Source organism: Bubalus kerabau, chromosome 4, assembly GCF_029407905.1.
Source record: "Bubalus kerabau isolate K-KA32 ecotype Philippines breed swamp buffalo chromosome 4, PCC_UOA_SB_1v2, whole genome shotgun sequence".
In the NCBI taxonomy this organism is placed as follows: domain Eukaryota; kingdom Metazoa; phylum Chordata; class Mammalia; order Artiodactyla; family Bovidae; genus Bubalus; species Bubalus kerabau.
This window is the reverse complement of record NC_073627.1, coordinates 163476857-163548669: the sequence shown is the minus strand read 5'-3', so window position 1 is coordinate 163548669 and position 71813 is coordinate 163476857. Positions and strand designations below refer to the sequence as shown.

Below are 71813 nucleotides of genomic sequence, written 5' to 3'. Positions count from 1 at the left end.
CCTCTGCTCTTCAGATTGAATGCTCTTTAGATCTATCAAATCTCTCTTCAAGTTCACTCATTATGTCTTCTGCAGTGTTCAAACTCTGTTAATAACATTCAAGTGAATTTTTAATTTCAGATAATGGGATTTTCAGTTCTAAAATTTCCTTTTGGTTCTTGTTTTATAGTTATCACTTCTGTGCTGAGATATCCTAACTTTGTTCATTTTAATACTTTTCTACAGGCCAAACATATATTTTAAAGCTCCCCAAAAGAGATTCTATTATGAATTAGAGGTGAGAACCAGTAAAAAGATATAAACTTTACCCGGAAGGAAGAGATATGTAATGGGAAGTATCGGTAGCAGAAAATGTTAAAATCCCTCTGTCCATGGGATTCTCCGAACAAACATACTGGAGTGGGTTGCCATTTCCTTCTGTAGGGGATCTTCCCAACCCAGGGACTGAACCTGGGTCTCCTGCATTGCAGGCAGATTCTTTACTGTCTGAACCACCAGGAAAGTCGACAGAGAAGGTATTATACTTGATTGACAAAGAAGTCTAAAGGGAAACCCAAAGACAACAGAGAATAGATAAACAAGCACAACAAGGGAATTTTAGTCTCTGACAGCAACCGCTATCACAAAAATAAATAAAACCTCACCCTAAACACCTACTTAGCTCAGTTCCCTTACCAGTTACATTATGTCTAACTTTAAGCAGAAAATTATATGGCATCCTAAAAGACCAAAGCCAAAAACACTCATTGAGGTTTAAGAGATAGAGCCAGCACCAGAATGAGACACAGATATGGTGGAGATGTTGGAATTATCACATCGGGAATTTAAAACAACTAGGCATAATATGCTAATGATTCTAATAGAAAAGTGGGCAGCATGCAAGAACAGATAGGAAATGTAAGCAGGGAGATGGACACTTCAGGAAAAAAATTCAAAAGAAATTCTAGTAACAAAAACCCCCACAATGTAACAGAAAAAAAGGATGCTTTTCATGCGCTCATGAATAGAATCAGCGGAAGGGGAAGCATCAGTGAGCTTGAATCAATGTCAACAGAAACTTAGAAACCTAAGTACAAAGGGGAAAACAAAAGAATTAAAAGGGCAGAACAGAATATTCAAGAACTGTGGGACAATTTAAAAAGGAAGTAACATAAACCTAAGGGGAATACCAGAAAGAAAAGGAAAAGAGAAGAAAAAGAAGTATTCGAGGAAATAATGACTTCACATTTTCAAAAATAAATGATAGACATCAAACCACATATGTAGGAAACAAGCAGAACACCAAGCAGGAAAAATGTTAAAAAAAAATTTATGCATAGGCATCTCATACCCAAGCTACAAAATACCGAAGAAAAAAAAGAGAATCTTAAAAGAGGCCTGAGGCTGAAGAGGGAGGGGATATATGCATATATATAGATAGCTGATTCAAGATGTTGTACAGCAGAAACTAACAACATCGTAAAGCAATTATACTCCAATTAAAATATTTTTTTAATTATATGGTTTCATGATTGATTGTGAATAAACTGAATTTCAATTCTAAAAAAGAAAAATCCTGAAGGAAAAAGCATTTTTCCTGCAGAGGATGAAGAATAAGAATTGTAAAAAAAAAAAGAAAAACCAAGAAGAAAGTGAGGTAAAATACTTAAAGTGTGAAAGGAAAGAAAATCCCACCAACCCAGGGTTCTTTGTGGAAGAAAATTGTTCTTCAGAAGTAAAAGAGAAGTAACAACTTTCTCAGACAAACAAAAATTGAGGAAACTTGGGCCTTGCAAGATATGCTTTTAGGAAGGTGTTTTGTTTTTTTTTTTTCCAGAAAGAAAGGAAATGATAGAGGTCAAACACTAAGATTTGCATAAAGAAAATAGCTTTAGAGAAGGAATAAAATAAGACAAATTTTTTAAAAAGGCAAATTAAAATCTTGTACTTAGTTTTTTGAAAGAAGGTCTATATATTCAACAGTTCTTTATTGAACACCGACTATGAACCAGTAACTCTTTAGACTCTGGACAGCCAGAATGTCATCCTGGAGCTTATCCACTAGTAAATATATCCACAAACCACTTTCTGATTCTTCAGTGAAAACTATATTAATTATATTGCTATGAAGTTTGACTATTTAATCCAGATTAGAGACAAATGACATTCTAAGATTACTTATTCTCGTTTGGTCCAACAAAAACTCTGGAGTGAAGTCACTCAGTTGTGTATGACTCTCTGTGACCCCATGGACTGTAGCCCACCAGGCTCCTCTGTCCATGGAATTCTCCAGGCAAGAATACTGGAGTGGGTAGCCGTTCCCGTATCCAGGGAATCTTCCCAACCCAGGAATCAAACCCAGGTCTCCTACATTGCAGGTGTCTTTACCGTCTGAGCCACAGAGAAGCCCATTTGATGCCACAGATAATAATTTGCTCCAAATGATACTAGCCAAAAGGTATGTAGTGATGATAACTTCTTGATAAGTGAAATGAATGAAAGCAGTATTATGAAGGATGGGAGGGAGGGATTGGGATGGCATTGCTGTTGAGTACCTGTACTGCCTGTGAAGTGATAGTGTTATTAGAAAAAGGACTTGGATTCGTTTTATTTTTAAGTTCTTGTCATTTGTGTATGTGGCTGCACTGTCTTAGTTGCAGCAGGTGGGCTCAGTAGTTTTGGTGCACAGGCTTGGTTGCCCTTTGTAAACCAAAGGACAGCTACTTAGAAAGTACAAAAAGAAAAAGAAGAAGTAAAACTTATATGCCAACAGAGGTTAAAAATGAAATCACATAAAGTGTTCAATTAAACCCACAGAAGCCAGAAAAAGTGGAAGTCAATACAAGAAACAAACAACAAGGCAATGAATACAGAACAGTAACAAATATTTTAGATTTATAACTCAACTATATACATAATAATTAAAACATCAGTGGTCGAAATACCCCAACTGAAAGGCAGGGACTGTCAAAGTGGATAAAAACAAACAACACTCAACTGCATGATGTTTGGGGGAAAAAAAGGCAATGGAGATACAGACAAGCAGTAAAAGTGTAGAGAAAAATATGCTAACACTAAAACTAGAAAGGTGGGATGCTTATATTAATTTCAGACAAAGCAGACTTCAGAGTAAGGAAAATTATCAGGATTACAGAGGGGCAACATGCAATGAAAAAAAAAAAAGTCAATTCTGCATAATTTTTCCAAAGACATAACAATCTTTAATGTGAATGCACCTAACAACAGAGTGTCAAAATATACATGAAGCAAAAATTGATAGAAAGGCAAGGAGAAATAAAAGAATCCTCTATTATAGCTAAAGACTTCGATAGCCTCCATCAGTAACAGATAGATCCATCAAGCAGAAAATCAGTAAGATCCTAGTTGAGCTCAACAACACCATCAGTCAACTGCATCTGTGACATCTATAGTCTACTTCATCCAAAACCAACAGAATACATGTTCTTTTCAAGCTGACATGGAATATTCACCAAGATAGATCACATCTGGGCCATAAAACACTCCTTACCAAGTTTTAAAGAATAAAAATCTTACAATGTCTGCTCTCAAACCACAATGGAATAAAACTATAGAAATCGATAACAGAAACAACTGGAAAATCCTAAAATATTGGAAATTAAATAATAATTTCTCAATCACACATGGTCACATGAAAAAGGATTTAGAGAAATGGAATATTTTGAACTAAATGGAAGTAAAAATAAAATGTATTAAACTTTGTGGGCTGCAGCACAAGCAGTGCATGGAGGCAACTTTGTAGCAATGAATGCACATGTGAGAAAGGAAGGAAGATCTAAAATCAATAGTCTAAGATTTCATCTTAGAAAACTAGCAAAAAGAAGAGCAAGTTAAATTCAAAGGAAGAGAAAGAAAAGAACAAATAAAAACCAGAGCAAAAATCAACACAACTGAAAACAGGAAATCAATAAAGAATATCAACCAGACCAAAGCTGGATGTTTGAAAAGATCAGTAAAAGTGAGAAATCTCCCATGAGGTTCATGGGATAGAGAGAAGTGGGGGGAGGTGGTGGAGAGAGAGAGAGAAATGACAAATTTCAAGGAAGAAGCAGAGACCATAACAACTAATCCCCAGGATGTTGACAGAATACTCAAGTAATATTATGAACTACTACTATGTCTATGAATTTGATAACCCTGATAAAATGGACCATTTCCATTTGGTAGATTGGAAATCTACCAAAACTTAAACAAGAAGAAATAGAAAATCTGAATAGGCCTATATCTGTTAAAGAAATCAAATCAGTAATGAATAAAATACCCAAACAGAAAGTACCAGGCCCAGATGGGTTCACTGGTGAGTTCTACCAAACATTTAAAGAAGAAATTCTACCAATTTTCCAGTCTCTTCCAGAAAATAGAAGCAGAGGGAATATTTCCTAACTCATTCTATGAGGCCTGCATTACCCTAATATCAAAACGAAAGACATGACAAGAAAAGACAACTACAGACTAATATCTTTCAAATGTCCATGCAAAAATCCTCAACAAAACATTAGCACATCTAATCAAGCATAAGAAGAATTCTACACCATGACCAAGTGGGATGTACCCCAGGTATGCAAGACTGGTTTAATATCGGAAAATCATTCAGCATAATCCACCACATCAACAAGCTAAAGAAGAAAATGGTTTGCTCATATCAAAAGATGCAGAAAAGCATTTTTGAGGAGCGTATGTAGGGACTTCCTTCATACTGTTAAGATGCTGAAACTTTGAAATCCTGATTTTGCCCACATCTTCCTGGATGCTACTTCCCTGGTGGCTTTGACGGTAAAATATCTGCCAGCAATGCGGGAAACCCAGTTTCGATCCCCAGGTCAGGAAGAATCCCTGGAGGAGGGCATGGCAAACTAATCCATTATTCTTGCTGGGAAATCCCATGGACAGAGGAGCCTGGTGGGCTACAGACCATGGGGGTCACAAAGTGTCGGATACAATTGAGACTAACACTCCCAGATCCTATTGTACTTGAATGGTTAATAAAACCACAGTTCAGTTCAGTTCAGTCACTCAGCCATGTCCGACTCTGCCAACCCATGAATCGCAGCACGCCAGGCCTCCCTGTCCATCACCAACTCGCGGAGTTCACCTAAACTCATGTCCATCGAGTTGGTGATGCCATCCAGCCATCTCATCCTCTGTCATCCCCTGCTCCTCCTGCCCCCAATCCCTCCCAGCATCAGAGTCTTTTCCAATGAGTCGACTCTTTGCATGAAGTGGCCAAAGTACTGGAGTTTCAGCTTTAGCATCATTCCTTCCAAAGAACACCAAAAATAAGTTTCTCCTAAACCCTGTTTCAAATTGCTAGAGTCCCCCTCCTCCCTTCGGGAAGCAACAGGATTTTTTTTTAATCTTCACTGGGAGAACCTGGCAGAGCTCCTGGAAGTAAAACTCCTCACTTCGAGGGATTCCTTCTAAGACTGGCGTTTTTGGTGTTTTTAATTTTCAGACTTATCCACATATAGTTTTTTGATACTTTGATACTGGTTTCAAAGGAGGATTTCTCTTGCAGGTGTCTGCTCTGGTAAGTGTGATTCTCTGTAGCTTATCTGTTTCCCCAGTTTTGGTGATAGAAGTTTGCCCTTTGACCTCAGTTCTCTGATGGGTCTAAGAGTTGTTCATTTATTGGTTTTTCAGATCTTTGTTAGGACAAAGTGATGGCTTCCAAGTTACTTTCATGCTGGACTGGAAATATAGAACAATTTAGAAGGAAAGAGTGGAAGAGAAGACAGTGAGATGAAAAAGTGATACATTTGGATTGCCTGGTGATCCAGTGGTTAAGAATCTGCCTTCCAATGCAGGGGATATGGGTTTCATCCTTGATCAAAGAACTAAGATCCCACATGTGACTAAGCTCAACTACTGAGCCCAGGTGCCACAACAAAAGATCCTGCATGCCACAGCTCAGACCCAACACTGCCAAATAAATAAATATTAAAAAAATAAACAGGGATCAATTCTTTGGAGTAAAATTGAACAGAATCACAAATGGTCACTGAGTCATTCTAAAGAGTCGTGGCTGTTAATAGGTAGAGAGCAACAGCCTCTGTGGTCTGGGTGCTTTGAAGAAAGAAAAGGGATTTCCCACACCTGTTCTTTGCTCAAACTCCTCCGTCTGAACATGGAGGCAATTAAATTTAGAGGTATTTCGGCCCCAAACAGCTAAGAAACAAACAGTCATTCGAACAGATCAAAGATTCAACTATTGTATTAATACATTGTATTCAGGTAAATATTGTTATGCAATAAAGGATAACAATTTGATTAAATTGTTTCTTTATTCAGAGTTTGGTCAATTAAATTCATTCATTTATTCATTCAACAAAGTCCTCCGGATATGCCAGGCACTGTGCTAGAAACAAACATAATTAACAACACAGTCCGTAACAGGAGGGCACTTCAGCTAGTCAGAGATACAGGCACAAAAACAGAAACTTAGAAAACAACATGGGGGACTTCGCTGGTGGTACAGTGGATAAGAATCCGCCTGCCAATGCAGGGGACATGAGTTTGATCCCTGGTCTGGGAAGATCCTAAGTGCCTCTAAGCAACTAAACCCGTGTGCCACAACTACTTAGCCTACACTCTAGAGCCCAGGAGCTGCAACTACTGAAGCCCATGCCCCTAGAGCCTGTGCCCTGCAACAGAGATGCCACCTAACCGCAGTGAGACGCTCATGCATTGCAACGCAGAGTAGCCCCCACTTGCTATAATGACAGAAAACCTCCCACCCGCCCAACAACAGAGATCTAGTGCAGCCAATAATAATAAAGTAAATGAAAGCAAACAATCTGGCACAATAAATGATAGGAACACAAGATTACAGAAGGATAAGGAGCGACACCTAATCCAGCCTAGAGCAGGAAGGAAGGAAGAGGAAAGAAAGAGATTGGGAAAGTCTACCGTAATACAGCAGTGCCTGAACAGAATATTAACAAGCCTGCCTTCTCCCTCTGTAAACCTCACAGTTCAGTTCAGTTCGGTTCAGTTGCTCAGTTGTGTCTGACTCTTTGTGACCCCATGAACTTCAGCACACCAGGCCTCCCTGTCCATCACCAACTGCTGGAGTCCACCCAAACCCATGTCCATTGAGTCGGTGAGGCTATCCAACCATCTCATCCTCTGTTGTCCCCTTCTCCTCCTTCCCTCAATCTTTCCAAGCATCAGGGTCTTTTCAGATGAGTCAGTTCTTCACATCAGGTGGCCAAAGTATTGGAGTTTCAGCTTCAATATCAGTCCTTCCAATGAACACCCAGGATTGATCTCCTTTAGGATAGATTGGTTGGATCCCCTTGCAGTTCATGGGACTCTCAAGAGTCTTCTCCAACACCACAGTTCAAAGCATCAATTCTTCGGCGCTCAGCTTTCTTTATAGTCCAACTCACACATCCATACATGACCACTGGAATAACCATAGCCTTGACTAGACGGACCTTTGTTGGCAAAGTAATGTCTCTGCTTTTTAATACACTGTCTAGGTTGGTCATAACTTTCCTTCCAAGGAGTAAGCATCTTTTAGTAAATCTCACAAGCTAAGAATAATGTATTTTCCTTCTCATTACTCTTTTTGCCAAGTCCTAATGGCTGTAAATCATAGGAATGAGAACTAGAAATAAATGGGGAATGCAACAGGGTATGCATATTTATACAACAATGATGAGGCATTGTCAATAAGCAGGAGAAATGACATGGGGCATTGTGCATCATAGAGGCATTGCAGTGTTTGAAATATCTGCAATGTTTGTACTTTATGGCTGAAGTTAGGCTGCTTCAGTATCTGGCCAAAAACATATTGGGGCATCAGTATAGAAATATCACAGCCATGACACACTGATGTTTAGGTGATACTCTGTTCTTCAGACTCCCCAGAACCAGAGGATTTCTGCAATCACACATTTACAGGAGATACTACATTTAAAATCAGAAAGCAGGAGCTAGGGAAAAAACTCAAGATCATAATGTAGAAACCTTTACTTCACAGAGGAGGAATCTGAGAGGAAACCTGCCTCTCTGAGTGCCTGCAGCTCTTTACCAATAGACATGAAACCAGAATGCAGGTCTAGGTGATTTCTTTCTTTCTTTTTTAATGGAATAATATCTAAGTGTCGAGCTATGTGCTGGGTACAAAATATGAAATTTATACTCACTGATACTTCTCTACTGTCCTCCACCCAACCTCCTGCCACAATATCATACAATCTCATTCATAAATATTTTTTCCACAAAAGAAACACTATGTGTTTTAGGGATACAGAATTTTTCTAAGTTATAAAATACATCACCATATACTGTGGGGAAGGGGTGTAGACATGAGCTGGAATGGGACCTGAAGAAGAAATAAAATTAAGACAAAGCTGGAGAAGGAGAGCAGATGATAAATGAGCTGCCTAGGCAGACACCTCTCTTCCCTGGAGAGTGGGGACCAGCCCCCGAGCAGACTCCGCCTTGGGATCTCTCTCTGGCATTCCCCAACCAGAAGCCCTGCTGCTGGAGGATGGAGACACCAGGAGGAAGACCAGAGATTCACCCAGTGGAGCTGTGCCTCTCAGCCTGAAGGGACTCCGGTTTCCTCGGGCCCATGTGGAGCCTGTGCCCGGAAAGCTACCCACTCATTTGTCCTCCTCTCTGCTCAAATGCTCAGAGAGGGGGCAGCCCCGGCAGAGAAGAGCTGCTGGCCCTGGCCCTCAGGGGCTGGTGTGCGAAGTTGTCTTGACTGCTTCTCTTCTCTCCCTCAGGTCCCAATTAATGGATTCTGACATGCATTATGAAAGGCCAAACGTAGAGACCATCAAGTGTGTGGTGGTGGGGGACAATGCTGTGGGCAAGACCAGGCTTATCTGTGCCTGGGCCTGCAATGCCACCCTCACCCAGTACCAGTTGCTTGCTACCCACGTGCCCACGGTTTGGGCCATTGACCAGTATTGGGTATGGCAAGAGGTAAGTTTGCAAGTCTATGGCCTCATTCATCTGGGCTTCTTCCCCAGGGATCTCTCCAGAAGGGCCCTGTGCTGAGCTCACGGAAGCCCTTTAAAGGTTGAGTAGAGGCAGCTGAAGAGCACAGATCCTTGGGAGAGGCCTGAAGGGAGCCCACTCCAGGGGAGGAGTCCCCAGCCTTTTGTGTTTGTCTGAGCAGAAGCCTGGGGCATCTTGTGTAACATAGACCCCAGTAATGGGAAGCCCTGGAGCTGGGAAAGGGGTGGTGCTTTGGAGAGATGAGAGCTGCCAGGAGAAAAGAAACTGCTGGCTAATGATACCCAAAGACCCAAGGCTGGGAAACATCTGATGGCAGGTACAGCTGGGAACAAGGATGGGCTCCTTGGGAGATCGCATCACTCTCGTGACTGTCTGCCCTCTGGAGTCTCTTCTGTCCTGGCCAGCTCTTGTTAGGGGACTCAGGTGTTCTAGGACACACAGAGGGAGACACTAGTTGTCCCTTCAGCCCCCATGCTGTGGGACCCAGGAGTGAGCTAACCCCACCCCAAGTTGGCATGCAGGGTCCCCAGGAACCATTGCCTTCGCTTCCCCCCCTCCTCCCTGTCCCACCCCCCCTCCCACCCCCACCAGATGCTAGAATGTTCCCGAGACGTGGTGGACAATGTGAGCGTGTCTCTCCACCTCTGGGATACCTTCGGAGACCACCACAAAGACCAGCACTTTGCTTATGGGAGGTAGGGAAGGCCCCCGCTGCCTGCAGGGAGCCAAGTGGGTGGGGTTTTTCCCCGAGGTATGAGGACACTCTGTGAAACTGAGTTAAAGGAATTTCACTCTGTGAAACTGGGAGGAAGGAGTGGAGAAAACAGCCTTGGGAGACCCTTGACGGGAAGGCAGCCCGGGCTGGGCAGGGAGCCGGCTTTGCAATCAGGAGGCCAGGTTTCAGTTCTCCCCTGTTAACCAGTAACGCTGGGACTTTGAGCAATTAGGAAGGCTGTTCTGAGATGAGTTTTCTCAGATGAGATGGTAAAAGTGGTCATGTCTAAATCTCAAGAGAGCTGTGAGGTCAACCCAAGAGTCTTTGAAAGCTCTCAAGTGCTAACTTGGGGGTATAGAAATAGGAGGTGCTATGATTAAATGTTTTGGGGAAGATCATGTGAGCCGATCCATATGACATTTGTGGGATTGCAGTGTAGGGGTGCCGTTGGGTATGTGTTCTCCCTTGTTCCAGCAGCAGGGAACCTATCACTAGCTTTTTTTGCCTATAACCTCACTCTCTCCCACCCCCAGATCTGATGTGGTGGTTCTGTGCTTCTCCGTTGCCAACCCCAACTCCCTCCACCATGTCAAGACCACGTGGTACCCAGAAATCAAGAACTTCTGCCCCCGAGCACCTGTCATCTTGGTGGGCTGCCAGCTGGACCTGCGTTACGCTGACCTGGATGCTGTCAATAGGGCCAGGAGACCCTGGCTAGGTAGGGAGTCCTGGTGCCTAGGGAGGGAAAGGTGGCAGATGGGGAAGGGGAAGAGGGGGTGGAGGGAGGTTGTGTGTCTCTCAACTCCCTGCTCAGCCCTGAGAGAATGCACAGAGCCTCACTTCTCTCCCTCCATTTGAAGGAGATTCACATAGGGGGCCAGTTAGAATGATCTTTCTTTCATCCATCCATCCATCCATCCATCCATCTATTACACACTGAGTGGGCAATACTGGGCTAAGCATCATGAGGAGAGAAGGAGAAGGACAGGTAATCTTTGTATGAAAGGAGCTTATAATTTTGCTGGGAGACGAACTGGATAGGTGAATATGTTAAAAACCAGCATGCTAATTGCCAGAGAGGCAGTCAGCCCTCCCACTACTCTGAGCCGGGGAGATCACCCAGGCCTGCCATAGAGGCCTACCTACCATGGAGGGCTTCCTGGAAGAAGAAGGGCTTAGAAGTCAGCCTTGAAAGAATGGTAGGATCTGGCCAAACAGAGGAGAAAGGGAGTGGAAATGAGCAGGGCAGGAACGGGGCTTAGACCCAGATCCTCAGCAGGGACGCCCCCAGTCAGGAGAAAAACACACAGGATCGGGGGAATGCATCTCCCTGCCCCCCAGCCCTCCACCACCGACATGAATTTGGCTTCCCTTCTTGAACGTGCCAGGCCCATGAAGCCCAATGAGATCCTTCCCCCAGAGAAGGGCTGAGAGATGGCCAAGGAGCTCGGTATCCCCTACTACGAGACGAGTGTGGGCGCAGTTCGGTATCAAGAATGTCTTCGACAACGCCATCCGGGCAGCGCTTATTTCCCGCCGGCACCTGCAGTTCTGGAAGTCCCACCTCCGCAATGTGCAGCAGCCCCTGCTACAGGCACCTTTCCTGCCCCCCAGGCCGCCGCCCCTGCTCATTGTGGTGCCCGACCCCCCCTCCAGCAGCGAGGAGTGCCCCGCCCACCTCCTGGAGGACCCGCTGTGTGCAGATGTCATCCTTGTGCTTCAGGAGCGGGTGCGCATCTTCGCCCACAAGATCTACCTCTCCACATCCTCCTCCAAGTTCTACGACCTGTTCCTCATGGACCTGAGTGAGGGGGAGCTGGGGGACCCTCAGAGTCAGGGGGTCCCCGCTCAGAGGACCACCGGGGTCACCCTGATCAACACCACCACCACCACCATGGCCGGGACTTCCTGCTCCGGGCAGCGAGCTTTGACGTGTGTGAGAGCGTGGAGGAGGGCGGGGGCTCTGGGCCTGTTGGGCTCCTGGCATCCACTAGCGACGGGATCTTACGGGGCAATGGGACAGGGTACCTGCCTGGGCGGGGTCGAGTGCTGTCTTCCTGGAGCCGAGCCTTTGTGAGCATCCAGGAAGAGATGACAGAAGACCCACTGACTTATAAATCCCGGCTGATGGTGGTGGTGAAAATGGACAACTCCATCCAGCCAGGGCCGTTCCAGACTGTTCTCAAGTACCTGTACACAGGGGAGCTGGACGAGAATGAGCGAGACCTCATGCACATCGCCCACATCGCTGAGCTGCTTGAGGTCTTTGATCTGCACTTGATGGTGGCCAACATCCTCAACAACGAGGCCTTCATGAACCAGGAGATCACCAAGGCCTTCCATGTCCGCCGGACCAACCGGGTTAAGGAGTGCTTGGCCAAAGGCACCTTCTCAGGTATGAAACAGGCTTAGGAGCTGGTGTCCCAAAGGCAGGGGACTTCCCTCCAGGCTCTTTCTGCAGAATCTGGGTTGGTCCGAATAGCATTCTGAGTCATCTCAGCCACTGATGTCCTGGAGATACTGCGGCTCTGCTCCTGAAACCTAGAGCCCCCAGCTTGAGATTGTGGTCATGTGGTGCTCACAGAGTGTGGCTTCAGGAGGAAGCAGTCATCTTGGAGCAGTGTCGACCCGTGGGGCTGGTTGTCCCATATTCTTTCACCCCATCCTCACGTGATGCATCTTCTCTCACCCAACAGATGTGACCTTCATCCTGGACGATGGCACCATCAGCACCCACAAGCCCCTGTTGATTTCTAGCTGTGACTGGATGGCTGCCATGTTTGGGGGGCCACTTGTGGAGAGTTCCACCAGGGAGGTAAGGCTAGGATGGAAACGGCTGGGAGGGAGAGAGGTTTACTCCCTTTCCATCTGAGGCATCTGTTACTTCACAGTACTTCCTTCAGCCTTAACTCTATACAAACCACCAAGTGATGGGCCCAAGAGAAGTTTATGAGATGGCTCCTATAGTCATGGACTTTGCAGTATACCAAGATGGACAATTATGGTCACATCCTAGCTCTATAGTTGAGAAAAAACTTTTTTCTTCAAGCAGTAAGAACAGATTTTTATTCAGAAACTATTGCAATAGGGGAAGAGAGACCTCAGTATAGAAGTGGTTTTAATTCTTAATTGAGCATGATCAAGTGGGGTTTATAGTCAAGGTGTAGGGTGGGAGTCAGAGGGTAGAAAATTACTAAGAGGAAACATCAGGAGTCAGTGGGAGTTCTAGCCAAATCAAGACTGGAGTTCAAGTCTGATCTCCTTTCTGCCCTTCTCTGAACTCTGACACTGACTGTCCATCCCTCAGCCTTGTAATTAACAGTGTCCTCCTTTGTGAATCTACTTAAAGTTCCAAGGGTCCACACCAAGTTTCTCCAGCTGATCTGAGGTTTCCCTTGAGTATGGGGATGAGGTCTTTTATTTCTGCTGAGTACCCTTCTCAGCTCTGGTCCCTTAGCCAGTGCTCAGCAAGCACTTGAATGAAAAGCTGAACAAAGAATGTTAGAGCATAGCATCCTATAACCCTGAGAAGGGATTTCCTAAGATTTCTGGGTCTGGAAGATCCTTTGGAGGAGGGAAGGGCACCCTTTTCCAGTATTCTTACCTGGAGATTCCCGTGGACAGAGGAGCCTGGCGGGCTACAGTCCATAGGGTCACACAGAGTCGGACATGACTTAAGCGACTTAGCACACACTGGAAAGGGAGTCCTTCTGGGAGGTGAAGAGGAGAGTTCGAGGTTTGAGTTGCCTCTGCTCCCTGAAGCATGAGTGGGTTGAGATGTGCAAAGTGTGAGATGGGAACTCTTCAGAGCCACAGAAGCATCTGTAAAGTTCCAGCCAATTCCCAGTGCAGCCTGGAGAGGCTGGCGGCTGATGAGAAAGCAGTTTTTGTGTTGGTCCTGCTCTGGAGAGATCCCAGAGGCCCAGAGCTGTAGCTTTGAGCAGCCCAGAGAGACCAGCTGGTGTTCGCTCCATTCATCCACATCCCATTTGCACTGCTCCCCGAAGGATAGAGTGGGGCTGGGTGCAGGTGACCAGAAGGACTCCTTCATGGTTCCTCCAAACCAGAAAGATGCTAACGCGAGTCCAGGTCCTTTTAAAAGCTGTTGGAGCCCTGCTCACAGGTGCTCAGCAGATGGGTTCATTGCAGGCTGTTGGTGTGGGAGATTAGCCTTTAGGGAAGGAGGGGTTCTGAGCAGGTCCAGGGACCGCAGAGGGGTGGCAGCCTGTCTATGGGAGACCAACTGTCCAGGCCAGAGCCTTCTGAGTTCTTCGGAACTGCTGCTCTTTCCCTAAAGCTGGACCTTGCTGCAGCCTGCTCCATTCCTTCCCATCCACAGGTGGTATTTCCTTAGACAAGCAAAAGCTGCATGCGGGCTGTGCTGGAGTACCTGTACACTGGCATGTTCACCTCCAGCCCTGACCTGGACGACATGAAACTCATCATCCTGGCCAACCGCCTCTGCCTGCCGCACTTGGTCACTCTCACAGGTAGCTAAGCCCAGGGGAAGAGCCTCCAGGGAGGAGGAGGAGGAGTCAGGGGATCCCCTGGGAGTCATGATTTCTTCTCTCACCTGTCTCCTCCTAGGGGACAGGCCACCAGCACCAAGGGTATATGTTAACATAGCGTGAGATACATCGGTGCATATTGGGGTTGCGGTGAGGACGTGGATGTAAAGAGATGTGTGAGAGGGATGCTTGGTGGGGTCACCTTATAGGTCTCTCTAGAGGTTATTGCGGTGCAGCAAGTGGGCACCAGTAGATGCCAGGGCTCGAGGTTCTCAGCTTGGCCACACTCAGGCAAGCTTAAGAAGCCAAAAAGAACAGAACACCATTCCTCATTCCTACCCTTGCATCTCCTCCTTCTGCCTTTCCTTTTTCTTCCCCTTTCTCATTTCCTTCTTCTCTTCCACCTTCCCTTTCTCTTTCTTCTTCTAGAAACACAGTAAACATTGACCTTATTGTTGGTCACTCCTAATTCTTTGATTCCTGGAAGATCCTGTGAGCTAGAGCTCAGGTTTCAGGATGGACCAACCCCAGAGGCTTAGGTGGAGCAGGGACTGCGGCAGGAGGGAGACCAAGGAGCAGCGCTTGGGGTGCCAGGGCAGGAGGAGAGATGGTGCAGTGCAGATGAGAAGCCGTCTGGAGCCCTTGGTGCCCGCCGACAGGTGGAGCTCCTGAGCTGGAGTCAGCATGTGCGTTCCTTTGATGTTGGTGTTGGTACCTGTACTGGCATTGATGTCCAGGTTAATGTCCTTGGGTGGGTCGGCGGCAGAGAGCAAAGCCTCAGATACTGAGCTGAGGTTCAGGGAAGGACCTGGTGTTAGACCTGCTGTGTCCCTTGGCAGATGATCAAGATTGGGACTTGGCTATGAGGGAAGCAGCGATCCTATGATGATAAATGAGTTGAAAAGTGGCGCCTGGTCCCTGGAAGAGGTGGAAATGATAGACCAGAATCAAATATTAAGAGCTGAGACTGCAGAGGCAGGCCAGGGGACACTGAGGGCTTTAGGGCAGGGAGTAAGAGGCTTCTAGAGATTTCAACTGCAGAATTCCCTGGTGGTCTGGTGGTTAAGGCTGCACTTCCACTGAAGGGGGCAGGGGTTCGATCCCTGGTAAGAGAACTAAGATCCCGCATGCTGAGTGATGCCACCAATAAGTAAATAAAAAATAAATAAGATCACAGCTGCAACAATTTGAAAAAGTGGTACAGCATTCCCAGAACACAGAAAACAGTCTAAACTCTTAGACTAAATAACTTTTGAAAGACTTGCTGCAAAGAAATGGCCCAAATGAAAAAAAAATGTATTCAGGTGTTTCTTTAAGTTTGTTTCATCATAGCAAGCAATCAGAAACAAGTCAAACAGGCACACTGGTTAAGCACACGTGGATGGATTTTGCAAGGTAGCCATTAAAAATGTTACCTCTCACTGCTGCATGGAAAGGCTTATAGAAAATAACATTGAATGGCCTTTCCTTTGAAATGCTTCATAATCGCTAAAAATCATCTTTAACAAATATGTTTCTATGTACCTTGTCAAGGAACAGTGGAAAATGCCAAATGTTGTATAATAAGTGACATGTTTTGTGATATAAGCTTACTATGAAGTTATTAGTTTAAGCTTAATTTTTAAAATGTTAAATATTGCACAAAACATGTAATATGTGTTCATCTTAATAAATTATTACAAACCAAAGTGGCCCTTGCTCGCCACACCGGAGCCCCCAGTCTGTCCCTCTCAACCATAGGCCCTCCCCACCCCAGAGTAACCGTTCTGCCTAATGCGCTAAGATTTGATGAGTGCTTTTCCTTACTCTTCTTCATAGTTATGTCATCCAAGTGTGCATCCTGAAACACTATAGCATGGTTTTATTTTTTGTATATCTTTTAAGGTTTTTTTTAATCTGTAAGTACCTTGTCTGTTAAAAACAAAAACAGAAATTTCCCTTGTGATATGTTGGAAAAACCCTCTGATCCAGGGAACCTAGATTTATTTACTGATCGCCTTTCTGTATCCACCATGTTTCCTTCCTATCAACTGGCCTTCAGGTCTAGAGGCTAGATTAGATCCAGTCTTCTTTTGGTGAGACTACATTTTGTAGGCTGTTTCTGCTTTTCATCAAGAAACATAGATCATATGCTTTTCTCTCTTTTTGTGGTGTTAGCAGCCTTTGAGTTTTATTGCCTGGATCCATTTATTTATTAAGTGTTGTGAAATGGTAATATTCCAGGTCTTTTTTTTTCTTTTTTAATCTGTTAGAATACTTTCAAAAGGAGGGAAACTTTCCCTCACCTATAGTTTGATTTCCCAGTAGAATAGTTCATGTAGGAAAGGCAGGTGAATATGTGGCATTTTAATTTACCAGTTGTTTTTCTTTTCTCTCATATTCATGTACTTATTTGGCTGCAGTGGAGTCTTAGTGGTGGCATGAAGGATCTTTAGTTGTGGCATGTGGGATCTAGCTCCTTTACCAGGGGTTGAACCTGGGTCCCCTGCATTGGAAGTGTAGAGTTTTAGCCACTGGACCATCAGGGAAGTCCCTGTTTACCAGTTTTCAAGACACACATTTGTTTCCTATCATCCTTTGAGAGTGACCAGTTGATTTTTTATTAATATTACATGTGATTATGAATTTTTGGACTTGAACATACTCTATTGGTTTTTAGTTCAGGTCACTTGCTCAGTCGTGTTCGACTCTTTGTGACCCCATGGACTGCAGCATGCCAGGCATCCCTGTCCATCACCAACTCCTGAAGCCTACTCAAACTCATGTCCATCACGTCAGTGATACCATCCACCCATCTCGTCCTCTGTCGTCCCCTTCTCCTGTCTTCAATCTTTCCCAGCATCAGGATCTTTTCAAATGAGTGGGTTCTTCACATCAAGTGGCCAAAGTATTGGAGTCTCAGGTTCAGCATCCGTCCTTCCAGTGAATATTCAGGACTGATTTCCTTTAAGATTGACTGGTTGGATCTCCTTGCAGTCCAGGGGACTCTCAAGAGTCTTCTCTAACACCACAATTCAAAAGCATCAATTCTTTAGCACTCAGCCTTCTTTATAGTCCAACTCTCACATCCATACATGACTACTGGAAAAACCATAGCTTTGACTAGATGGACTTTTGTTGGTAGAGTAATGTCTCTGCTTTTTAATATGCTGTCTAGGTTGGTCATAGCTTTTCTTTCAAGGAGCAAGCATCTTTTAATTTCACGGCATCAGTCACCATCTGCAGTGATTTTGGAGCCCCCCAAAATAAAGTCTCTCAGTATTTCCATTGTTTCCCCATCTATCTGCCATGAAGTCATGGGACCGGATGCCATGATCTTAGTTTTCTGAATGTTGAGTTTTAAGCCAACTTTTTCACTCTCCTCTTTCGCTTTCATCAAGAGGTTCTTTAGTTCTTTGCTTTCTGCCATAAAGATGGTGTCCTCTGCATATCTGAGGTTACTGATGTTTCTCCCGGCAATCTTGATTCCAGCTATCGGTTTTAAATCATTGCAATTAGCTTTATGGAAACTCAGATACTCTGCTGTTCCTTTAACCTGTAGAAGTCTTCTCAAGTTGGCTGCAAAGTCTCTAGAGGAGCTTTCGATGCTCAGGAATGACAAGATGTGCCAGGTTCATTGTGTACATTTCCTGCCCCATACCCGGTATCAGCCATTTCTCTAAGAAGTCTTGGCTTCCTGTAGTTGGAAATGGGATTTCAAGGCTACAGTATTTGCATTAGCAATGCTTTTGCTATTGGGATGGCTGTTGTTTCTAGGTTTTTTCCCATGGACTCAGCTGAGACATATTACTTTTAAAGATAAAATACTTTATCAGTTTATACTGCTACAGTTAAAATTCAGAACTCAGTGTTTACTTCTTCCCTAGAAAGGTCTTAACATGAAATGCAAGGTTAGTACACAATTTGTTACAAAATTTAAATTAAAATGAACAACTTGATTTAATCCTTAGTTCTAATCTATAGTTCTCAGCAAATTTGAGATTTAATACCCCCTCCCATCAGTATCAATGGCTGATTCTCAGGGTTGGGGGCTTTCACCCCACCTGTATAACTCCTTGCTGCAACATATGTAGCTTAAAAAACTTCATAGGTTATTCTAGTCTCCGCCTTCACTTCCCACCTCCTCTCCAGTGGGAAAGTCTTGCTCCAATCCTGGTTTTCTCACTGGTAGGAGCCGACTTAAATCTCCTGTAGCCTTTCCTGGCCTGTTGAGACTTGCTCTGGACCTCTCTTTGCCCTGCTGTGGGCCCCTGCTGGGGTCGGGGCGGGGATAAACAAGTGCCTGTCCACTCCTGTGGTTCTTCAGCCCATTCCTGGCTGTGTGTGTGTCACAGAGCAGTACACAGTGACTGGGCTGATGGAAGCAACTCAGATGATGGTGGACATCGACGGGGACGTCCTTGTGTTCCTGGAACTGGCTCAGGTAGGATGACAGGGAAGGAATCTCTCCAACATTCTCAGCTCTGGGCTCTGCCTGTTGGCAGCAAATGGGGAGGGTTCGGGAGGTGGTGGGTAGGAAGGAAACCCATTGACAGACTTGGTTCCCCCAGTGGGCAGACCCATCTTATCCTGCAGGCCAGAGGATTCACCCCAACATGCCAAGAGAAGAGGCTGGCTGTGGCAGGAAGGGACGGAGACTTCAGGCAACCGTTGGGCCGGAGAGGGAAACCAGAGCCCTGTATAGACGTGGTTGCTGCCTGCTGGGGTCATTTAAGGCACACTGGGGACTCTCCATCTAAGATGGACTTCCTTCCTCCATTTTCCCAAGTGATAGTGTCAGTTGCTCAGTCATGTCTGGCTCTCTGCGACCCCGTGCACTTTAGCCTGCCAGGCTCCTCTGTCTATGGGATTCTCCAGGCAAGAATACTGGAGTGGGTTGCCATTTCCTCCTCAAGGGGATCCTGCTGACCCAGGGATTGAACCCAGGTGTCCTGCATTGCGGGCAGATTCTTTACTGTCTGAGCCACCCAAAACAGTCAAGCAAAATCTCCCCTACCAGCCCTCAGGGTGCCAAACATTCTAAAGATTAGTTTATGAAGTTAAAATATGGCAGATATGCCTGGGAGGCCAGCTCTCTAAGCCCGGTTGTCAGCACCTTAATGCAGGCTGCTCTGGTCCAGCATGGAGGATGAGGGGTCAGATCTGAGGAGGGCAGACCCAGTAAGAGGCTACCTCATAGGACTGTGGGTTTCTGGGGCTGCTGGGGGCAGGTCACAGGTGAGGTGGTGGTGGTGGTGGGGCCAAGGAGCAAATCCATGTCATTCCGTCATGGTTTTGTGTGGCCTTGCCTCTCGAGGTGGGTTCTTTGTGACTCAGGGCCTTTGCCCACCTGCGCCAAAGCTCTGGCTCTGAAGGCCAAAGTAGACATCTGTGTGCAGACCTTGGCCCAGAGGTCCCAGCACAGACATGCTCCTGTCTGTTCCCAGTTCCACTGTGCGTACCAGTCGGCTGACTGGTGTCTTCACCACATCTGCACCAACTACAACAATGTGTGTCGCAAGTTCCCCCGAGACATGAAGGCCATGTCCCCAGGTGAGCATCCCCAGCGGCATTTGTCATCTCCCTCTCCTTGGGTCCAAGCCTCTGACCCAGGGCGCCCAGAGGCTGCCAAAGACCCCTGTGGGTGGGGAGTAGCCTGCAAACATGCACCCAGCCCAGCGGAGGGGGTCCTGGAAAAAGCACTGGTGGGGAGGGCGGCCCCCCCACCCCAGCCCACCAGAGACCTTGGGCAATTCACTCTGCCCCTCTGAGCTCCTGCTTTTCACAGGTACAGTCAGACTAGAGGTGGTATTTTTTAGATGTTTGTGGACCAAACTCCACATTAAGAAAAACATTTTTGTTTGTTTGTTAATTTTTACAATGTTGGTTGGTTTCTGCCAAACAACAATGCAAATCAGCCATAATTATACATATATCCCCTGCCTCTTGAGCCTCCCTCCCATCCCCACATCCCACCCCTCTAGGTTATCAAGAATTACATTGTATCTTGTGACCTAGTACACATATTGAAAAATTCATCAGTTGTTTTTAATACTGTTCACGACTCATGACATTAATTTCATAACCTAGGAATGGGCACAAGTCACAGCTTGGACAACACAGATCTGGGCATCCTCTGGGGTCCCTGCAGCTTGGTCTCTGCTTAATTGATGTCTCAGGTCCTGGGGCCTGACAGGAAGCCAGGGGTCCAGGATTCATGGGATCCAGGGAGAGGTGTGGCTGGCCTCCCCCAGTTTCTTCACTGGGCACCGTCTGCTCTGCTGTGACCCTCCTCCCCACTAGTGCTCTGCCAGGTCTCCCACTCCTGCTCTCTCCTCATCACCCTTCTAGCATTTTCTTTCTAAAGCACAGCTCCAACTGCCTCACTTCCCTGGCCCCAAACTTTCGTGGAGCCCCCACACCTTCTAGAAGAAGACCAAACCCCTCAGCCTAGCCTTCCCTCCCATCTGACCTCCTGCATACCCCCACCCCCCACACCTCCCCTCTCAGAACCTCATCTCTGCCAGCTGCACCTGCTGTCGGCCCAGCCAGGCTGAGCATCTTCTTGCCCACAGCTCTTCTCACCGTTTCTCCCTCATCCGTTGTTGCAGCCTGCTTTATTCTCCAAGCCTTGATAGGATCTTCCCTCTGCCTTTGAAGAAAAACGCAAGTGGAAATGCCTTTCCCCAGTGTGGACTGTCGGCTCCACTCCTTGGGCAACTGACTCTCTTTGGGGGCTCAGTGAAGGCAGGGCTTCCGCTTCTGGTCCCCAGGGGTTGGCATGTGGGCCTAGGAGGACCAGAGGCATGTTCCATGGCAGCGGGGCAGGGGTGGGAGTCCCTCTGCCCCTCCTCCTGCGTCTTCCTCACCCAGCTCTACTGCCGTTCTGCCCCAGAAAACCAGCAGTATTTCGAGAAACACCGGTGGCCACCCGTCTGGTACCTGAAGGAGGAAGACCACTACCAGCGGGCCTGGAAGGAGCGTGAGAAGGAGGACTATCTGCACCTGAAGCGGCAGCCCAAGCGGCGCTGGCTGTTCTGGAATAGTCCGTCCTTTGCGTCCTCTTCGGCCGCCTCCTCGGCGTCCCCATCCTCCTCCTCGGCTGTGGTCTGAGATGCTGCCACCCTCTTCTGACCCTGCTGCTGTTGTCCCCACTTGTCTTTGCCCCTCTGCTCCTCCGCATTGCCCCTTCCACCTCCCAGGGACAGAGGACTCGCATAACCAGGACCCTTTGCGTGGAGCTGCCCTCACCAGCCAACATAACTCAGCACAGAGAGGAGGGAGCCTGGCCTCGTGGACCAGAGCAGTGGCCCTGTGCAGAGGTCCTGATTCCATGGCTGGCCGGGAGACAACTCTTGGAGGCGGGGATTGGGGAGAGAGCTGAGGACTGTGGCATCTTGTCTGTGGGTCGCAGAACCCTAGCATCAAAGGGGAAACTCTCCTGCTGGGAAGCTGTGTGTCCTGGTCTGCGCAGGCGGCCCCCTCCCAGGGAGCAGCAGTGGGCAGGCAGGGTCCTACCTCTGTTGGCCCCACGTCTCCATTTATGGACTTGAAGGGTTATAGAGGCTTTGTGGGCCTTTCCACGTGGAGCCTACTCAAACCCTCACTGGAAAAGTCAGGGTAGAAATTAAGCCTTCAGAGCCCAACTCCAGGCTTCCACCTCTGTGGTGCAGCTGCCAGAAGCCGCAAGCAGAAGGCTTGCCCTCTGCCAGCATTGCTTCCGGGGCTGTGGGCAACCAGGCCTGAGAAGGTGGCAGAGGTTTTTCAGAGCTTCAGCCCTGGAAGCAGTGCTTCTTGGTGCAATGAGAAACTTCTCTTTCCCCCATCCTTTACCGCTCAGGTTTGGAGATGGAAACAAAAGGAAACACTGGAACAGGGGGAGAGAAAGTAGAGGGTGATGGGACCTGAGTACAGCAATCCCATGCTCCTTTGGGCTCCTCCCCCCCGCTGCTGGCCAGCACAGCTTCTAATGGGGAGAGGGTAAATTTTGCAAAAATACGCAGACAATGAACAAAATCACTACCGACAAAAACATTGTGGCCTCTGTCCCCTCAAAAGAAGAAAAGCAGAAAAAGACCCTGGATGGCTCTCATTCTTATAAAGCCAAGCAGGGGACCCCATGTGGATGAGGCAATGGTCGAGGTGGGAGAATTGACTCCGATGCTTTTCAGGAAAGCAGTGTCACCGGCTGTGACCGAGGACGTCCTGGCCCCACTGACTGACTCTGGAGGGCACGGTGCAGGCCTTCAGCATGCTGGGGATGAGGTTGCAGGGGCGGGGAGGGTGGGCTCGGGAATCACCATGGTGTTGGACCCATCGTGAGAATCAGTCTGTTGTCAACTTCAGCAGGTAACTCCATAGGATATGACCGTGTTGAAGGGGTGGGATGCGGTAGGGGTCAAAGGTCAGGGCAAAGGGCACTGACATGGAGGATAGGAGTCTTTGTAAAGAAGGATCATAATGAAGTACGTGACCTTACCCAGTGCTGGTTGGTGATAACAGGGAAGAATGGGGGAATTGAACAGGAGCAAAACCAAGGTCAGTCCAGAGAAGAGGAGGGAGGAGACTGGAGGATGGTGGAGGATTAAGACAGTATCTTGCAGCCCCATGGGGGAAAGCTGGGCCACAACTGACCCTGTCCCCCTTTTCTGATTCTGATTTGTATCTCACTCCACACACCCTTGTTAGAGTCAGAACACAGGGTCCCTCTGATGAAGGTGGAGCCAGAGAGACTGAGCTCCTGTCCTCAGCACTCAGGAGTCATCTCATCTAAGAAAGATGCTTTAGGGAGAGGAACTGGGTTTTGGTCCCAGGGCCCGGTGTGGGGGGCTCCACCTCCAATAATCTGGCATAGAGCAAACCCCCCCAAAATGGAACCTCTGCATCAATTTTGTGGTGCCAAGACCTAGAGATTTGAGGTCAAGGCCTTGTCAAGAGAAGGAGCAGGAGGTGGCCGGTCAAGTGGGTCTTGAATGACTGTGACCCTTGGTGTCTGAGCCCTAGACCTCAAGGCCATGGCTGCCTCCCCTCCAAGTTCTCCAGGTGGCAGGCTTGGAAACCAGACATGTGCTGCCCTCTACTGGCTGGTCAGCTCACTTCTGCTGAGCTCAGGCTGAAGCTGAGGCGAAAGGGACAGAAGGGGAGCCTCCGAGGTGGGGTGTGCTGCTCTGCACCAGCCCCTTCACTCTGGAAAGGGTGTAGGAGGGGCCTTGGGGGCCTCTCAAGAACTCTAGGGGGATGGGAGAGCCAGGACCTGAAATCCAACGGCAGGGGAATTAGGTCTCCATGAGCTTGCAAGCCTGAGTCGTCTGGCCCAAAGATGAGGATGCAGAAAGGCCAGCAGGGACAGAAAGGAAACGTGGCTCAGGAGTGGCAGGAGGCTCACAAGTGAGAGGCCACAGCAGGATCCCGGCAGGCAGGGTCTCGGCACCCCTTCCCAATAGCTCCGTCAGAGCCAGTCCATACCTCCAGGAGCCCAGCAAGCCCAGGTGGGACTCAAGAGATACCACCTGGGGAGGCTGTGAGGGACCTCGGCCAGCCCAGTCAGGGGAAGGGCAGGGAGGAGAGGGATGGAGGAGGGGCTGAATTCCAGTCCCCCAGGAACCTGGTGCCCAGAAATCTTGAGTCAGAGCGGGAGACACATTCATACAGGGCAAGCTTGAGCCTGAGGCATAAAAGCAAGAAGGAAGGAGGAAGAACACACACACCTGCACCCGTATCACTCAGAACTCTAGAGGAGAATGGGAGGATGGGGGAGAAAAACACACACATGCCTCTTTTTATATAAAATTGCATATTTAATTTGGTCATGAATTCATAAACACATGAGTATTTTGTACCTAATGGCCTTTCTTGTACTGTTTGATATTTCCAACAAACTCTTCTAAAATAAGAACTTCCAACGGGGAGAAGAGTAAAAAGATAAACCACCACTAGTGAAAAAATTAAGTGCCTATCTTGGGTCAGGTGCTCTTTGGATTGGATATAAAACAAGGCACCTTCATGCTCTCATCAAGCTTACCTTAAATAAACATGATGAACACTGACAAGGCTAATACTTTAGGTGGGCACTAAGGAAGTCCTCTGAGAAAGGGATAAGTGATCTGACACTTGATTGAGAAGAATTCATTTCTATCTCCCTCTGAAGATGAAGGCAGAGTGTCCTCCACAAAAGGAACAACAAAAGCAAGAAACACGTGACTTCTGGGGAACAGAGGGGCAGTAGGGCAGGACCTCTGAAAGGGAAGAGGAAAGGGCTATTGCACCAAGGCCACTGAGGTAGGACCCCTACCAAACTCCACTGGAGCACCATACCCTGAATGTCCCTAAATACTCAGCCAATTCTAGTTTGGGTCCAGCCATGCCAGTCTTGGGCACACAAAGTTTTGAGATGGAAAAGATAAACTGAGGAGTACTACTTTCATAACATCATCCTGCCATGACTGGAATACTATAGAGATAGGTGTGCTGGAAGGAGGGCTGAAGTGCTTACAAAGTATTTTTTACAGTAAGAGGAAGTGATCTGCCCTCCCTGAGCTGAGGGTGCTGCAGTGCATCTTCCACACTAAGAGTACTCAAGCAAGGAGACCTCCCACCAAGAACTGGGAAGGCAAATGGAGGAGGAGCCAGAGAAGGGGAGGAGACAACAGGAGAGGCCCGCTTGCATGTGTTTATTCTGAAAACCAGATCACAATACAGACAGGGCAAGATGGCAGAGCAGAAAGACCCTGAGCTTGGGTCCTCTCACGGGCAGCCCAAATTACAACTATTTGCAGAGCAAGCACTGATAAAAAAGACAGGAACCCACCAGCATAGATCTTCTACAACTAAAGACATAAAGCAGGAACCACACTGAGATGGTTGGAGTGGGCAGACTCACACTATCATCAAGTACCATACTCCTGGGTGGACAACCCACAAAGTAGGGAATTATATTGCAGGGTTTTTCCACCGGAGAGTTCTGAGCCCCAGGTGGGCTCTCCAGCCCAGGGATCCTGCATCAGCAAGATGAACCCCCAGAGCCTTTGGCTTTGAAGGCAAGCAGGGTCCTAATTTTGCGTGTCCCACAGGACTGGAGGAAACAGACACTTCAGTCTTCAAGAGCACACACATGCACTGGGACCTAGGGCAAAAGTGGTCACTTGATGGAAAGCTGGGTTAGAGCTGCCCGTTGGTCTTAAAGAGGGTCCCAGAGGGGCAGTGGGTGGGTGTGGCTCAGGCTGTGGGTATAGACACTGGTAACAGCTGTACTTCTCACACTGTCCATGGGATTCTCATGGCAAGAATACTGGAGTGGGTTGCCATTTCCTTTTCCAGTGAACCATGTTTTATCAGAACTCTTCACCGTGACCCACCCATCTTGGGTGGCACTGCATAGCATAGCTCATAGCTTCATTGAATTATGCAAGCCCCTTTGCCATGACAAGACTGTGATCCATAAAGGGGATTGACAGAGGAGCCTGGCAGGCTAGTCTATGGGGTCACAAAGAGTTGGACACAACTTAGCGACTGAACAGTAACAGCCATACTTGGAAACTTCTTCTGTTGGTGGACACGGGTGCTTATAGGCACTATTGTGGGATCTTCCCCCTAGCTCATTAGCCCCAGTAGCTAATGAGTTGGGTGGGATTGATCAGCCCCACCCAACAGCCTGTAGGCACCACTGCTGGGATGTGGTTATTGTTGTTTAGTTGCTAAGTCATGTTTAACACTTGCTGCTACTGCTAAGTCGCTTCAGTAGTGTCCGACTATGTGCGACCCCATAGACGGCAGCCCACCAGGCTCCCCCGTCCTTGGGATTCTCCAGGCAAGAACACTGGAGTGGGTTGCCATTTCTTTCTCCAATGCATGAAAGTGAAAAGTGAAAGTGAAGTCGCTCAGTCGTGTCTGACTTTTCGCGACCCCATGGACTTCAGCGCACAAGACTCCTCCATCCATGGGATTTTCCAGGCAAGAGTACTGGAGTGGGGTGCCATGTCTAACACTTTGCAGCATGCGAATGGACTGTAGCATGCCAGGCTTCTGTGTCCTTCACTATCTCCCAGAATTTGTTCAAATTCATGTCCACTGAGTCAATGATGCCATCCAACCATTTCACTCTCTGTTGCCCTCTTCTCCTCCTGCACTCAATCTTTCCTAGCATTAGGGTCTTTTCCAATAAGTCAGCTCTTGCATCGGGTGGCCAAAGTATTGGAGCTTCAGCTTCAGCATCAGTCCTTCCAATGAATATTCAGGGTTGATTTACTTTAGGATTGACTGGTTTGATCTCCTTGCTGCCCAAGAGACTCTCAAGAGTCTTCTCCAGCACCACAGTTCAAAAGCCTCAATTCTCAGCCTTCTTTTTGGTTGAACTCACATCTAATCATGACTACTGGAAAAATTATAGCTTTGACGATACAGACCTTTGTCGGAAAGTAATGACTCTGCTTTTTAACACACTGTCTAGGTTTGTCACAGCTTTTCTTCCAAACTGCAAGTGTCTTTTAATTTCATGATTGCAGTCACTGTCCACAGTGCTGGGATGCTTCAGGCCAAACAACTAACAGTCCCACCCATCATCAGACAGCTGAGTAAAGACAGTCCTGAGCCCACCGCCACCTCTAGGCATGCCTCTAGACATGGCACTGCCCACCAGTGGGCCAAGACCCAGCTTCCCCCGCCAGTGGGCAGGTAAGGGCCCTGCCCTCCAGGAAACCTTCACTAGCCTCCGGACAGCCTCACCCACCAAGGGGCAGAATGCAAGAAAACCACAGTCCTGCAGACTGTGGATGCAACCTGTACACAGCAGGTGACACCCTGTCCTAGGACCAACTGGGCCCCAACCCTGCCTGTTAGCAGGCCAATACAAGCTTCAGGACATGCCAGATTCGATCCCCAACTGTGTCAGGAACTACCCCCTACCCCCACCCTGCCCCAGTGATCTGACCCCAACTCGGGATACCTGGGCCCTGTAGCCAGACTCCAGGGCATGGCTCTGCCTGCCAGTCATCTGGCACTAACCCCAGAACCTGGCTTCACCCACCAGTGGGTGGGCAACAGCCCTGGCGTTCTCTGGACCCTGGCCATGCCCACCAGTGAGCCAGCACTAGCTCCAGGTCCCATGGGGCTCTGCAGCCAGCTTCCCTGGGACCAGGCACCACTAATGAACCGCTGGCAGCCTCCACACAGGGTAGGCCCCAGCAACCAGGCCTATGACACCGCCTACAGAGCCCACCCCCAACAACAGAGGGGACACCCCTAGAGCAGGGCTCCCCAACTCTCAGGATCTAATGCCTGATGATCTGAGGTGGAGCTGATGTCATAATAGCCAAAATAAAGTGCATAGAATTGCCAATAAGATATTGAAGAGAAGTAGTAAAACAGCGCATCCTGGTCTTATTCTCGATCTTACAGGAAAAGCTTTTTGTCTCACTACTGGATAAACTCGTTGAAAAAGCCCTTTGATTTTTTTTTTTTTTTTTTTTGATGATTACTTTTTCCTTCTAAAACCCAGGAACAATATTAAGCAAAATGAAGAGGCCAAGCCTCAGAGAAACGTGGCTCGGTATTTTAAGAAGTATGAATATATAGTTGGTCCCTCAGAGGACTTACAGAACAAGGGAGTTTGACCACAGCTTAGTTTGCCACTTCAAGCAGAGCTGTATTGGAGAATCCCAGAAGTTTTAAAAGCAGATAAGTTTTCTGGACTCTTGGAATCTCTTACCAAAACTTCGAGATCAGCTTCGAGAAGTCTTACAATAAGTAGGAATGACTTGTCAATATTACAAAACTTATTTCCTAGCTTCCCTTTTATTCTGGTTTGAAAACCAATAGCCAGGTCAAGATTCTAAAGTAATGGAAAAGTATGTTTAGTCACTGGAAAATTCTTTCAGGGACAATATAAGCATATGTATCGTACAAAGCAACCAATTATCTGTTTCTTTCTTGGGAAAGGTAATAATATGAACAGACTTGTTCACAAAGGAAAAATCGATCAACGTTTTAAAAAGACTGCTGCTGCTAAGTCGCTTCAGTAGTGTCCGACTCTGTGCAACCCCATAGATGGCAGCCCACCAGGCTCCTCCGTCCATGGGATTCTCTAGGCAAGAATACTGGAGTGGGTTGCCATTTCCTTCTCCAATGCATGAAAGTGAAAAGTCAAAGTGAAGTTGCTCAGTCGTGTCTGACTCTTAGTGACCTCATGGACTGCAGCCTACCAGGCTCCTCCGTCCACGGGATTTTCCAGGCAAGAGTACTGGAGTGGGGTGCCATTTAAAAAGACAGCTGATATTAATTCCTTGTGGCAGAGTGGAGATGCACAAAAGGAGGGAAAAGCCCAAGAACTTTTGCTTTGGTTCAAGGGACGAATTGAAAATAATTGTTTGTGCAAGGATATAGATCAGTGGGAAAAAATTACAATACCCATCATACCTGCTTTTTTGGATCAACTTAGAAGTGGTAGAAGCATAGAAAAAATAATCTTTTTATAATACCTGGGGTTTTCCACTGGAGACCCACAGGCTTCTGACAGGTTATGTGAAAGTCTAATCTTCTCCCTCCAGTTATGTGGACACAATAGCACTTAATTTTTTTTAGACCCAAGATCTATCCTTTAATTTGACAGATTTATAGATACAGCCTCTGACTTTTTGCCCCTGTATGTGCAATATTTATATTTCTTCCTAAGCATGCTATGAGTCCCATACGGACTGTGGTGAAAAAGGAAGGAATGAGAGATGTGGAAGCTATCAAATGTCTTCCTTGGTTTGGACAACACCACTGAAGGCAAACTAAGGGGGAGTTATGGATGGAATTGAGCTTCCCTGGTGGCTCAGACAGTAAAGAATCTGCCTGAAGGGCAGGGGACCCGGGTTTGATTCCTGGGTTGGGAAGATCCCCTGGAGGAGGAAATGGCAACCCATTCCAGTATTCATGACTGGGAAATCCCATGGACAGAGGAGCCTGGTGGGCTACAGTCCATGGGGTCACAAAGAGTTGGACATGAATTAGCGACTAAAACAACAAGCTCTTCCCTTTTCCTATCCTGACACCTTGACAAGCCCACATTGTACATGAAAAGGAAAGGCACAAGAACCTTTCCTGTGATGTGAATGGAAATTAAACCACAATACTGTGGTGCCCCATTTTTACTTCTTAGACTAGCAAAGGATTTAAGTTCAATGTGGCGAGGGTGTAGGGAGACAGGGAAACTTGTTTACTCTTCAGTTCAGTTCACTTGCTCACTCGTGTCCAACTCTTTGCGACCCCATGAACCACAGCATGCCAGGCTTCTCTGTCCATCACCAACTCCCAGAGTTTACTCAAACTCATGTCCACTGAGTCAGTGATGCCATCCAACCATCTCATTCTCTGTCATCCCCTTCTCCTCCTGCCCTCAATCTTTCCCAGCATCAGGGTCTTTGCAAATGAGTCAGCTCTTCACATCAGGTGGCCGAAGTAGTGGAGTTTCAGCTTCAGCATCAGTCCTTCCAATGAACACTCAGGACTGATCTCCTTTAGGATGGAGTGGTTGGATCTCCTTGCAGTCCAAGGGACTCTCAAGAGTCTTCTCCAACTCCACAGTTTAAAAGCATCAATTCTTCAGTGCTCAGCTTTCTTTATAGTCCAACTCTCACATCCGTACATGACTACTGGAAATACAATAGCCTTAACTAGATGGACCTTTGTTGACAAAGTAACGTCTCTGCTTTTTAATATGCTGTCTAGTTTGGTCATAACTTTCCTTCCAAGAAGTAAGCGTCTTTTAATTTTCATGGCTGCAGTCACCATCTGCAGTGATTTTGGAGTAAAAAAAAATAAAGTCTTTCACTGTTTCCACTGTTTCCCCATCTATTTGCCATGAAGTGATGGGACCAGATGCCATGATCTTAGTTTTCTGAATGTTTACTCTTAGCGTGAGTTAAAATGGTCCAGCCTTTTTTTCTTTTTTTTGAGGGCTTTATCATTATCTGAGCAAAAGTATAAAATTCTCTAACCCACTGACACAACAATTTCACTTTGAAGCATTTACCCAGTAGACAATACACATACATGTATGACTCATACAAGTATATGCTACCCACTCCAGTACTCTTGCCTAGGAAATCTTATGGACAGAGGAGCCTGGTGGGCTACAGTCCATGGAGTCACAAAGAGTTGGACACGACTGAGCGACTAACACACACACATACACACACACAGACAACAGCTATTATCTCTCCTACTCACTTGACACCAGCAGGTATTGTTGTTGCTGTTGTTCAGTCGCTCAGCCGTGGGCAACTCTTTGTGACCCCGTGTACTGCAGCACACCAGGCTTCTCTGTCCTTCAGTATCTCCTGGAGTTTCCTCAGACTCATGCCCGTTGAGTCGATGATGTCATCCAACTGTGCATTACCTTCTATTTTATTTTCGTTTTGTAGACTGCTTGTATTCTGACCAGACAATTCTGTCAATATAATAGCTTTCTCATTCTCCCTTCCCATTTTTTACTTCCGAAGTCTTTTTCTTTTCCATACTGTGTCTTACATGTGTTGTCTAACACAGAGTTTGTTCAGTGATCATCGATCTTGATTTTATGGAGACATTTTTCATTTCCTGGGTCTATTTAAGCTTCCCATATGGCTATTATTAGGCCTCCCAGGCTGAGTCAGCTGGGGGCTGTGTCTGCCGTGCAGAGAGGACAGTAGACTGGAGCAGGTGTGCTGCGTCTGCAGTGAAGTGGGTGCGAGTTTCCCAGGCTGGGTAACTTGAGATGTCTGCCTTTACTCTGTGCTGAGGTATCAGCTGGGGTCGGGTTCCTCTGTAATTCCACTCCGTCCCCCTTGTGCCCAGATCAGACTCAGCCCAGAATGACAGGGCTTTTCACTCGTAGCCCAGCACCTGCTTGAGAGAGGGGTGCCCCCCACGACCAGAGTGTCATCCCTGCTTCCTGCAGTGCTCTGCCTGGTGCTGACTGTCTAATAAGAAATAGAGTCTCGTCAGTGTAAGACCAAGGCCAATCTGGGGGAGAAAGCTGTTTTGATCAGAAAGTTGGGAGAATCGCTAAGCTTTCACTCTGGCCACATTTTTGGAAGAGTTTGCTCTGACTTCTTAGTGATGAAGAGTCATGCTGGGGGATCCTTTGGGTGCTGCTGCCTCCATGTTCCCTTGTTGATGTTTTCCGGGTGAGACCCCTGAAGCTGCAGATGGGTGGTCTCTGCCACAGGTTTTTGGAGGTCGCGGTGCTCTGGATTGGCTGTTAACTGTGGGCATTGGATCCAGCCTGGGAGGGAGAGAAAGTAACAGCTCCAGACTGGAAAGTAAAACCTGCTTTGCTCCCCGGCTGTGGAAGAACGCGCTCCCTGAGCTGCCTGCAGAGTTGTCAGAAGTGGTGATGACCCTGTGGGGGTTGGACCCTAAGCTGCCGCTGAAGTTCCAGATAAACAAGTGGGAGAGGAGTTGGTAGTGGGCCGGCAGGCCCCTTGCTTTATTGTAGGAGGGAGCCAAGGTGGGGGTGACCCCCTAAGTAGGAACTAGGCTTTGGACGAGCCGCCTCCTCGCCTGGCATTGGGTCATGCGTCAGTCATCTGTCCTGTGTCCTCAGTGTGCACAGAGAGGTCCATGACCACTCTCCATTCTGCCGAGGGAGCCTGGTGCCTTCCTCTAAGGGTCGGGCCTGGGCAACTAGAGCAGCATGGGGCCACTCAGGGTTCGGGGTGTAAATATTTTTAGCTTCCTGGCCACCACAGGGTCTCGGGTGGCTCCTGAACTAGCTGTAGTGTCTTGACACAAAGTTAGGCATCGATTTTCTGTAAATGAACAACTGTTCAGAAACATATGTATGTTCCAGAAAGCTTTATTTACAAAGAATCTCGGTGCTGGAGGTGGGCATGGGCCATGGCTTGCTGACCACACAGCGCAAAGCTCGGGGTGGACTGCTCAGTCAGCATGTGGGCTTGGGAAGTCACCAGACCCACTTCCCTGACTGGGGTCTGATGAGGCGGTGGCAGGCCCCACTGCACACCTGGGCGGGCTGGCTGTGTGGCAGGTGTTGACCCTGAACGTGGGGTGTGCCTGAAGCATGTCATCCATGTTCCAGTTTGTGCCCTGATTCCTGGGTCACGTGCTTTGACAGTGTCCCACCTGAAGAGGGTGATCACTGCCAGCAGTCTTCCTGGAAGTGGGCTTAGGAGTCGTTGGCAGGCTGCTGGCTCTGTGGTTCTGGTTGGGGGCTGGCCTCCTGTTTCTTCATGCTCAGGCACCTCAGAAGGCTCTCTATGGCTGGGGTTCTTGGGAGACTTCTGGGGAGCCTGGTGTGGAGAGGGTTCAGGAACACCTGACTAGGGGGCCCTGGTGTTGCGATGCCTCCTGGAGTTACCTCCCTCTGGGCCGGCTTCCACGTTGAGTGATTTTGTTTGCATCACCCACACTGAGCAGAAGTGCAGGCTGCCTCAGGGTTGGGGGGCGGGTCCAGTGTGGCAATGCTGGTGGCGTCTGATGCTTCACTTTTGCCCCTGTTCCAGTCAGCTGTCGGCCATGAATACCAGTCAAAGCTCTCCAAGCACTGCTTTCAGGTTGACTCCGTCTGGGGATTTGGAGGCAAATTTGGTGTCCAGATGGACAGGTGAGTGAAATAGGTGAGTGAAGCGTTGTGAGCAGACAAGAATCGGGGTGGTGGCTTACCCTTGGGGATCAGGAAGGGGGCTCCTGGGTGCTGGCCGTGTGCAAGGGCTTCATTACCAAAAAGGTATCGTGTGTGCCTGTCTCTGGCACATGTGTGAAGCTCCCACAAGATGGTTTGAAGACATCAGGAGAGGGCAGTGCTGGAACCCACCCCTGCTTCAATCTACCTCCGCATTCTCACCAACCATGTAATCCCACCATGGAATTATCCATGACATGGCTTCTGTCTACACGGGGTATCCTGTGTTGAGCTTGCTGCCAAACCCTACACAAGGGTGAGAGACCAACGGCAGGGCGGTTAGGACAGATGTCAGGCAGCTTCCGGGGTCTTCTCTTGCAGAGGTCGTAAAAGAGCCTTGGTCAGAGACCTGCTTCTCAGGTACAACACCAGTCTCAGACACCAAAACTCACTCTTTATCAAGCAAAGAGTTGGCATATGTTTTAAGTAGGGTATCCAGTAAACTAAGAGGTCTATGCTAGTGGGATCTTAGAGCAGAGAAAACTGTGCCAGAACCTTGAGTCCATGAAAGAGAACAAGTTGACATGGATGAACTGACCACCCAGAGCCACCATAAGAAGTATATTAGTTAGCTTGCACTGTGTAACAAACAACCTCAGATCCTAGTGGCTTAAAATAACGTGTAGTGATTATCTCAGGTTCTTTCGGTGGGGTCAGAAATTCAGAAATGGCTTAGCCGTGCGATTCTGGCTTGGGAGTCCCTCATGAGGTTATCGTCAAGATGTCATGGAGGACTGCAGGTTTCTGAAGGTCGTTCTGGGGCTGGAAGATCAGCCTGCAAGATGGCACACTCACAGGGCTGTTGGCCGAGCCTCAGCTCCTCCCCACACGGACCTCTCCTCAGGCTGCTTGATCGTCCTCACAACATGGCGGCTGGCTTCGCCCAAGGCAGGAAGTCCGAGAGAGAGTGAGGAAGAGTCTGAAATGCCTCTGACGGCCCTCTTTTCAGTAGTTACATGCTGTCATTTCTACCTTATTCTATTCATTAGAAGCGAGTCACTAAGCTCAGTCCATACTTAAGGGGAGGGAGATTGGGTTCCCTTCTGAGCAGAGGAACACCCCAAAACTTGAGGACATAATTTAAAACCACCTCAGCAAAACCCCAGGGACAGCAGTATTCTGGGAACTTCTTTCGGCTTAGACTTTGTGACGGACTACGGGACGGTACCAACTGTCGCTAGCCCCCCTCCCTCCTCCCCAGTCAGAAAGTGGCCTCAGCTGGCTGTGTCTACAGGGCCTAAGACCTCTGGGTGTCGGCCACCGTGTCCTCACTCTGGAGATCACACTCATTCTCCTCTAAGCCTCGCACACCTGGAACCCAGCATCCTGGGCAACCCAGGGAGCATACCACATCCTCTCCCACAAGTTGGCTCCAGCACCAGTTTTTAAATATTTACTAATTTGGCCATGCTGGGTCTTAGCACCAGTTTTTAAATAGTTACTTATTTGGCCACGCTGGGTCTTAGCTGCATCGCGCTGGATCTTTTAGTTGCAGCACGTGGGATCTTTAGTCGTGGCATGTGGGATCTAATTCCCTGAGCAGGGATCAATCCCAGGCCCTTTGCATTGGGAGCATGGGGTCTTAGCCACTGGAGCATCAGGGAAATCCCAGTAGCATCATTTTTTGAAGCAATAAGACAAATGGAGCCTTCGATTTGATAAAGTCTCAGCCAATTCTGATAAAGAGTGCCTGGTCACATTTCTGAGTTTTGGGCAACTCGGCAGGATGTCAAAAAATTGGGCCCAATCACACGTACAGGCTCATTCTATGATTTCCAGGACACAACCGTAAATAACAGTTCATGTTCAACAGGACCAAAGAGAACAGCCATTGTGGGTTATCTACTGTTGCACAGTGAACCACCCAGAACTTAGTGGCTGCAAACAGCCACACATTCTCTCTCATCAGGCTGTGGGTCGGGGGGCTGATGGGGGCCTGATGTGTGGTCGATCTCCAGTGGGGACACTCCTGCGTCCACAGTCGGCTGGTGGGTTAGCTGAGGTTGGCTGCTCAAGGGTAGCCATGGTTCATGATGGACAAGCTGGCTGTTGGCAGGGATAATGATGGGAGTCTTGTCCTCCAGCAGGCTGGCCTGGGCTAGTTCACAGGGAAGTGGCCAGAGAGCAATGCTCTCAAGGCCCTGGAAGCTTGTCACTTTGCCTCTTTCTGTTGGCCAAGCCAAGTCACAAGGCCAGCCCAGAAGCTGTAGAAATATGCCATGCCTCTTTACAGGAAATGTTGCGAAGTAATGTGGCAAAGGGGGCAGTTACAGGCCAGGGCAGGAGAATCATGGCCTCCTACAATCCCCTCCATGTGTGGTCTTCTTGACTTGAAGCTGAAGGAGAGATTGGATAGAACGCAACATCTTCCCGATGTTGTTATTGTTGTTCTGTTGCTAAGTCGTGTCTTACTCTTTGCAACCCCATGAACTGCAGCACCCCAGGCTTCCCTGTCCTTCACTATCTCCTGGAGTTTGCTCAAACTCATGTCCATTGAGTCTGTGATGCAACCTGACCATCTCATCCTCTGTCTCCCACTTCACTGGATAGAACTGAACATCTTCCTGCTAAAAACTCTTTAAAAGCAAAAAAGACAGCTTTGAAACAGAGTTAGAAAGATCTATTTCAAGCCAAGGGCCAAAATCGCACTGAATAGTGATGTGTTACTAGTGGTCTCATTAAAGTCAGGGACAAGTCAAGGATGTTGTGATCACCTCTGCAAATTATCAATGCTCTGAAAGTTCTAGAATGTGCTATCAGACAAGAAAAGTCAATAATAATTGTAGTTGCTGAAAGAGGGAAATAAAATAGCCACTGATTGAAGATGATATGATGGCCTACCTGAAAAACTCAAAAGTATCAGCTGAAACATGGTGATAATAGAACAGCTCTGTCAGGGAGTCAGATGCTAACAACTCTCCAGAGTTATTGTTGGCAAAAGAATCAGTGTACCTGCTGGAAACTGCAGCGGAGAAAGGATGCAATCCAAAAAAGCAAGGTGCTGGGAGAAATAGAAATACTCTATGATTAAACTTAAGAGGAATAAAATACCAATATGCACAAAATCGTAAAGTTCTACTGAGGAACGAAGGATGGAAGGAAAGGATTGGGGGAGGGAGGGAGGAAGTTTGTATAGATGGATGGATGGATAAATGAACAGATGATTGGATGGATTAATGAGTTGATGGGTGGATGGATGGATGGGTGGTTGGATAGATGGATGGATTGATAGACAGATGGAAGATGGATGGATGAGTGGATGAATGGATTAGTGAGTAGATAGATGGCTGGACAGATGACTGGCTGACTGGATGGACAGGTGGATGCATGGATGGGTGGATGGATGGATGGATGAATTACTGAGTGGATGGATGGATGGATTAGTGAGTGGATGGATAGATGAACAGATGGCTGGCTGGCTGGAAGGGTGGATGAACGGAGGATGGAATGAATAAAGCAGATGTTTACACTCCAATTCTAGAAACATACTCTACAAAATTGAGTAGGAGCTGGGCAATAATTGTTTTCCCCAGAACAGTGACAAGTGTTTGGAAACGGCCTAAGTGCTCATCAGTGAGCGGGGAGGTACAATCTGTGGATACCCCACAAGGAACAGCCCTCCCCCTCCTTCCTGCCACCTTCCCCATCCCCAGGAGCTCATCAGGATTCTTCGCATGCCCCACCCCCAACCCCATCCTCACGGGGGTGCTGCTTGAGTTCACCACCTGTTAAACTCAACTCATAAGAAGCTCCCTTTACTGAGATACTTTAATAAAACCTCCGGGGAACCCTCAGCACCTTCATTTCTAAAAAGGTGGCTCTGGTGAAGCCTCGGGCACAGAGAGCAGAGCAGATACTCTAGGAACAAGCGCATCAGCGCGGGGTGATTGACCACCCTCACGCTCACACTTAGAAACAAGGAAGACAAACGGACGAGAAAGCCTTCACGCTTTTTGTGTAAAATAACCATGAGCCTGAGTCAGGCTCCACCTGCTCCTCAGGGCAGGTACCTCTGGGAGGTCACGTCTCCTCACCAGGGTTCCTCTCCAGAGTGGACACACCAAGCGTGGGGACTGAGCTGTGTCCTGAGTCTGCACTCGAGAAATGAGGAGCTGGCCGGCCCTGATCTCCTGGCAACAATACACGTTTCCACCAGATTCGTTTTCATTTTTCCAACTAGGAGGACCCTCTTACAGGACTTTCAAGGTCTTCCCACGTGGAGGAAACTTGGATGAGCACGATACGACTTGGTGTGACCTGGCGGATGTACGGACTCTTAAACCCTGAGAGCCCAGGGTCTACAGCTCCTGAAAAGGAATCTGCTGAAGAGGACAGGCCTGACAAGTCAAATGAGGGAAAAACAATGCAGCCTGGGGGCTAAGCCTTTTCTCTTTCACTTTCTTGACATTTATATTTACATTTCTTTTAATACATTTTCAAAAACTTCCTTTTTTTTTTTTTTTTACAATTTTCACGTTTGCAGAAGTCCCTTTTTCATGTTTTCAAAAGCTCCCGTTTCTCTATTACACTGCCGCTGCAGCCCATCTGTTACAAAGATGATCTGTCTGAAGTATTCAATCATCTATCTTTTAACAACACAACTGCTGCAAATGAAAAGCTGTCATGGTTTTGAATGCTAGAACCTTATTTAAGCTGGAACAGTGGACATCTGTATAGAGAACCCCGGAAGCGACACAAACGGGGCGCGAACTCTCCCTACGGAAGGAGCGAGGTGCACCGTTCTGGACGTGGGAGGGGCGGAGGGGCCGGTCAGGGACATGATCTCCTGGATCGCCAGGCGCAGCTTCAGCAGGTGCAGCGGGTTGCTGATGCCGATCTCACGCTGGATCTCCGTGTCCAAAAGGGGAGGCACGATGACGCCGCTCTTCACGTTGGCTCGCAAGCAGCCACGTACCAGGCTGGCATCCCGACTCAGAACTGGGACGGGAGACAGGAGGCAAGAGGTTATGCATGGCCGTGGAGGGACTGACACACGGGGCCCAGGACGGGGGTGCGGGTGCGGGTGGGGGTGGGGGGGCGCATACACACCTCCAGCCAGACCACAACAGTTGGCCCGTCCCACTGTGCGAAGGCACGCCTTGTCTCCAGGCTTCCTCCAGCAACTCATGCCTACAAGTAACGAAACATTCAAAATTCAAGAATCACTACTACACACGGGTATAAAACAAGTTAACCTAAGTATTTATTCTCTTTATAAATTTGCAAAAGTGAAATAGTATGCATCTCATCATTTTCCTTTAATCTTCTAAGCCATCTACTTAATGAGAGTTCAGACATATTACAAAGAACCCTGAGTCATGAAATGCTGAATGAGTCCCCGCAATTCCTTATAGAATCACATCCTTCCCGATGAAAGAGTTATTGCCAACCTTAAAGGATTCAGAAGTCTGCACATCCAAGGGAGGAGGGTAGTCAAGGAAAAACATCCACTCTTCCCTTTCTAAACAGTGAGGACAGATACATAGAAGAAGAAACCACACCGGGGTCTGAGCAGAGGAACCTGTCCCTGAGAGAGCTTCAGGGATGCACAGCATTTCACACCAGACACACAAAGAGCAGCGCAGACTTTCAACACAGAACACTCTAACACAGCAAGCAAGGAGAGGGGTGGATGGGGGCTGTTTCTATCCTACACTGCTGTTCAGCTAATTAGCTATGTGCTAAATTAAGATACTGGTCATTCTTTTTTGACTAGGCCCCTGTGTGGCTTGTGGGACCCTAGTTCTCCAACCAGGGATCAAACCCCAGGCCCCATGCAGTGGAAGTGCAGAGTCCTAGCTATTGGACTGCTAGGGAATTCCCTAAAGATACACAGTGGCTTTTCAATACACTCAAATGGCATTAGACTTTACTTAAGATTGTGAAGTCTATGTGTGGTTAAAGCTCGAAATGGTTCACATCAAATTTCAAGTAACTGTTCCTTTAAGTCAACCTTAAGTTTCCTAGAATAGTAAATATTCTGTTTTCTAGGAATAATTATACCAGAAAACACAACAGGTATCTTAATAGCTCAAGAAGTGAAAGTGAAAGTGAATTCACTCAGTCCTGCCCAACTTTTTGCAACCCCATGGACTGTAGCCTAGCAGGCTCCTCCACCCATGGAATTTTCCAGGCAAGAGTACTAGAGTGGGTTAGTTACCATTTCCTTCTCCAGGGGATCTTGGATCTCCCAGGGATCAAACCCAGGTTTGCCACATCGGTGAAGGCAGATGCTTTACCGTCTGAGCTACCAGGGAAGCCCCTTAATAGCTCAGGGAGAGTTTTTAAAAAAGGCAAACTTTTTAAATTCCCATATCCCAGGGGAACAAGGCATGTATCACGTGCCTGGAGTTTGCGTCCCAACCACAACCACCATCCAGAAGCAAATGGAAGACTCGCTTGGCTTCTGCTGGTGTTTATTTCCTTCCTCGGCTATAGGATATTGCATCACTCTGCTGTCACCGGCTCACTCTCAGCTGAAACCTAGCTTTACAGAGACAGCTTCAGAGACGAGCGTGGGGGGCTACCTGCTCTGTGGAACGCTGTGATGACCCTGCTCGGGCCACCCTGCGGGGCTACTTAGCTCAGACCTCCTCTGCCCCCTCGAGGGTCAAATTTGAGACCCCGAGTACAATTCGTCAAAACACTTGCTTAGCAGTCAACTGACGTGGCATGCTTCCTTGCCTTAAAGTTAGAGTCACAGGAGAAAGACATTCGGAAATACCGTGAATTCTATGGGGAACAGACACGCCCGAGAGAAAGCCACACCATCTGTGGATGACAACGGGCACTTTAAAGCAGGACATGAGCACCACGGTCAAGCTGTCTTTCCTAACAAGATGGCTGTGTGAGCTTCTTCCCATCAAATGCTACACACGTGGCACCACCCAGACAACAGGTGTGGCCTTGTTTTCAGAGACTGACCGTCCACACAGCCCAGCACCTCCTACGAGGGTTCGCTGGGCTCCCCTTCACCAACACCATGCCCCACTCCTGCAGCGCTGCTCAGCTCAGAGCCTGGAGCTGGGGACGAGCCCCACGGGGAGGCTTCAGGACACACACAGCTCAGCACACCTGCTGACTCGGCTTCCCCTGGAGCTGGCGCGTGACAGTGTCCACCAAGGGGAAGAGGAAAGACAGCATTTGGAGCAGGAGGTACGTGATGCCTGAGGGGAGTCCCCGCACGCCCGGGACACTGCGATGACCAACAGGGATGCGGACGGTCCCTCGGCCTCCCTTCCTCACGGAGCGTGTCCAGCACCTGGTGAGCCCGCAGTGCTCTCCCTGCGAGTTTCCACACAACGTGAAAATCTGAGATTCACCAACCCTCAAAAATGCTCTGAAAGTGGATGCGTTGGCTGTGTACATTTAGCAATTAAAAGAATAACTTTGAGACAAATTGGGCTTAATAGAAAGAAAATAGTTTTGAGAAACAAACTGATTCTCACATCTATAATGCCAAAAATGTTAAACTATATTCAAGTGATTTTTTTTCTGGAATACTAAAACATTTTTTCACGTTTTATAGATAAGGCATTTTCCCTGAGTCAATGTTGTCTCTGGTTGACTGACAGAACTAAGATTATCCTCTGTGGTCAGAAAATCTTCGTACTTTGAATTGTTCCCTATGAAGCCACCAGAACCTCCTAGAGTTTGCCACGTGTAGCAACAGAGCAAAGAACAACCCACTTGTGCATGTGCGCACACACACACAGAGTTAGACATCCACCTTAACACCAGATCCAGAGAAACCTGCCTACCAGAAAACACACACACGCACACACACACCCCTAGACACAGGCACCAAATCCACTGGGATTCCTTTAAAATTATCCTACCATCACTTTCAAGAGGCACAGGGCTCCTGAAACTGACGACGAGGCGCACAGGCTCCTTACTTGCGGGCGTCCCTCAGGTCCCCGTGGCTGGCCGTGCACAGCACCCCGTCTGCAGCCGGTCCAGCCGAAGGGACCGCAGAGAGGTGGGGGTCGAGGTTTCACATTTGATGGTGGTCTTGTCATCTCGTACCTCTTCCCGTAAAGCTGGCAGCTGAGGGAATGAGGTAAGTGTAAAACTGGGTAACAATAGACTGTGTCGAATATGTGAATCTGGAGCTCTGTGAATCTGGAGGTCTCAGGAGAGACTGGCAGCTAGCTGGTCACGTGGAGTAGCTGTCCCCATGATGGCGTTTCTGTCATCGAATGTGCCGGTGCTGCTCTAGTGTGACCACCCCGCCCCCCCAGGTGGCAGGGACCCCCACGTGACAGCCCCCAGGCTCGCTCTCTCCGCCTCATCCACCCTCTAAAAGTTTCCCCAGACCCTCAGTAGGAGTGGGCGCAGCTGCGGGTGTGAGTGTGAGTGTCCTTGTGCCCCATGTGACGTTCCACGACTACCCGCAGTCTGTGTTTGCACGCTTCCTCCCGCACTCTTGGGACCAGGAAGCGTGGCGGGAACGCAGAAGGCTGGATTCTGCTACAGTCAGGACTTACTCCTGCTGAGTTTCGGGGTGAGCACAGGCTGGCCTGGTCCCGCAAGGGCATGGAGGCGACACCCTAGGACTGGAGGGTCAGCGGGTCTCCGGAGGTCAGCCCGGGAGAGCCCTCAGCAGCAGAGAACATGACCTTGGCACCTGGCTGCCGCCGGAGTAGTCAGAGCACGGCCCGAGTCTCCCTCGCGTCCATGCACACGGGTGTCCCTCCCACAGCGGCAGTGCTGCTGGCCACGCCCTGCGTGCACGTTCTCAGAGGGAACAGGGCCCAGAGCATCAGGGTTCACGAGGCTGCCCTGCCCTGGGCCTCTCCGTCCGGAGGCCAGTGTTTAACACTGAAGTGCACCAGCATTTGGGGGTCGGCTGCCGCTGAGGGGCCACCGTCCCTTGCAGGTGCTGCTCTGGGTGGTCCTCTGGTGGGTCCAGCCCGGGAGCCCAGCCCTGCTCCAGCCGCTCTGAGAGCACGAGGCTGTCTGCTCTGTCCTGTTCACGGCTCAGCTGGAAAGCTGGATTGAGTTTTAAGTTTTTTTACCAGCAGCTTTTAGCTATATGTCAGAATAAAGTCAGCCACAGAGTTCTCTCCTTGATCTGCTTGGTCCTTCGTGTTTCTCTGGATTCTCAAAGCAGCTGAAGCCCAGAATGGGGTGGGGGTGGGGTGTCTGAAGGGGCAGGGGCTCCGGCACCAGCCGCCGTCCCTGGACTGACTCGTCTGTTTGTTTCCAGTTTACCTGCACTAATTCTGCAGGCGATTATACAGCGTCCAGAATACGACAAAGACTACATTTTGAACTCAATGCAATCTTTAATCTGTGAATACTTGTTATATGGACCCTAAGATATTTTATTACAGAGTTTTTAATTAGTGAAAAATTCATGAATACCACAGAGAAAATATTTTAAAATTTAATGTTTCTTATATTTATGTAAACTTATGACTTCATTTATATACTTACTTTTTCTTGTATATCCGGGCTATGAATCTCCTTTCAGATCAGTTCATGTTCTGATACCTGATTTTAGTCTTTCAAATGAATGTACTGTAATGCTTGTCTGTATAAATCCTATGAACAAATATAGGGCTTTTGTAAATGATGCATTTATTGTAATTATTCTTGTTTAATTTTTAAATGTTAAACCATGAGAGAAGGTTTTACTGCGATTGTAAAATCATCATGACGCGGTGTGCATTATCCTTCCAGAATGTAACCAAGCTGTCCAACAATCACTCTGAAATGAGCGAACTTAATTTCAACCAATTGTTGTATTTTAACGACTGACTTAAACTGTACTTTTTTTTCTAGGAAGACATGCTTTTTGTCTGCAGTGTGAAGCGATTTCAAAGTACTGGGTGTTAAATGTGAGCTTCTAATGAAATTTGGGCTGAAAGGATGACTAGAAGAAGACTATGAAAATCTCTCCTGTAACCTAGTCTCTGTGGACCTGGATCCCTCGCCTCCAGTGAGACTCTTCGAGGACCAACCGCGGTGCCCTGCACCCGCTGCGGAGCCATCGAGCTGAACACTGAGGGCGCCACATCCCAGACAGACAGACAGCAGAGTGCAGCTCTGACAAAGGCCTTATTTTTCTTACGTAAATCATCTTTTTACATCTGTTTGTAAACATGTTTAAAGAATGGACCTAGGGGTACATTTTTAGATTTTGATGACATAGCCATTTTGGATAGTTTAAGTAGCAAAGGTAACTTTTACTTTTTCGGCAGCACATTAAAGAAGCTAGTAAGAGATGCGTTCAGATGATGCTGCCTTATGCAGCTGATATCTCGGTAGACAGAGACAGCATGTCTCTCTACATGTGGGTTCTGCCTTTAATTTCCTTGTACAATTCATTGTTACCATTCTGTTTTTCTATTAATCTTTTGTGATCTTCCTGAATATGTGACAAAGTATGTCCAGTCTACTTTTGAACTATTTTTATCACAGTATTATTTATTGCTTTCTTTCAATAAAGTCAGAGCTTCCCTGGTGGCTCAGAGGATGAAGCGTCTGCCTGCAATGCCGGAGACCTGTGTTCGATCCCTGGGTTGGGAAGATCCCCTAAAGAAGGAAATGGCAACCCACTCCAGCATTCTTGTCTGGAGAATCCCATGGACAGAGGAGCCTGGCGGGCTACAGTCCACGGGGTGGCAAAGAGTCGGACACGACTGAGCGACTTCACTGCACTCACTGCTTCAATAAAGTACTGGAGCAAAATTTCCCGCTGCCAATAGAGAGTGCCGAGGGTAAGCTGTAACAGTAATCTCTGTAATCTCTGGTCTGAGAACAGACCAGAGCTGGTAATGGGAGCCCGTGTCATCACACGTACATTCTGTTAAGAGAAACGGATGGATACAATGGAAAGGCTAGAAGGCGGAAGTATAGGTGTCCCCAAAGGACGACCGACTAGGTGTTCGTACCCTTGGCTCCGGAGACAAGAGGCTTCATCACTTCAGCATCTGTGGGGACAGGGCCCCTCTGCTGCTGAGGCGTGGGCAGCGGGCCGAGGGTGGGAACAAAGTGCAGGTGTCAAGGCTCACCGTGGATCCCAGGGCGGGGTGGCCGAGGGCAACCCTGACGCGGACCCGAATGATGCACTAGGGAGTGTGCGTGTGCATGCTTGTGTGTGGGAGCTTTTTATGTTATTTTAGTCAACAGTCTTTATTATTCATATATCCATAGAAACAAGAATGTAGCAAAGGGAGGTGGGAGGGAGATTCAAGAGGGAGGGGATATATGTACACCTATGGCTAATTCATGTTGATGTATGGCAGAAATCAAATTGATATTGCACAGCAATTATGCTTCAGAAAAAAAGAACATAGCAAGGCGGTCAGGAAAGTATGAAAAAAAGATTTCTCATATTTATAATCAACTCTGCGTACATCTGGGAGCAGGCTGCACACCATCATCACACCTCCCACCAGCATCAGACGTTTGCCCCCAGCATCAGGCCCTAGTCCAGGATCAGGACCTCCCCCAGCATCAGACCCTAGTCCAGCATCAGATGTTCCTGCCCCAGCATCAGGGCCCTCCTCCAGCATCAGGTCCTCCTCCAGCATCAGGGCCTCCCCCAGCATCAGGGCCTCCCCCAGCATCAGGACCTCCTCCAGCATCAGGCCTTAGTCCAGCTCCAGACCTTCCCCAACCATCAGACCCTAGTCCGCCATCAGGCCCTCCTCCAGCATCAGGCCCTAGTCCAGCATCAGACCTTCCCCCAGCACCAGACCCTAGTCCAGCAACAGGCCCTCCCCCAATATCAGGCCCTAGTCCAGCATCAGGCACTCCCCCAGCATCAGGCCCTTCCCCAGCATCAGGCGTGGCAGCCCCACTTGTCTGACACTCCTGAGCACACTTAGGCAGCCCCAGAGCAGCAGGACGATAGCTCTTGCAGGAGGTGCATCTTTAGGAATCACCTGCGGAACAACAGTAGCAGCTGGGGTCTGTTTCAGGCCAAGGAGAGGCAAAGAAGTGGCACTTGTGCTGGAAGCAGCGGTGGGTGTGGGCACGTTTCAAAGCTCTGCTTCCTCCCCGAGGGGGCTTTGCTCTCCAGCTCTCTCACGTGGTCACTCGAGGGCCCCAGGGCTGTGTCCTTCCAGATTCACGGTCTCCTCGATATCTCAAGCCCAAGTCCTGAGTTGAGTCCCGGTCTGGTGTGGCAGAGGGCTGGGAACACACAAGCTCAAGGGCTGAAAGGATCCCAGGGGAACAGTCGGGCCCCAGCGGGTGGCAGAGCAGGGGATGAGGGTGGCCGCCCACAGAGGGCCCCGCAGCAGCACTGGAAGGAGAGCAGGGATGCCTTAGCTCACTCGGGGACGTTGCCCGGCCTCAGCACCCAGATGTTACCACCAGCAGCTCTGGGGACGCAGAAAGCTCACTCGGGCCGTGTGAGTGGGCTCTGCTGACCATGGCCTCGGTTTTCATTCCGGTTCCATTCCGGTTCCAACTGTCCTCCAAGGGCTCCTCTTCCAAAGGGCGCATTTTCTTGATGTGGGTGAACGCATCCCTGCTTGTTTCTGTCAGCACTGTTGTCGGTCATCGTGTGTTTTCCTCTTTACAATCTGTGCTTGCTGCTCTTCTAACTTAGGAGCAGCCCTTATTTTCTGCATTTCCTAGTTGTCAGCGTTCACTGGGGCTTTCCAGGTGGTTCTAGCGGTAAAGATCCTGCCTGCCACTGCAAGAGATAACAAGAGATGGGGTTTGATTCCCCTGGAGGAGGGCATGGCAACCCACTCGTCTTCTTGCCTGGAGAATCCCATAGACAGAGGAGCTAGTGGGCTACAGTCCCTGGGGTCACAGAGAGTCAGACACGACTGAAGCAGTTCAGCACACACTCAGGTTTTAGTTCAGTCGCTCAGTTGTGTCCGACTCTTTGCCACTCCGCGGACTGCAGCACTCCAGGCTTTCCTGTAATTTACTATCTCCTGGAGTTTGCTCAAACTCATGTCCATCGAATCAGTGATGCCATAGAACCATCTCATTCCTGTTGCATCCACCAGAGAGGTGGCTGGGGCTCGGCAAAGTGCATGGTCACACTGCATGGGTGTGAACCTGCCCTCACCACTCCCTAACCGCATGACCATCACTGTCTCCTCCTCTGTAAATAGGGAGGTGGCAGCACCTGTTTGGTAAGGGGCACACACAGCATCTGGTATATAATCAATGCACCATCCATCTCAGCGTCATATTTATTAATAATAAGGAGAGCATTTAATAATCTGCTTTTTCTCTCTTCTCACTTAACTGTGCTCCAGACCATATCTGTTTTACTTACCCCTATACATCCCACACCCAGCACAAACAAGACACTCAACAAATCTCTGGCTGAAGAGGCAGGAACATACCCTGTCCTTCAGGAGATGAAGCCGAGTGAGATGGGGGCCTGATAACACTGTGTGATGAGGAGATGCCAGGAGGACCTGTGTGGCTGTGGGATGGAGTAGGGGGCATGGGCAGAACCCATGATGAGCTCCTGCGGATGGGGAAAGTGGCAGGAAGAAGAGGGTGCTGTTCCTTGTGGGGTGTCCACAGATTTTACCTCACCCCTCACTGATGAGCCCTTAGACCGTTTCCAAACACTTGTCACTGTTCTGCAGGAAACACTCATTGCCCAGCTCCTACTCAATCCATTTTGTAGAGTATGTTTCTAGCACTGCAGTATAAACATCTGCAATATTCATTCCATGCTCTGTTCATCCACCCATCTGGCTAGCCATCTGTTCATCCATCCATCCACTCACTAATCCACCCATCCTTTAACTCTTAATTCTTCCATCCATCCACACATCCATTCATCAACTGATCCAATCATCTCGGACCCTAAAGAAGACAGACGCCTCCTCTGCTCCTCCCAGGAGGACACCCAGCGTGAGTGACAGGAGCCTCATGGGGACAGTGGGGGAGACACAGAAGAGACATGCATGCAGACCCTCCTCCCTCTGAACGGTGAGGCACCCACCTGGTCCTAGCGCCTCCTTGCCGGGGTGTCCAGGCCGGCCCTTCTCCTTCTTGCCAAACAAACGACCGATGGAGGACTTGATGCCCTTCTTCTTTGGGGCTTTCTGCAGCGAGTCCTGGCTGCTGCTGGGGTTGCCCCCAGGGCTGTCTTGAGAGCCTGTCGAGCTTTGGGGAGAGAAAACAACCTTTAACCGGTGCCCTTGTGCAAACACACACCCCTCCACAAGACCTACTGATAGAACTGGCCACCCAGCAACACCCGTGCCTCAACCTCACAGCAGACAGTGGAGTCTGCTTCCCCAACCACACTCCACACGAGCAATGCAGGCTTCCGGCCACAAACAACGGCCCTGGGAAGCTGAGATTCTCTGCCTGGAGCTCTCCCCTGAGGAGGGCTTCACTCCAGACGAGCTGGTGCAGAGGGCCCTCCAACCCTCCCTCAGGGTCGTTGCTTGGCAGGTGACGACCCTCCCAGAGAAGGCGAGCTCCCCTGCTCTGGGCAGTTCCCCCCGCCTCTCACAGGGTGACCATCCCCGGCCGTGGCAGGAGAGTGACGGTCACCGTGCGCAGGGCTGCAGGTCAGGTGACCACATGTGCCCTCCATCGAGTGCTGCCTGGCTCACGACGGGAGCTCAGCAGGTGGGGGTCTGAATGAGGACAGGGTCAGTCACAGGAGGTGACAGACAGTCTCCTGAGAGGAGACCCCTGAGAAAAAGGGAGGGACCCTCAAGAACAAATCCGAGAGGCACGGAGCCATAACCATCAGGAACGCGTCCCAGACTGGGCAGACCTCTAGCAAGAGCAGGAAGAAATCTCCCACAGGAGTCAACACATAGAGACGGATGTTTTTTAAAATCACTGAGGTCACTGAACTCTTCTACCCCGGCACCTGAAGTTCACCACTAAACACAGGCACCGAATCCAGTGGGATTCCTTTACAATCATCCTTGCAACTCTTTGAAGACAAGAGGCGCAGGGCTCCTGAGACTAACGACGAGGCGCACAGGCCCCTTACTTGCGGGCGTCCCTGATGTCCTCGTAGCTGGCTCTGTGCGGTGACCCCCTGTCCAGCCGGTCTAGCCGAAGGAACCGCAGCAAGGCGGGGGTTGAGGCTTCACATTTGATGGCGGTCTTGTCATCTTGTACCTCTTCTGGTATAGGTGGCAGCTGAGGGAGTGAGGTAAGTGTAAAACTGGCTAACGATAGACTGTGTCAAAAAAGGCAATCACACAGGCTTTACATTATAACCAGAAACTTATTTGAAAACATATTAGCGATGCTATCCGCCAAGTACAAAAAAATGTGTTGTTCTAGCTTAATGCCATCTTAAAGGACTGTCTTGTTCAAGAGAAGCAGGGCCATGGGGCAGCGAGAGCACCCTACTGAGTGCAGAGATCCTGGCCAGGAGCCTCCCTGCAGCCAGGCTCCGCCCTCCTTTGCATCCAGCGACCAGATGGCCCCGACAGGCAGGACAGCGGAGACACGCCAGCACTGTGAACCCTGCATGGCATGAACTGCCCTGATGAAAGGACTGTGTTCATCGCCAGATGCTGCTCAGGAGCACTACTAGCAAGAGTAAGAAACCTCTCAGCAAAGCCGTCCAGACCTTTCTGTTTGAAGGAGAAAAGGAAACAGCTTGTACCACCACCCAAGATCATGTTTAGTGATGATGCAGGTTACTGAACCCATGACAGCAAGTGAAGTACAGAAAAGGTACCTAACCCCTCCATGCGAGCACCATGTGTCTGGCTTGTATTTCTCAGTAACATACAGACTGGGGGCTACACACTGAAGTACTTGCAGTTTGAGTGTAGTTTGCTCACTGCGGTTTACATAAAGTAAACTGCTGCTGCTAAGTCACTTCAGTCGTGTTCGACTCTGTGTGACCCCATAGACGGCAGCCCACCAGGCTCCCCCGTCCCTGGGATTCTCCAGGCAAGAACACTGGAGTGGGTTGCCATTTCCTTCTGCAATGCATGAAAGTGAAAAGTGAAAGTGAAATCGCTCAGTCGTGTCCGGCTCGTAGCGACCCCATGGACTGCAGCCTACCAGGCTCCTCCGTCCTAGGTCTTCACTAAGAACTGATTTGTTTCAACCTAGAGGGGTGGGATGGGGAGGGAGATGGGAGGGAGGTTCAAAAGGGAAGGGATGTATCTGTACCTATGGATGGTTCATGTTGAGGTTTGACAGAAAAGAACAAAGTTCTGTAAAGCAATTACCCTTCAATTAAAAAATAAACTAATTAAAAAAATGATCTCGCCTGGACTCCCAGCTTTTCTGCTGGTCCTGGGTCTGAAGACAGGAAAGACAGTGGTGGCAACAGTGTGGGGAACAGATTAACCCCTTCGGGGTCCAGACAGGTCTCACTTATACAGTTGCTACTGGGTGTGCGAGCCTGGGCACGGTGCCCGGCCTCTCGAAGCCTCAGTGTCCATGTCTGCCGAATGGGGATAACAGCAGCCTGGACCTCACCTGGGTGTCTGCGGGATTACATGACAGACTCGGAAAGCATTTGACACGGTGCCTGGCGCACAGAGTCTCCTGCACACTGCTACCCACCATCATTAAATTGGCTTCCTCCAAATCTAACATCTATGGCTCTGAGTCAGTCATTTGTTTTAAAAAAAACTCTAAGCGGAGATTCCATGGTAGTCCAGACATTAGGACTTGGCATTTTCACTGCCGGGACACCGGTCTGATCCCTGGTTGGGGAACTAAGATCCCATAAGCTGTGCAGCATAGCTAAAAAAATAAGTAAAGAAAATTTTAAAAGTAATAAATAATACTATATCTACTATAAATAAGCATGAGATGATTAGAAGGCAAACAAGTGGGATATAGGCAAACTGTTACAATCGTCCCAACGAATGACCTATTTCCAACAGAACCATCAACATATTTTAAGTGGTGGGTGAGTTTCATTACTTCCATTAAAATGTCAATTTTTCACCAGTACATAACCACACAGTGTTCATTCACGTAAAATGATAAGGACTCTCTAATACTTCACAGAGAAACAAAGGCATGCTAAATTACTAAATAGTTTACCTTTCAACAATGCTTCCTTAAATCACTAGGCTGATAGATGCATGCAAAGAAAGGAAGAGAAACCAGATTTATTGTGACTTTGAAGCTAAAACTTCAAGAATCAGCATAGACAAACACAGTATAGCAAAAATGATGGCAAACATAGAAGTGAGATGACGATTTAGAGAACGTGTAACTGGAAACGGAACATTTTTTTTGACCACAGAAATTAAATAAGCTATTCAAGATTTACTAAACACTATAAATTATTACTCAGGAAGATACAATTCTATTACAACATCATGATTTATTAAAGCACAGCATTCTCTACAATAAAGGGCCTTAACAGTTGTCTCTTCTCAGCCAAACTTCTCTATATGTTAGTTTCTCTTAATAAAAAAGATGTTATACTTTAAAATAGTGATTTAACTGATGAGGAAGTTACCATAATACCTATTTTAACACTGAACAAATCTAACCACCTATTGGATATTAATGTAAAATGCTTACCTAGAATTTGATTTAAAATTTCTCAAAATAAATTGATTAAAGCAGGTGCCCTGTGAAAATATGTAAGAATGGAAGCTAGCATAATAGCAGGTGCAGTCTTTACATTTTATTCACCAGAGAAGATAGTTTTTTAAAGAGTCTAGTAGAGACATTAACTGTGCAAAAGCTGATGAGATTTATAGTCTTAAATACAAGCACCAACATAGAAAGGATATTGTGTCAAAAGTCCATTAATTCTACACTTAAGAAGATCATTTCTATAGGTAAGGATAATCTCATTTATGAATTACACATGATATGTAGTTGAGGATCCATCTACATTATGCTTGTAACTGCATAGTGATAGGCTAATTCAAACTTACTGCTCTGGGGGAAAAACACCATTTAATGAGACATGAAGACAAAGCACAAACCCGACTAAGTGCACCCACAGCACTGCTATGACCTGAACAGGTGGGAGGACGGGGAAGGGGAGATGGATGGGTGAACTACAGCCTCGGGGGCGAGGGGGGGCAGTGGTGGGAAGCTGCGCTCTGAATTGACAACCACTAAGCAGACAACAGGATGAGCCAGGAAATCAAAACCAATGATGAAAGCAGACGCACCGTCAGAGAACTCCAACAACAGGACAAAATATACACAACTGTTCTTTTACAAATACTCGGAAGGAAATCAAGCATGAAACCACAGAGAAATCGTCAAAGAATTTTAAATATCAACTAATTAGCCAATGATGCAAATTAGAAAAACAGTGTCTCCAAAGACCACACAATGGACTAGTTACCACTTCACATACCGCTACAATGATTCACACTTAATTTAATGATATGCTGACTAACAATGCAGCTAACATGAAGTGGGTGGAACACCAAAAAAGGGACAATACAAGTGCAGTGACAAAGCAGAGTGTTGTGAACCTGATTTCATGGGTAAACAGCAATGCACAAAACCTAAGCAAGCAGGGAAGAAAGCTGGGACACGTGCTTCAGAGCTGCACACTCTGTCACCAAAAGCCCTAGGTCGTCATCCCGTTTTCAGACTCGGAAGAGTGAAGAAGCCTGACCTCTTCCCTGGGGCCCTGGGGCACCGGGCTTTTAACCTGGTTTCACACGCAGAGCTGGCCTGAGCGCACGGCCAGGCCCATCAGCAAGCAGACCAGTTTAGATTCCTGGTTTGGTTCCCGCCGCACGCCCTGCACCCTGCAGCCAGGCATCCCCAGTGGGAAATGTGCTGCCCGGTTTCCACACTCCGTGAGAGCTGCCTACGGTTACTCTCACGAAGCGGTCTGCTCCCTGAGAACAGCAACTTCCCTGCAGCTGCTGTTGTCCCAGCACAGGCCAGGCCCAACGTTACAGAGGCAGGCTCTGGCTGAGTTCATGATGACGTGCTAAGCTGGTGGTCCAAATATCAAGACTAATTTGTCGCTGTGCGATTATGGAATGATCTCGCTCAGTTGTGTCCGACTCTTGGCGACCCCATGGACAGTGGCCTACCAGGCTCTGCGGTCCATGGGATTTTCCAGGCAAGGATACTGGAGTGGGCTGCCATTTCCTTCTCCAGGGGATCTTCCCAACCCAGGGATCATACCCGGGTCTCCTGCATTGCAGACAGATGCTTTACTGTCTGAGCCACTAGGGAAGCCCGATGAAAGCCTAGGCAGTTTTAAAAATCTTAGACCTCTGAGTGTAGCAAATGTACCTGATTTTCTTCTGGGTGAAAAGAGAAAAAACAAACAAACAAAAGAAAAACAGTGTGCTCGGAGAGAAGCACAGACACATACCAGAGTCTTGATGTCCAGCTTGTCTACTTTCCGCGCCAGCCTGCGCCGCCTCCTTCGGGGCTTGGAGCGCCCTCTGCTGGGCGGGAAGGAGCTGGCATGCGAGGAGGCGGGATTCAGGTTGAGGGAATTCAAGGTTTTAAAACGACGAAGGTTACTTGGGCTCCTCTTGCCCACCCTGCTCTCAATCCCCTCGGCCTTTTCTTGGATCAACCTAAAATAGAATAAAATCACCACCTGCATTTGTCACCAGAGGCATGTGTCTGGACAACAAATTTGGGCTTGCATTCTGTGTCACGATTAGCAAATTCCACGAACAGTTGCTCAATTAACATCTCAGCAAAAAGGTTCAACTTTCCCTCTTTGGAATCTTCTCAAACTTAAAATAACTTATCATTGAGTCTTACAAAGTGGTCCCTGATCATTCACGTTTGATTTGACTTATTTACTCTACCATTCTGATGGGGTCTGGGTGGCGACTCTCTCCATGTGAGGAGATACCTGAAGTTGACAACCTTTACCTTCCCTGCCCTCAGGGCAGAGATGCACGTCAGTGCCTCAAGTCTTTTCCATTGGGAATCCGGAACTCTGTATAACCAAAACAGCTATTCATGAGCAAGCTGGAGTTTCTAAACACGAGTCTCCAGACCAGATGAAGTGCTGAGTTGATCTTTTAATTTTTTTTTAAAGGTTGTATATGTGCAAACGCATCACTTGAAGTTCTCCACCAGCTTTGTGTGAGTTTCTGGATTCATGTCAATGTGCTGTATTAACCTAGAATTTAGTTACTGCTCTTCTCCCCTAATGTGTCGTGGATGATTTTATATACAGGTTAAATGCATGATTATGCAAATGGTTTCCAAATTAAAATACAAGATCCTTACAGGTAGTAAACTCTCAAGTTTCACTTCTACTTACACATCTTGAAAGTTTTTCATTGTTGACAAGTTGATGGACAGAATTTACCATTTACATCATGTCAACTTGTTGCATAAGGAAAGAATCACTTTTACCTGACCACCTGCTGTAAAAACAAAAATATTAATATATAACCGTTCCAAATTTCCTACAGGGATGGGGAAAGACAGTCTTTCTGAGCTTGTCTGTGGCTCAAACACGGCCCATAAGGCAGTCTGTCTCGGCATCAAAAGTGCAGGCGGCACTATCTGCGTTTGCTGGCTGTGCCGTTCACCCCTGCCTTTTGCCCGAGCCCCCCGCACTCGACCGGCAGAAACAGGCACCTCGGCCAGGGCTGACGGGACGAGAACAATCTGAGCAGCAGCTCTGCCAGGTCCTGTGCAGGGTCACCGGCCTGCGGCCACTCTGAACGTGGACTCGGGACGGGAGGCACAGGTGCGTGGGTGTGGCACCAGGCAGGCCTCAGGGCCCCCAGCCACCCCGCTGCACCCAGACCCCAAGGCCCCCTGCTCACCACAAGGCGGGCCTTTGGGTTCTATCCTGTTTTGTAAACTGTTAGAACTGCCAAGACTGTGTCTAAAGAAAACATTTTAAATATATTGATGAGATGAGAAAAACTCAAACACATGTCCTGAGAGTAACATACAGTAACATATCACTATCTTACCACAAGCCAATCTTCACACTGTATTAAGTTAAAAAGGAAATGCAGATCTGAGTGGGAATTTGCCAACCCCAGAACCCCGGCTTTTCTGTTCCAGGTTGCTTTTCACCAGAACGTGGGAGGCTCCGAGGGACACACGAGGGCGAACCCTCAGTGCCGGAGGATGCACGGGCCGCAGGAGACACCGCCTCGGCACCTCACCCACCTTGGGGCCCAGAGCCGAGAGGGGGACACCCCACAACACCCGCCCCCGCAGAGTGCCGACACCACACTGTGGACAGAATGCCCTGGCTGACTGAGCTCTATAATCAAGGGCAAGCTCAGAACTGAAACTTCTGGAAGCAGACCTGAAGTCCGTTTTCTTACTAAGGAACACTCAGACTTCTCTAAGCAGAAGACAGCTCCTCAGAGGAACCGAGTTTCCGGGGAGTTGGGCTCAGGCGCACCCACCGGATCTCTTCGTTGATCTTGTCCAGCTGCTCCTGAATCATCATGGCCAGAGTCTCGGCATCGGCCTGCCTGCTGGGCGACAGCAGAGAGGCCGAGCTGAAGAGGGTGACCCCGTCACCCTCGCCGTCAGACGCGCCCTCGTCACTCTCGAACGCCTGGGCCACGTTGGCTAGCACGCTGGCTTGCTGCCCGTGCTCCCGGTCCTGATCCTTCAGGGGCTGCACCTAGGCACGACAGGACCACGTCTCGTCAGCGACATTCTGGGCAGCTCAAGTCTATCAGGAACTGAACACAATTTTACATGGAAGCCCTGACTTTGGACACATGGACCATGCTTATGAGACACTGCCATCTCTTAAGCGAGCAGTACTGAAGAAACGGGCAGGAGGAGACTCCAGTTCCTAGATGGCCTGGTGACACTCAGGTCTTAGTGTGGACGGAAGGCAATCCTATGAGGTTATTCACAAGGGTGGGCTGATGGAGTCAGAGACAAAAACCGAAAAGTAAAAAAATACATCCATGCTTCCATCAGCCACGCTGAAGGAAAATTAGAAAAAAATCCTTCAGCTCCGCAGCCGCTGGGTCCCCCCTCAGAGGTTATCACTGGTACTAGTTCACCGGGGAGTGCCGTCCTCGCAGGTTCCCAGCCCTCTGTTTCCCATGCTGGTCTGAACACACACAGAGAGGAGCGAGCAGGGGCAGCCGGGGACGGGAGGGCCAGCACCCCCGTGGCTCTCCTCTCAGGGCACAGGCCCTCGGGCTGTTCTGGGGATGGCCCCTCACACCGCGAGGTCGGCTCTGTCATCTGAGACGCACGGGAGAGTGCCTGCTGGGCCCCATGCCACCCTCCCGCTCTCACACCTCACACCCTTCTCTCCACAAGTCTCTCCCCCCTGCCCCACTCTCTCCCAGGTCCTGCCTTGATTTCCCAGATATGACCTCAAAGCAACCAAGGGGCAGCCTCGAGGTGCTGGCTTGCCGGCTCCTTGTCCCCCATGGGCAGTACCTTCGCCCTCTGTCTGTGTCACGACCCCTCCCCAGGGCTGGGCCACCCCTTTTTGAGCCCATGGAAATAAAACCTGTCACAGCTTCCCCAATAAGGCATCGGCATTCAAATATTTTTAAAGCAAAACAAAAATTGACTTTGAATTGGCTTAGTCATAAACAGCATCCCAATCGCAACAGCCTCTGAATAGCAGTTCTGAAAGTAAGGAAGTGCACCCCCGATCAGGAGACCTTGTCCTCTCTGCCTAAGCAGGGAGGGAGCCTCACTGCAGGTCTCATGATGGGAGTCAGAACCACAGCCCCCCGGGAGCCCGCGTGTGAGGCTCTGCAGTCAGGCCCAAGAACACAGGTATGGTGGGGACAGTACTGACACTTGAGGCTGGACCTGGGATCCCCACTCCATTTCCTGAATGGTCTGCATCACCGTGTGGCCAACCCTTCTGGGAAACCTCTCTCAGGACTCTCTGATGCGAGCCCCCACCATCGCCCTTTCCTGACAGGCCTTCTGTCACAGCAGAACTATGGTTCTCCTCCTGCCTAGGAGCAGCCATCCTACACACACACACCATGTCTGGACCAGCAGTTGGGCATGTGGGACTCCAGCGCCATGTCCGAGGCAAGCACCTCCACAGCTGGGCACCATAGGCCTCAGGCTGTCACCCTTAGGTTTGTCTGAGGGGCACTAGTAAGGTCCAACTGTATCCCGAGCAGCTCCCCGGCCTGGCTGGTCAGAGCAACAAGCAGCCTCTTTGAACGTGGGGACCCCCTGGCCCCTGCCCACCACCTACGGGTGACCACATCTGGCCCTGCTCCCAAGGTTGGGTGCCTGGACCAGCAGACAGGGCTATACACACACACTCGACGGCAGAGACCTGAGCGGCAGAGACAGCAGAACTGGCCCCCGCCCAAGCCACGTCTCTGGCCCGGACGCGGCCTCCCCATCAGCACACGCACCCACAGCAGCTCCTTCTTGTTCTCCTCCAGTTGGGCCTCCATCTGGCGCAGCCTCTCCTTGATGTTACGGTGTCTCTCTTCCACCTGTCGGCCAAGAACAGCGTCAGCTCCGCTCGCAACGACCCTGTCCTGATGACACGCGGGCTGTGACCGCAGGGGTGGCAAGCGGGCTATGCTCTGTGCAGACCACTGGCTCCGGGTTCGCGGGGGGCACGCCCGCTCGCCTGCTCACGCAGCCAGCGCAGCTTCGCGTGTGACACGTGGCTGACGGAGGGTGATGGTGACCGGCTCGTGAGAGGAGACGTGCTCGCCCCCGCCCCGGGCCCCGCACCCGCGGCCGCTGCACAGCCTCCTCAGACTGCCTGTGGCGAGCCAGCGCGGGCAGGGCAGTGGCAAGCACGGGACGCACAAGAGCACACATTCTACCTTCCTAAGCTGGGAGGTCAGTTCCAACAGTTTAGCCTCCTTAGTGACAGAGCTTCCGGAAGACCAAAGTTCAGACTACAAGGCCGACCGGGGACAGACAGCAGAGATGTCAGGGGAGAGAAGAAACCAACCCTTGAGAGGAAGATCACAGGCAGAAGGGTGCCCCCTGGCGGCTGTTAGTGACCCTGCTCTGGGAGGGTTTGGGAGCACCCGGCACCACCGGCCTCCCGCGAATGGCAAGCCCCTCAGCCGCTCACTGAGCTCTGGGCAACGCTCCGGACAGCCGCACCAGCACAGGCCCACCTCTCCATGCCCAGCCAGTACCCACCAGCAGTGTGGGGCAACACCTTTCCCACCAGAAGGACGGGGTGGCTGGCGGGCTGTGGGGAACATGCCCCCAGCAGCGCCACGGGTCCGGGACGCGGCCTCTCACCCGTGGGCTCCCGGGGACTGCAAGCTGGGAGTGGGGCCCCGGGTCTGCACCGTGCCCCGCTGTGACTTACTCAACAATGTATGAATCAAGACTTAAAACTGTGTTCATTACAGAGCTATTTTGGCCATCTCTTAAACGAGAATGGGATTTTTCTAGCTCTCTATCCTGCTAGGCTTTGAGGTGCTGACTGAACTCTGAGCAGCAGTGACTTGGAGCTGAAGCGTCCTGGGGACACTCAGAACACAGGACAAAACTGGAGGGAAAGTAACGGAGGGATGACACGGGAGCCGGGACTGTCTGACACTCAGGGCGTGCTCCCATCTCAGCCGGGCAGCACGCTCCCCGCGGCTGCGCTCCTTTGTGGACTGAGCAGCACGGGGAGGGGCACGGTGGGACAGCATGGAACAGGCCCTCCCCGCGCCAGCCCCGCAAGGACCCAGAGCAGCACCTTGGAGAGCGCGGCCACCCGCTGAGCCAGCTCAGCCTCCACTTCTGGCAGCGTCTCCGCCCTGGGCAGCGTCTGCTGCAGCTTCTGCTCCTCCAGCTCCAGGTGCTCCTGCAAAGGTCGGTTTTTATCCTCCTCCTACAAAGGGAGAGCAGAGCATCCAAACAGGCCAAGTGGTGTAGCCGCTGCCGTTTTTAGTAAGCTGAGACAAAACCTAAATGCACGTGTCTACTGGATTAGTTCTGTTTCGGAAGCTGCGTCACGGGAATTTTTCTCTCTGTTCCTGGGCTTGGTCTCAGTGGGCAGAACACCTCCTGCCAGAGTATTTGCTTTTCCTAAACGTCCCCATGAATAGTATGAAAAGGCAAAATGATAGGATACTGAAAGAGAAACTCCCCAGGTCAGAAGGTGCCCAATATGCTACTAGAGATCAGTGGAGAAATAACTCCAGAAAGAATGAAGGGGTGGAGCCAAAGCCAAAAGAATATCCAGCTGTGGATGTGACTGGTGATAGAAGCAAGTTCCGATGCTGTAAAGAGCAATATTGCATAGGAACCTGGAATGTCAGGTCCATGAATCAAGGCAAATTGGAAGTGGTCAAACAAGAGATGGCAAGAGTGAATGTCGACATTCTAGGAATCAGCGAACTGAAAAGGACTGGAATGGGTGAATTTAACTCAGATGACCATTATATCTACTACTGCGGGCAAGAATCCCTCAGAAGAAATGGAGTGGCCATCATGGTCAACAAAAGAGTCCGAAATGCAGTACTTGGATGCAATCTCAAAAACGACAGAATGATTTCTGTTCATTTCCAAGGCAAACCATTCAGTATCACAGTAATCCAAGTCTATGCCCCAACCAGTAACGCTGAAGAAGATGAAGTTGAACGGTTCTATGAAAACCTACAAGACCTTTTAGAACTAACACCCAAAAAAGATGTCCTTTTCATTACAGGGGACTGGAATGCAAAAGTAGGAAGTCAAGAAACACCTGGAGTAACAGGCAAATTTGGCCTTGGAATACGGAATGAAGCAGGGCAAAGACTAATAGAGTTTTGCCAAGAAAATGCACTGGTCATAACAAACACCCTCTTCCAACAACACAGGAGAAGACTCTACACATGGACATCACCAGATGGTCAACACCAAAATCAGACTGATTATATTCTTTGCAGCCAAAGATGAAGAAGCTCTATACAGTCAGCAAAAACAAGACCAGGAGCTGACTGTGGCTCAGACCATGAACTCCTTATTGCCAAATTCAGACTTAAATTGAAGAAAGTAGGGAAAACCACTAGACCATTCAGGTATGACCTAAATCAAATCCCTTATGATTATACAGTGGAAGTGAGAAATAGATTTAAGGGCCTAGATCTGATAGACAGAGTGCCTGATGAGCTATGGAATGAGGTTCGTGACATTGTACAGGAGACAGGGATCAAGACCATCTCCATGGAAAAGAAATGCAAAAAAGCAAAATGGCTGTCTGGGGAGGCCTTACAAATAGCTGTGAAAAGGAGAGAAGCGAAAAGCAAAGGAGAAAAGGAAAGATATAAACATCTGAATGCAGAGTTCCAAAGAATAGCAGGAAGAGATAAGAAAGCCTTCTTCAGCGATCAATGCAAAGAAATAGAGGAAAACAACAGAATGGGAAAGACTAGAGATCTCTTCAAGAAAATCAGAGATACCAAAGGAACATTGCATGCAAAGATGGGCTCGATAAAGGACAGAAATGGTATGGACCTAACAGAAGCAGAAGATATTAAGAAGAGATGACAAGAATACACAGAACTGTACAAAAACGATCTTCATGACCCAGATAATCACGATGGTGTGATCACTGACCTAGAGCTAGACATCCTGGAATGTGAAGTCAAGTGGGCCTGAGAAAGCATCACTACGAACAAAGCTAGTGGAGGTGCTGGAATTCCAGTTGAGCTATTCCAAATCCTGAAAGATGATGCTGTGAAAGTGCTGCACTCAATATGCCAGCAAATTTGGAAAACTCAGCAGTGGCCACAGAACTGGAAAAGGTCAGTTTTCATTCCAATCCCAAAGAAAGGCAATGCCAAAGAAAGCTCAAACTACCGCACAATTGCACTCATCTCACATGCTAGTAAAGTAATGCTTAAAATTCCCTAAGCCAGGCTTCAGCAATATGTGAACCGTGAACTTCCTGATGTTCAAGCTGGTTTTAGAAAAGGCAGAGGAACCAGAGATCAAATTGTCAACATCCGATGGATCATGGAAAAAGCAAGAGAGTTCCAGAAAAACATCTATTTCTGCTCTTTTAACTATGCCAAAGGCTTTGACTGTGTGGATCACAATAAACTGTGGAAAATTCTGAAAGAGATGGGAATACCAGACCACCTGATCTGCCTCTTCAGAAATTTGTATGCAGGTCAGGAAGCAACAGTTAGAACTGGACATGGAACAACAGACTGGTTCCAAATAGGAAAAGGAGTACATCAAGGCTGTATACTGTCACCCTGTTTATTTAACTTATATGCAGAGTACATCATGAGAAACGCTGGACTGGAAGAAACACAAGCTGGAATCAAGATTGCCGGGAGAAATATCAATAACCTCAGATATGCAGATGACACCACCCTTATGGCAGAAAGTGAAGAGGAACTAAAAAGCCTCTTGATGAAGGTGAAAGTGGAGAGTGAAAAAGTTGGCTTAAAGCTCAACATTCAGAAAATGAAGATCATGGCATCTGGTCCCATCACTTCATGGCAGATAGATGGGGAAACAGTGGAAACAGTGTCAGACTTTATTTTTCTGGGCTCCAAAATCACTGCAGATGGTGACTGCAGCCATGAAATTAAAAGACGCTTACTCCTTGGAAGGAAAGTTATGACCAACCTAGATAGCATATTCAAAAGCAGAGACATTACTTTGCCAACAAAGGTCCGTCTAGTCAAGGCTATGGTTTTTCCTGTGGTCATGTATGGATGTGACTTGGACTGTGAAGAAAGCTGAGCGCCAAAGAATTGATGCTTTTGAACTGTGGTGTTGGAGAAGACTCTTGAGAGTCCCTTGGACTGCAAGGAGATCCAACCAGTCCATTCTAAAGGAGATTAGCCCTGGGACTTCTTTGGAAGGAATGATGCTAAAGCTGAAATTCCAGTACTTTGGCCACCTCACGCGGAGAGCTGACTCATTGGAAAAGACTCTGATGCTGGGAGGGACTGGGGGCAAGAGGAGAAGGGGACGACAGAGGATGAGATGGCTGGATGGCATCACTGACTCGATGGACATGAGTCTGAGTGAACTCTGGGAGTTGGTGATGGACAGGGAGGCCTGGCGTGCTGCGATTCATGGGGTCGCAAAGAGTTGGACACGACTGAGCACTGATCTGATCTGATCTGATCTGAAACGTCCACAAAGAAGTCTTTAAAAAAAAAAAAGTTCTTATATATTAAAGAAGATCAGTTTTCTGTACAAGCATATTCATTCTTATTGACAAGTTAAGGGAATAAGGGTTCAGTACTGACCCTTCTTAAAACATCACCAGAATCATCATTTGAAGGGAACCCTACCGACCGCAGATGGCCACGGGCTTGTAAGCCACAACACGGCTTTCATCTTCTCTGAAATACAGACCTGATCAGAGTGTGCCTGGTGAAATGCCAGTCAACTAATATTTGTAAATGCACAATTATTCTTTTAACAGATCTTCTTACTCTGAAAAACTTTCAATGTAGAACATTTAGATTCTTGTTTGAAAAAGAAAAAAAATTAAGTTATCTATACGCTCGGGTTCCTGAGAGGTTAGCATTTGCTTCTAAGCAGTTTTCTTATGCTTTCTGTGTGGGTATTACTCTATGTACACACATAAACAATATGATATGCTTTAAAACCCTCAGAAAACAACAGCATATGGTACATAGTATTTTCTTATCTGCCTTTTACAGCCATTATTTTGTATATCGTAATGCTCTTAATTAGCATTTCGCATCATAAATTTCAATGGCTTTCTAGGATTTTATTTTTGTGGTGGGGCCAATGATACACTTTGTCACACACACCAGACTGACTCACTTTGTTTTGGAGAAGCCAGATTTGGTTTTCCTGGGTAAGTCCTGATTATCTGAGACCACACGGGAACAGGAGCGAGTAAAGCTCACCAAACCATAGGAAGTACACACCCTAATCAGACTGGAGCTCTAACCCTGCCTTTTGTCACAGAGACCCCAGTTCCCAACAGGCAGCCAGCTGCCCTGAAGTTCCCTGCTGCTCTCTGCTCTTTCAGGAAAAATGCTAACAAGCCAACAGATTCAAGTCAAGTAAAACAAAAGAGTCAGGAGTGGAATTCCACAAAATGGTTAAACCAAATCCCAAACCATTCAAACCTGTAAGTTGCAGTCACCCTCAGTTTTTAAACATTGTATTTCTTTTCAGTACAGTTGATTTATCATGATGTACATCCACACTTTCGAGCACAGTATTTTCAGGTCATAAGAACTTTACACTGGGACTTGATTTCCAACATGGGAGTCACATGAAAAGGTCTTTACCTTCCTTCCTCAGTATTCACTACTATAAAAGTCAGACACAGGTCAGTAAAGGCCATTACCTGTCGATGCAGAGAATCCTTATTTGTGATTTCATTTTCAGGTTTATCATCAAGGTCATGCACAGAGGAGGCTTTGCGCTGTGCGGCGAGGTAGCGTTTCTCAAGTGTAGTGATTCTCTTCTCCATGTCCTCCTTCTGGGCCATGGCCTACACCGGGCATTACAGAGGAGAAAAGTAAGTCATTATCATGGAATACTCCAGCACACTTAAGAGTAAAAAAGCTGGACTAAATCCTAAGTTTCAAATCAAACACAAAATTAGCATCCTCAAAAGTAAACTCCTAGACATGGCAGTTTTCTTAGACGTGAGCAAAATCGCGCGTACCTCAGATGTCACATTTGCCACAATGGCACCCATCTGTCTTAATGTCTGTCTGGCCACTCGATTTACCAAGCTTCTTTTCTACATAATAAACCCAAACAGCAAACAAAAAGTACACTAAACTACCCTGTCATTGCAAGAATTCCAGGAGGGAAGGGATCTGGCATGAAACGAGGACCTCTGTCTCCTACACCATACAGGCGTGCTTGACCCAGAACAGGGAGGGACCTTCAACAGATCCAACAGGGAGCTCTGAGGTTCATTTCCTCAGGTAAAGTTGGAAAAATCTCATGCAATTTCCTCAAAATTAAAGTAAGAATATCAATGAGTGGAAACACAAGTCAAAGTGTAACACAACTGGAAGCAGCCTTCTCAAGCCTAGTTCTTCTAAAGCAGAGTTACACCACATGTGTGAAACGCTCACACCAGGACCAGAACTTGCTGCCGGTGCAGCTCCTGTCCGCCAGCTCAAACTCCATTTCAGGTCCCTCCGTAGTCACTAAGTAACCAATGTAGTCCTGACATTAAAAGTGAAAGGTTCTAAAAACGCTTTTTCCAGAATTCTCTACATATTAAACTCTGCCACCTAATCTCCTCCTATTGCCAAAGAGTAATGTGAACAGGTTATACAAAGATGTGCAAATATTTCTGTTTTGAGTTCTCACACAGAATTACTCACACCAAGCTACTAAACAAGTCCACCTGCTGGAAAACATGTTGGAGGGGTTCTCTCTGAGACGGTCTCACGGTGGAGGGGTGGGGCAGGGTGGGCTGTCTGCCTGTGTACAAAGGAAAGCTGAGGAGGAGGCCTGAGCCCCCAACACTCTTCTGTTTTCACAATCACTGTTAGGTAGTTTCTCATAAATCATGATACCCGCAGACATGACCACCAGAAGCATCATGATTCTACATGGTTACACAGCACGGGCCTGAGGATCTGAGGGTGAGCAAATGCCACTCGTCTTGTCTGACCGCCGTGTCACTGTCACACATCCCTTCAAGGAGCGGAACCTCAGAAACTAGAGAAGATGGCCAGGCAAGCTGCCTCAGCAGAGCCCACACAGCATGCTCCCATCTCTCCGAGAGAACGGGCTCCACAGACGTCACCAGGCTCGCCTGAGTGAATCAGAAGGAAATTTCAGCATCATCGGGAATACATTCAACAGGCAGGTAGGGGGATGAACTGGGAGACTGGGGTTGACACATATACACTACTGATACTATGCATAAAGTCAACAATGAGTAAGGACCTACTGTACAGCACAGGGAACTCTACTCAGTGCTCTGTGGTGAAGTTAATGGGTAGGAAATCTAAAAAAGGAGATGTGTGTGTGTGTGTATATATATGTGTATATTTATGATTGATTCACTTTGCTGTACAGCAGAAATTGACACAGCAGTGTAAAGCAACTATACTCAAATCAATGAATGAATGGATGAATGAACTTTTTAAAAAGGAACACACTAGGCCCCCTAGAACTTGTAGAAATGAGCAGCCCACACCCAGGGTGCAGCACAGCGCTAGGGCTACCCTTATGTTGGTCCACTGCCAACGGACCGCCTGGACCAGGCCTCTTCTACCCCGAGACCTCGACGCAGAGGTGGGGAGGCAGCCAGTTGCGGTCTCGCCAGAGCTCTGCTCTTGCTCACGCAGCCATCCCCAGGCTGAGACCACCGGGAGAACAAGGGACCCACATTCCACCTCAGGACAACAGACACGTCCACCGTCACTCACTTCGCGGAGGTCCCGCTCTAGTTTCACGTTTACTTCCTCGGACTTGAGGAGGTCCTTCCTGGCCGTGTCCAGGTCCTCCTCCATCTCTGTCACCTGGGCAGAGAGGGCTGCCAGAAGCTCCTTCATCTGGCTCTCCCGCAATTGGTTGTTTATGATTTCCTGGAGCTGGATCACCCGAGCCAGAGAGCCGTCGCGGGTTCTCTAAGGGGGAAAGGAAGCCTTAGACAGCCTTGTTTTGGGAGGCAGGGAACACAGCACTTCCGGGCAACCGGTGAGGTCAAAACTGCCTTCTGTGTTCTGGAGCTCACACGACTGCCACAGTCTCACAGAACTACATGGTGCTTTGGTGAGAGGTCCCAACAGCCCTGCACAGACTGGATGGTAAGACGAGAACCAGATCGAGTGGGACCGGGGACTTGCCTTTCCATCGGCGCTTGGCATGTTTTCTTGCTTGGGATTTACATCAAGCACCCCGTCCATCAGTATCTTTTCCGGGTTTTTCTTCTCTTTAAGAATCATCAGCTAAAACCAAAAGTTTGAATCAGAATAAAGAAATAAGTCAAGACAGCAAAACTCCATTTGGAAAAACTCAACTCAAAACTGAAATACAGCATAAAAAGAAAATACATGGTGATGCTATCCATCCCAAAGAGAACCAGGTGATTAGAGTCAGAATTTTGTCTTCTACTGGACAAAGGGGTACTTAAGAGATCCTGCAGCTCTGAGCCACAAGTCTAGGTTACTAGTCATTAAAATAACCCGAGTGGGAGGGTCCTCAATCAGAAAGATAAATAACATCTGATGTCCACTACAGCCTTCATACTTCTTTTAAATGAAAGGATACAAATGACAAACCCTTCACGGAAATTACACGATGACTGATCAAACTTATCTCTTTATGTGTGGCACCTAATTCTTCTTCTAACAAACTACACCTTTCAAGTGCTCCTCGTAATCGCTCTCAACTGAAATAAAAGGGGCCGAGTCACTGTGTGTTGAAGTGTGTATATATGTTAGTGCACGTCTTAGTGTACACTCACCCTAATTTAACACGGCTACTGTAACAGAAGACATTTAATACATCTCATTGATCTTAACGTCAAGAAAATCTGCTTATTAACAGCTTTAAATTCTAAGTTAGAGAGGGAAAAAAAAGTTCCTAAAATAATCCTATTACCTAGTTTTTAATTGCAAATTGATATACAGAATACAATAAATCTTGAGACATTTATGCCAACTAATACTTTTTACCTGGGGCTTCCCAGGTGGATCAGTGGTAAAGAATCCGCCTGCCAATGCAAGAGGGCAGGTTCTATCCTTGGGTCGGGAAGATCCCCTGGAGTAGAAGATGGCCACCCACTCCAGTATTCTTGCCTGGGAAGTCCCAGGGAGAGAGGAGCATGGTGGGCTACAGTCCACAGGGTCGCAAAGACTTGGACATGACTGAGCATGTACACAGGCAACACTTTTTAACCATATAACATTCTGACTTCTTACAGAAAAAATGTATTTACAAGAATTCAAGAAGCTCAAAAGTCAACCAGTTACATAAATACATGCATCATCCACCTAACAAGGCAGCAAGTGTCCAAATCCAGGACGGCCGGGTGGCGGGTACCTTCTCGTCCAGGGCCTTGTGGTACTCAAACAGTGATTTCAGGGCCGTGAGCACCTCCACCTTGCTTCTCATGCCGGCCGGGGACTGCGCCTTCTGCTTGCCCATCTTCATCCGGAGGGACGGCACATAGCGTGAAACCAGGCATTCCAGGTGCTCCAGCAGCAGCTGCAGGGCGGGGCCAAAGGAACACCTTCAACCTCATACTTGAATTCAGGGCCGATAACTCCTCTCAGCCTCATGCTAACACCGAAACCATGCTAAGGCAAGTCGCAATCCCGCCAGTTCAGTCGAAAGTTAGAGTGGACTTCCCCAGTGGCCTAGTAGTTAAGACTCCACACTTCTGCAGGGGTCCTGAGTTTTAATCCCTGGTCGGGGAACTAAGACCTCACACACACTGTAGCATGGACAAAAATGTAAGTTAAGAGAACTCCCCCCTCAAATGTACTAAAATTATATTAGCTCTCATCATCAATTTGAAGCAAAGTATGAGAACCCCGATCTGATCCACCCCGGTCTGCTCAGTGGGAAGATGTGAAAAATGACTTGAAAACCAGACAGAGTTTAAAGACAGCAACACGGAACCCAGTGGTGACCCCCGTGGGGCAACTGTCCACACGTGAGAATCCCCCTACTGACCCTGGTGTTGTTCCTTTCAGCTCTCATCTCGGCAATCTCTTTTCCTCTTGCTAGAAGCTGCTCTTGGCATGCACTGACTTCTTCCGTAGGTGATGCCAACTCCTAGAAAACAGTTAAATGAGTAAGTAACTAAATGCAAACACAAATTAAAAAGAGAGCGAGACTGAAGACTGACCCTGTCAAGTCTCTCCAGCCTCCACACAGAGGGTCTCCCTGCCCCTCCAGAGAAGAGGGGTCCGCTGACCCCAAGACCACACAGACCACCACAACTCAGACCAGCCTTTAGCCTCCACCTCGATCTGGCAGGCACGCGGCAGGGGAGAACCTGGAATCCAAGCCTGCCTTCTCAAGACCCAGGGAAGTCTGAGAAACTTTCCTAAACATAAACCTAACAACAAACTGGACAAAGAGGTTCTTAAACGACACACAGACCAGTGACCTAGAACCACTGGGGACAGGGCAGAAGAAAGGGAAGATCTACAAGGCCACCAGGCTTTGGAGTGTTCCTCTGGGAAAAAGGCTGATGGCACCCCACAGCCATCTGTTAGCCTGACCCCACTGAAGTCACACAGTCATTCAATAAACTGGTTAAAGGGTTAAATTCATGTTTTATGTATTTTATCACAATTTTCGTGCACACGGTGCCATCTACGTGGGGAACTTGCTCAAACTGAACCACACGGCATCTTTCATTCTTCTATTTTTCTTCACACACATAAAAAAATCCTGGGCTGCATATCCTCTACTACACACTGAGCATTCAGCACCTAGAACACTGCCCAACACTTGTAAGAGGCATGTAGTAGACATGTGAACTATGAGGGTGTATGTTATACATGTAAGCAGTAGGTAGCCATCATTAAAATACTGGACACACTGTTCTGTGCTTTGTAAGATGGGAGACGATAAGGGGCTTAGCCTTTCTGCTTCAAGGACTGACTCTATAGCTCAATCCACGTGCCCCAGTGACTCCTCCAGCCAGCGTTTCCCTTCAGAAGGTGGGGCCCCCGGCCATCCTCCATGCAGCACCTGCACAACCACTTACAAGGTCAACCTGCTGGGGTCGATCTTGCCCAGAAGACCAAAACGCCCTGGCTGGCAGGGACCCCCGGCAGGGCCCACAACCATGCTAACAAAATGAAACACAGCCCCAATGCTTCACTGGGTAAGGGACAATCCCACGGGCCCAGCCCCCAGCTGTTCTCACGTCAGTCCGCTCCGCTTCCAGAACTTGGGCCGAGGCCGAGGTCTTCCTTGTCTTGGCTTTTGCCTTGGGGTTGCAGCGCTGGAAAAGTGCCCATAGGCGGGCCCTTCTGCGACCCATCCTCGCGTATGGGGGCAGTCCCCCACTCGGGGGCAACTGCTGTTTCACGGTTAGATAGCTCAGCACTGGAGCTATCACCACCGATCTCACACTACGGCCACCGCTATTCACACTACAACCACTGCTCTCACACTCACCACTCTCAGACACCACTCTCACACACACCGCTCTCACACACCGCTCTCACACCCCGCTCTCACACACCACTCTCACACACACTGCTCTCACACTATGACCATCAGCACTGCTGTCTCTAGAAGAAATGGCACGAAGGCTCTGCCTCCAGCATGTCTCCCAGGAGCCCAGAACCTGAAACCCACTCAGTCACAAGGGGCTCCATGGCAACAGGGGGGCTGGGCTCAGGCCCATCATCAGGGGTGCACAGAGGGGGGAGGGGCTGCCAAAAAGACGTCAGGGGAGTGTGGTGTGTGGGAGAAGGAAAGCCATGCCCACAGCTCAGGCCCACCGTCAAACATAACCCTGCAAGGATACTGGTTCACAGTCGAACCAAATAGTATAAACTGCTTCAGAAACCACCAGCACTAGGAATGAGCATGTCTTCTAAGTGGGCTTCTGCCTCCTTCACCCCCCAAACAAGTCTCCAGTGAGGCTACTGAAAGGGCACCCCTGAACTCAAGGGTGCCCCCAGAACCCACTCAGGTGAGGAGGACTCACCGCGCTAGCTGCCCCTCACTCTCACCCTGAGCTCGGTCCTCCCTGACTGACTCCCTCCCTCGAGCTCAGCAAGGGCTTGACCAACCTCGCTCCAGGCACTTAAAATGAACCCACAGTGGATACAGGAGTTCCGTCAATCTGCTGTGAACTCGCCCTCTTAACTTCGACCCTGGGATGCCAGACAACTCTGCCCTATGGTGGCTGCACGGTGGAGGTTCAGGGGTGTCCCTGCCTCGAGCCGTGACAGCCCGCGCCTCCCAGACCCAGCCAGGTGCTGCCCCTACCTCCGCGCCCGAGTCTCCCACCCCCTCTCCTGGCCCCACTCCCAGCCTCGCGGCTCTCCACTCACCAGGGCACAGGCCACACTGCTCCTGGCTCAGCTGGGACCTCAGCTCTCAGTTGAGGACCTCGGTCCCCAGGGTGCTTGGGACCCTCTATCCACCCATCTCAGCAATTACAGACTCTGGGAGGGACAGAGTACAGTTTGGGGTCCCGCCCGCAGTTCACCCTGAACACATTCTCTTTTTTTTCGCTTTATCTGCTGGAGTTCTCGGAGATGTCTTTTTAAAACCTCAACTGTTGCTTTCAAAAAGACTGTAAAATCACTGTGCTCAACTTTAAGAATAAAATCTTCATTTTCAACCTTAAAGTCAAACTGGAGGGAAGACTAAAAGCAGTCATTTTTTCAAACTGAAAAAGGAAACACGCATGTGACCACGTCACAGAATACAGTTCACGCAACCCTTGCCTCCTCAGCCTTCTCCTGGACCACAAGCAGCCCGTCATCACAAGGCCTGCCCTGGGCCGTCAGGGGCAGGGGAAGAGGGCAGACCGGCTCCTCTGTCCCCAGGCCGCATGGGCCGCTTGCTCCACCTTCTTCCCAAGTTGAAGTGGCACTGACACAGCCCAGGGAAGCTGGGGATTCTGATCAAAAACACAACCGTGGGTACTAAGCATGGACCTCTGGTTCTTGTTTTCCCCGGTATCAAAGATGATCAATATAATTACTGTGCATTTTACATGTGGCTTCAGATGAGAGAAGACACCCAGGGCTTCCCCACTTCCAGTTACAGACACAGGCAGCTTGTGGGTCAGCCTACCAAGAGCTAGAGAAGCTAAATACACTTTAAAAAAAGGTCCGTAGGCAGCCACAATCCAAGATTTCAAACAAAAGCCCAGTGAGGGAGCTGGACACTGAGAGGGCCACTCCTTCCCTCGCGGCATCTGAACAAAGCTGACTCTTGGAAGAAAAGGCAGGGGAAAAGTCAAGCAGAGGGTACTGGCTAACACAGCTCTGTGTGGTTCCTTGGGCTGGGAAGACAAAAATTCGAGCTCAGGCCTGACAAGTCAGTCCGGATGTTAGAGACTAAGCTCCCCAAGAAAAGGGAGGCACAGAAAACGTACCCAACACTCTGCCCAAACCGGCTGAGCACTGAGTATCAATCACCTCGTGGTGCTCGGGAGACAGATGGTGGGCCTCAGGACTGGCCGAGAAGAGGCCATGGGAGGCATCCCAGGCTTCCAGATGGACATGCTGGAGGGCTCCTCCCTGCGGTCGGGGGGAAGGTGGGTGAAGGCTGCTGAGACTCAGCTTACAAGGACACCCCAGCCTCAAGTCACTCAGGCCCTGAGTGAACAGACGTCTCTGTCCCCACTAGAGGTCTGCCTCAGAGGAACCTCTGGGGAAGACAGCATCACCAGAAACTCTAGGGTTTTCCATAGATAATGTCCAACATGCAACCAAAACAAGCAAAAAGGGTGTAACAACAAACAGGACCAAGAGAAAAAGAACTGAAACCGATCCAGAGGTATCAGATGTGTATCAGCATATCAGAGGTATGCTAGAGGTATCAGATGCAAACTTCACCAGTTCAAAAATATACTTGACAAAAGGAAAAATTTCTGAGAATCAAACCCGATTCTAGAACTTTCAAATAACAGTGACTGAATTTAAGAACCCAGTCTCTGGGCTTAACATCAAATTGGACGTAGCTGAAGAGAGGATCAGTGAACTGAAGAACAGATAGGTTAAAATATATATATATATATATGAGGGAAAAAAGTATAGAATATAGCGAAGGAGCCTGTTGTTAAACCACATTGTTAAAATGTGGCCCCTCATGGTAGAGAAAAGACAGAAAGGGGAATAAGAAATGCCTCCAGGGGCTGAAACTAAAGAGCCTCTTAATGAAAGTGAAAGAGGAGAGTGAAAAAGCTGGCATAAAACTCAACACTCAAAAAATGAAGATCAGGCATCCAGCCCCATCCGCTGCTGCTGCAAGTGGCTTCAGTCGTGCCCGACTCTGTGCGACCCATAGATGGCAGCCCACCAGGCTCCCCATCTCTGGGACTCTCCAGGCAAGAACACTGGAGTGGGTTGCCATTTCCTCCTCCAGTGCATGAAAGTGAAAAGTGAGAGTGAAGCCGTTCAGTCGTGTCCGACTCTTAGCGACCCCATGGACTGTAGCCCACCAGGCTCCTCCATCCATGGGATTTTCCAGGCAAGAGTACTGGAGTGGGGTGCCATTGTTTTCTCCTAGATCCATCACTTCATGGCAAATAAATGGGGAAACAATGGAAACAGTGACAGTCTTTATTTTCTTGCGCTCCAAAATTACTGCAGATGGTGAAATTAAAAGACGCTTGCTCCTTGGAAGGAAAGCTATCACAAACCTAGACAGCATATTAGAAAGCAGAGACATTACTTTGCTGACAAAGGTTCATTTAGTCAAACCTATGGTTTTTCCAGTAGTCATGTATGGATGTGAGAGTTGGCCCATGAAGAAGGCTGAAGGCCAAAGAATCGATGCTTCTGAACTGTGGTGTTGGAGAAAACTCTTGAGAGCCCCGTGGACTGCAAGGAGATCCAACCAGCCAATTCTAAAACAAATCAGTCCTGAATATTCATTGGAAAGACTGATGATGAAGCTCCAATACTTTGGCCACCTGACGCGAAGAACCGACTCATTGGAAAAGATCCTGATGTTGGGGAAGACCGAAGGCAGGAGGAGAAGGGGACGACAGAGGATGAGATGGTTGGATGGCATCACCAACTCGATGGATATGAGTTTGAGCAAGCTCCAGGTATTGGTGATGGACAGAGAAGCCTGGTGTGCTGCAGTCTGTGGGGTTGCAGTGGGTCAGACACCGAGCGACTGAACTGACTGACAGGGACAGTGGCAAGAGTTGGTTCAAGAATCAGAGCATTGACTCAAAAATGAAAACTACACATTGGTTTCAGCAGCTCTGTGGGTGTCTAAGGGAAGAAGAAAATGTTCAAGCGCTCAGAGGAAAAAAGGAGTGGCTTTTAATGGCACAGCAACACTGAAAGCTGACTTTTCAAGTCAAAGGAAGTCAGAAGATGATGGACTGGCATCTGTAAAATGCTGAATAAGAAATACCCACCAACCTGGAATTCTATACTCAACAAAAACACTCTTCGAAAGTGAAAGCAAAATGAAGACTTTTAGGGCAAATGGAAATGAGACAACTCATCACCCACAGGCATGAACTAAA

The 71813-nt window shown here is 48.5% G+C and overlaps 1 protein-coding gene and 1 pseudogene across 1 annotated transcript; one reads left to right on the top strand and one right to left on the bottom strand.

Moving 5' to 3' along the window:
* Positions 1-8751: 8751 nt before the first annotated feature.
* On the top strand, positions 8752-21309 carry LOC129651752 (rho-related BTB domain-containing protein 2-like; annotated as a pseudogene).
* A 16196-nt stretch (positions 21310-37505) lies between these two features.
* Positions 37506-67622, bottom strand: LOC129651045 (liprin-alpha-1-like). Its single transcript, XM_055579773.1, is given in 22 exon segments — positions 37506-37756; positions 37759-37795; positions 37907-37947; positions 37950-37987; positions 42299-42317; positions 46767-46960; positions 47811-47962; positions 49844-49873; positions 52113-52323; positions 54142-54365; positions 56101-56184; positions 56527-56601; positions 57408-57542; positions 61989-62135; positions 64045-64245; positions 64465-64566; positions 64916-65007; positions 65659-65827; positions 66299-66400; positions 67239-67287; positions 67344-67393; positions 67506-67622. Coding segments are annotated over 22 exon segments (2520 nt in total).
* Positions 67623-71813: the final 4191 nt, after the last annotated feature.